This window comes from Doryrhamphus excisus, linkage group LG10 (genome assembly GCF_037039965.1).
Source record: "Doryrhamphus excisus strain RoL-2023G ecotype Guam linkage group LG10, RoL_Dexc_Guam_v1.1, whole genome shotgun sequence".
NCBI classification, from domain to species: Eukaryota; Metazoa; Chordata; class Actinopteri; order Syngnathiformes; family Syngnathidae; genus Doryrhamphus; species Doryrhamphus excisus.
In genome coordinates, this window is record NC_136366.1 from 2,572,427 (window position 1) to 2,629,896 (window position 57,470).

The 57,470-nt window shown below is 41.1% G+C and overlaps 1 protein-coding gene across 3 annotated transcripts; it reads left to right on the forward strand.

Moving 5' to 3' along the window:
* The first annotated feature begins 5,509 nt into the window (after positions 1-5,509).
* Positions 5,510-54,710, forward strand: bcl11aa (BCL11 transcription factor A a). Of its 3 annotated transcripts, none has more exons than XM_058056007.2 (3): positions 5,510-5,875; positions 8,245-8,697; positions 49,312-54,710. In XM_058056007.2, the coding sequence occupies exons 1-3, from the start codon at positions 5,821-5,823 to the stop codon at positions 51,540-51,542; spliced, it is 2,739 nt and encodes a 912-aa protein (XP_057911990.2). In that variant the 5' UTR covers positions 5,510-5,820; the 3' UTR covers positions 51,543-54,710. The 3 variants fall into 3 exon arrangements, with proteins under 3 accessions (XP_057911990.2, XP_057911999.2, XP_057912009.2); XM_058056016.2 differs by having other exon boundaries at positions 8,248-8,697; XM_058056026.2 differs by lacking the exons at positions 5,510-5,875; positions 8,245-8,697 and adding an exon at positions 26,353-26,665.
* The last annotated feature ends 2,760 nt before the right edge of the window (positions 54,711-57,470 follow it).

The window sequence follows — 57,470 nt, forward strand, 5'->3', positions numbered from 1 at the left end:
GAATTAGTGATTTAATACATCAGTGTTGTGCGCATATCATAGAAAAAAAGTTAGGAGTTATTATATGTTGCAGCTAAGAGAATTAATGTCCCATTAGAACACATCTGCTTTGTGACAATAAATGATGATTGCTTCACTGTGAATATGTTTCGAATATGTAGCGTACTATAATAATAATAATAATTAGAATAATAAGAAGAAGAAATAAGCCCGTTGGATATGTTTCAATGGATGAAAGGAACTTCAATTCCTCTTTTGTTCGGTTTTTCAAAGACTAAGTTCTGAACTTGACATCTCATATTTCCCAGCATTATTTCGTCTTTGAAATCATCACGAGTTCCAATGCACCTCGTGAGCAGGTTTTTTTTTTGCAAGCAAACTCGTGGAGCCACGTGACTCAACCCCCCTTTCTAATAATAATTATTATTTCCTCAACTATCATCAGGAGCATATTTGTCCATCAAAAAGAATGATTCCGTGGCTGTGGTTTTACAGGGGGACGTGCGTGTGTAAACAAACACGCAGAGTGTAACCTATAATTGCTCAATTATGATAATAATATGTCCTCTCGGGTCTCCAGAGACGCACAATGAACACACAAGTCGAGGAGTCAGATGGCATTAGACGCGGGGACTTTGCCAGTAATGGAGGCTTTCTGGTTAAGAGGCAGACTGAAACAGAAGGGTGTCATGTCAGATTAGATTTGTTATTTCCCCCCTCGGTGTTAATGCTTCGAGAGGCCCCCTACTTTGCTTCAGAGCCCATTAGAAAGTGGCGGCCGTGATGCAGCCGTCATTACCGCGCTGTTCCCCCCGCACCGCCGCTTAATCTAATTAGCTGCTTCTTGTATTGATATTCATTAAAAATACATGATTTATCACTAAGATCTCCCAGGGACGACCTGAGCAGCCTTCCCAAGGTGGAAGCGGCGTTCCACGCCTTCCGTTCATTCGTTTGGATTGCTGCTCTTCCCTGGAATATGGACGATTATCTCCATATTTAATATGACACTCTTTTTTACCGCTATACGTAATAATCATATGAATATTTCTAATAGCTCTAAATTCATAATTAATAGTATAAATTGGGAGAAAGTGTATTGATCGTGTCGGGTGTGTTTTTGAAAAACAAATTGGACTTTAAGGAAGTTGTTATGTTTGTCTTTCAAGGGAAAAACAGCCTGCTTTTAAAATTCAATATTTTTTATTTGTAGGATTCGGTAATACAAAAACCTATTTGAAGTAATTTGATTACTATTGCAAAGTACAAAAAATCTTAAAAAAAACAAACGAGTAGCGATAACTTGTACTCATAGCTACATTCCAATATATTATTAATCATTTTTGATTATGATTTCAGTATGATTCCTGAAACAAAAAAAGAAAGCATTTGAATAAAATAACTTGTGTTACGAGTTTATAATATAATAATTCTTAACACAATAATGAACCTATCCACCGTGGATGTCCGGTTGACGCTGCGGGCCCGGGCCGCTTCAACACTTGCAGCTTATGGCCACAAGAGGGCGCCGGAATCCATGTTTGGAGCTGTTAAACGCCACCTCAGCAGGATGCCCACTATTGTCCACTCTGACTTTATCAGCACTTGGAAGGACGTTACACGAGTTCTTCCTCACTCAGATAAGTCTTTTAGACGCTACGTGGGCCTTTTTATTTTCATTCAGAGACCTCATTTGAGAATATAACTGCAAAAATGTTGGACATGCACTAGTCAAATAAAAATATACCCACTTCACTTAAGCCTTATCATTCCAACACCACCGTGTCCAACATCAGCAACGCACTATAAGGTCCCCCCAGACCAGCACTTTGCTGCCTTTATAGACCTCTTACGCATATATCCGCAGCACTGGGCTCCATACTTGCAACACAAAGGTCCCAGGCGTATCATTCGCCCCCGTCATTCATCTTCATAACAACCAGTTAGTGTAAAATTAACAACGACTTAACTAACGGCGGCCATAAACGTGGCGGTGCATTAGAGGCAGATGGATGGTGCTGATGGAGGCTTAATAGGGAGAGCTGGGCCCTTCTCAGGTGATGCTGGGTGACGCCAATGCAAGGCAAAGTGCAGGGACTTTTTTTTTATTATTTATTATAACTTGCGTATGGATAGATGGAAGGTTTTTGGGTGAACCTTCATCATGTCAAATGATTTGCATTGTGGCTGTCTCGGTTGTCACGTCCATGTGCACACAAGGTGTGTGTGTGTGTGTGTGTCGCAGGGGGGCGGGGGTCTGGTAATTTGGTCTATAGCTGCGTAATCCTGCCTGATTTCATCTAATACCACCCGGCAGACGCGGCGACGTGCGCGCACATCCCGCGACGTGATAATAGTTGCTTGTAAAAATCCAGCCTGCTCCCGTTTTTGTAAATCTTTTAGGATGGAAATTGACGGTGTGTGTGTGTGTGTGTGTGTGTAGATATATGTCTGGAAGTGTGAACATGAAATTCCTCTGCTAAAGCCAAAGACTGGCTGTGACAGGGATTTGAAGCTCTGCATTAGAAATTAAGACGACACCTGAAACACGGGTGGGGAGTAATTTAACATATTGCTTGGAGCTGTTTTTAGAAGCGTGTGTCGTAAAAGAGAACACTTTTGACAGTAAAATATCCCAAGCAGATTAATGATAAACGTATGCGTAAAAAGTACGCATTGTAAAATTGGGGTCCGGTTCTGCAACGAATTGCACGCATTTCACATTGGAATAGTAGCCCATTTTAATGTAGAATAAACACATTCTTCATTTTTAAATATCAATTCAGCACGTTTTAGCGTGTAGTCTAGTTATTATGACACTGGGGTTCCAAAAAGCCCATAAAAGTCCTTTAAAGCGTGCGAATTTTGGGGGGAGGATTTAAAAACAATCTAAGCAGCGACCCGAGAGACTAAGAAAGAGAAATGAAGGTGTGAAGAAGACGGGGGTGAACGGGGGTGGGGTGTCTAGGAGCTGATTTATATGAGGGGCCCCCTGGTCATTTCCATATATTGAAATGCGCCCCCAGTTACTCACTTTCCCCGGAGCTGTCGTGCATGCAGAGGAAGGCGCGCATGTGACCGTCACCGGTCTACAAACACACACACATACGCACACACACATGCACAGCTGGATCATGCATGGACATCAACCAGCAGCGTGCGCGCCTCAGTATTCCAAAGTCTGATTTATGATTGGCGACGAGCTTCCAGTTTCCATATACAGCATATAGAGACACCCCAGGGCGCGCTCCCTGCTTTCCCAGCTTTGCATGCTTTGACCAAAGCGTGTGCACGTGAGTGCGTGTGTTTAGGGAGGCAAAAAGACCCCCCCCCCACACACCCACCCACACACACACACACACACAAAAACTAAACTATAGAGAGGTCACGGTTGAATTTGGACAGTGGAAAAAACGATGCCCCCTTTAAGAGTGGCTACCAATTAGGATGGGTCCTTAAAAAGTATGCCCCCCCATCTTTACGGGTTTGAATGTGTAAAGAACCCCCCCCCCACACACACAGTCATGACAATTCAGGAAATATGATAAAGCCAATGCAACTCCTATAAGAAAGGCTTTAAGTGGATATGGCAGCCAAATATCACATTTTATGCTCATGAAAATAATTTTAAAAATATATAAAATATATATTAAAATGGTAAAAAAAAATCGGAGCCCTTCTTGTTAAAAAAGCAAATAATCTAATATTTTAAAGCTGCACGATAAATAGAAAGGGGGCATCTTAGAGTCTCCAAAGAATCCAAATCAATAACAAATATGACTGAAATCCGGATTCCTACACTTCCAATAGTTTCAATGCAATGAACGTGGATCCAGTACATCGCCTGCTGGCGTATAAATCATAAAAATCATAGAAATCATAGAAATACGGCCAAATGAGAATAAATGCAATTTATCTTCCAGTTGATGCGTTCATGAACGCGTTAGAAAGATCATGCACTTTTTCATCCTTTTCATAACGCGCGGTTACACCTATATGGACGCGCATGCACGCGCCTGCGTCCCGTGCAAGCCATGCAAGCAAGTTCCAACCTGCAAAATATTTCACTCACTGGTCATGCATTTTTCCCCCCTTTGACGTTGAACCTCCTCCTCCACTCCTCTGGCGACTCTCTCTCCTTCTCTGCCCCCCCTCCTCGTCCACCCCCCCATCCTTCTGGCCTGCCTCCCCACACCACCAACACCCCCCAGCCACCCCTCCCTGTATTAAGTGCGCGTCCTCTTCGGTCAGTGCGCGTATCTCCGGCTCTGACAAGCGAGCGCCACTCCAGGCTCCCTTCGCCAACGCCGAGGTGGCTCGCTCCATCGCTCCGTCTTCTCCGGGCTTGAGTCGCCGCTTCTGAGCCACTCATCCCGGTGTGCTCCTCTGCAAGAACCGGTGTCTTTCCGCCCAGTGTCTCCTTAGATGATGCACGCTGCATGAGTACGCCTTTGCTGTCTTATATTACCAAACCCCCTTTTATTACAAGAGTATTTACAATCTCTTCCCCCTCCTCTTCTTCTTCTTCTTCTTCTTCTTCACTCTTCCTCCTCCTTCTCCCCTTCACCACCCCCACAACCGACGCACCCTCCCCCGTTCCTGCTCGAACCTGAGGCAAAGCTGAAACTTCTTCCAGCTTGACCGCGTCACAACAGACTGGCCCATGTGGCATGTCCACACAAGTGAACAAAAAGTGATTTATGAACATGACCCAGACATGAGATGCCATAATAACTCAATAATAAGTCAACTATAACTATATATGAATTATAGCTATGGCGAAATGTGAATATTTCTGATAAGATTGATAGAAATGTGATTATATTTATATCTTATTATTATGCGTAAAAAGCCACCCAATGTTAACTTGGTGGGTTTGGATGTTCGGGCCATTACGCATTCGCCTGAACTCTAAGTTTTTCAAGTGTTCGGTGCCAGCGAGACGCGCACGACGCGCGCACGCAGAGGACTCGGTATGTGTGCGTAAAGTATGTGCGGGAGTATCATTCCCGCCCCACTCGGCGGCTCCTCTTGCCCTGTTTCACGTCCACGTCCCCCCACACCCCCGCCCCCTTTCGCTCTCTCTCTCTCTCTCTCTCTGCATATTGCTTTCATTATACATCTCTCCCCTCTCTCTCTCTCTCTCTCTCTCCCTCTCTCTCTCGCTCTCCCTCTCTCTCTCACGCACACACACATCCTTCCAAGTGTGTCTTGTCCGGCCCCCCTGATCTCCGTGTCCATTGGCTTCCACCGGGTCTATTTCTCGTGTGCAGCCCTGCCCCTCCCCTCTTCAATGATCGTCCATTGGTGTTGTTATTGCGTCCCTCCTCCCACTCCCACTCCCACTCGGGTGCCGCGGCCCTGCCCATGTTTTTGTGCGTCGGGTGTCCGTCCACCGCCTGACGTTCAAGTTCGCCGGGAACGTCACGTCCGTGCACTTGAACTTGCACAGCACAGAGGGGGTGGGGGGGTTGAGGGGAGGGGTGGCGGTGGTAGGGGGGGGCGGGGGGCGGCGGAGGGGGGCTTTTGCCATTTTTTTTCCATCTCTCTCCCCTCTCTCCTCTCTCTCCATCCTCACACACTCTCTCTCTTTTCTCCGCTCTTCTTTCTCAAAAAAGCCATGAAGGCGATCCCGCGATCCATCTTCGCCTCCTCGCTATATTTGTAATTTTTTTTTCATGATCTAAATGATTATTTTTGTTGTTGTTCGTGGATGACGAAGGCACCGGATGAAGACATTCTCTTGTCCCACCGGAGTTTCCTATGCGTAACGCCGGCTTTCCCCGATGTGATCCGCACTGAGCGCCGCCGCCAGCCACCATGTCTCGCCGCAAGCAAGGCAAACCTCAGCACTTAAGTAAACGGGATTTCTCGCGTAAGTACCAGAGCCAGAAACACAAACGTCCGTGCACTGAACACCTCGCTCAGCTCACCGACACCGGGGTGTATCCGCTCGGACCCAACTGGACCCGAAAGTGCAACACATTAGCGCGCATAAAAGCGACAACAAGTTTGTGGCTCTTGTTGCGTATGAGCCACAAACACGATAACGTTTGTTTCCTGCCCCGGTGCCCCCACGGTGGGTCCGGTCAGCGGAGGCGCGCACACGGCGCCTCTGACCCGCAGGAGTCGGCGCACTCTCTTGCATGCACACTTTGGTGGACGGATCCCCTTCCTCTGTGTCATTTTCTGTGCGTGTAACTCTTTCTATTTGGGATGATGTATTATAAACGTGGATTGGAGGTGGAAATTGAGCTTTTGAAATTATAATATTGACATTTAGTTGAGGGACTTTCACGCTTGGAGTTCCAAGACTGCAACATGTTTGTATTTCCTTTCATATCTATCTTTTTTAGTACAAAAAACAAATGAAGACAAGTCATATATATAGTAGCTGTTTTACATACAAGTCCTCTATTACGCACGAAGACCTCATGACCACTTCAGCTGTAATTTGTTGTCTTTAATGGCCTTAAATGGGCATTTAATTGTAATATATGACGTGGGGGGGAAATTAATTTGTTATAGAATTATTACGAGTCATGTTGTATGTCAACGGCTCTCCTAAGCAGTAGTAAAAAAACACATATTTGGGTATTTTTACGCATCAGTGCTTGATTATGTTTTGTCTTGTTGACTGGCTGTCGCTCATTCAGCTGTTAGTTTTTTTTTTGGTGGAGGCGTGTGGGGGGTGGGGTGGGGTGGGGTGGGGGGGTGCAAGCTGGGTGACAGTCACCATGGCGATAAACTGTCGCTAGGAGGCAGAGCACGATCATAAAAACCCTGCTCATAGCTTGAACTTCATCACTTTCACTGCCGTCGTCCCTTTACATACTCACTGGTGTAGACTGGGGGGGTTGGGGAGGGGGGTGAGGGGCAGGGTAGAGGCATTAGAAGCCCCCCCCCCACCACCACCACTACCACTATTACCATTGCACACATCACTATCATAATGTTTAGACGTTGTTTTGAACATAGTACAGGAATGCATGATAATATGCATTGGCATTGGTTACTATTTAAAACACGCCATGATGCTAAAGTTATTATATATTATAGGATTTTTGACAGCATAAGAACACAAAAATATGGATATACTGCTGTATTATGTAAGAATTAAAAATCATTAGAAAAAGTTACTTTTTCAAGATACTTTCATTTTGATTGTGTATTGATTTCCAAATACCAGTATACTTGCTGGTGCACTTGCTGTTGTATTCATACATATTACATAAACCGGACACTTTAAAAATGGCCAATATGATGGATTTACGTCCGGCTTGTGTTGTTACATCTGGCCTGCCTCTGTGTCTGTGTCGCCATCTAAGCTCCTTCATGTAGTTGAGTAACGGGCGCCAGGCTGCTAACCTGAAAGTTAAATCAAAACGGTTGAGGGGATGGAGGGCGGAGGATGATACCGGGGGTTGCAGGGAGTGCTGAATTTATCATGTTATCTTCATGTCCCAGTTTGTGCGCAGATGTGTGCAGGAGTGCAGCGTTCAAGTGATAATTCCTGGAGGGGATGAAGTCCACATAACATAAAACACACACACACACATACACACACACACACGAAGGCCTGCATTCCTACACACACTCTCCATCCAGACAAAATCTGTACCGTTCACCCAGACGTTGAAAATTAAAATCTATTTTTTGATCCTCAGTGGTTTCAAGTTCATTAAAATGTGAAATTGGGCGGCCGAGTAAAGAAGGTCGACATGCGTTATCCAGCGTCACACTCCTCACCTTCCACTGGAAGATCTCCTTTAAAAGAAGGACACTAAAGGATGCGTCTTGAATTGAGGCAGCCGCTGTGTTTGCACACGTCTCCCCCGTTGCAGGACGGTGCACGTTTGACAAAAGCCTTCTTAAAAGTAGTCTGGCGTCTATCCGGGTGAGAAATGGAGTTGAATGACGCGTTTTTTGTGTAAGGCGCAGTGCCCCGACACACACTCTGTACACACCTTGAACGTGTTTGTTATGCTTTTTCTGGCAAAATGCAAATAAGCATCAATTCGCTATTATTGGTACATGAACTGTATGCAATGCAACCAATGCAGATATGATAAAGTAAGCATCTTTTAAGTTGTTCATTATGGGACAGAAGAAGATTACACGTATGAACATTACACTCCATTTCCTGAGAGTAAGACTCACCTTCTAATTTCCTCCCTTTTACTCACTCTGCCTCATTCCTCCCACTCCTATTTCTCTTTCTTTGCCCTTTCTCTTCCTTTCCAGCAGCCGATCCTCTATCCACGGCAGTCGTCTCATCGGAGGAGCTGTCGGAGCGCTGCTCGGAGCACTCGGAGGAGAGCGGCAGCCTCAACGGGCACCGCCCGGGCTCAACCGCAGGCCGGCTGTCCCGGCTGGGTCACGACCCCCACCCCTCGCCGGAGCAGGACCTGCTGACCTGCGGACAGTGCCAGGCCACCTTCCCCCTGGCGGACATCCTGCTCTTTATCGAGCACAAGAGGAAGCGATGCCACGGGCCACCCTGTCTGGCCGTGGGCCGAGGGCTGGACAAGCCCCCCTCCCCGTCCCCGGGCCTGGCCTTGACCCCGTCGCCCGCTTTGAGCTCTCTGCGCAGCCGGAGGCCCGTGGAAGTTGGCATCCAGGCCACGCTGGCAGACGACGACGATGACCGTTTCTCGTCGCCTCGGGGAATCTGCCCCAAACAGGAGCTTCTCCCAGGTAACTTGCTGTCACACCTCCCATGATGCATCACCACTCGCTGGGTTTGCACGCCGTGCCACGGAATAGGAAGCAGTTCTTGTGAGGCCTTTGTAGTGGACACTTAGGTTAGCTTTATGGGTATCAATGAGGAACACAACTCCGGTTTCGATTCTGAATTGACTCCGGATCAGTTCCAACATATTTCCTGATGTGTGTGTGTGTGTGTTGTAGCGTTGCTTCACCTAACTGTGGTGTAAGGAGACAAGCCCAAACAGGCCTGAAGTCTTGCTTTTCTGCAGATGAGGGTTAGGATCGACACCGGGAACAATGTGCTTCTGTCTTGTCACATGATCACATGACCCGGTGCGTTTGTGGGCCTCCTGGTCAGTGTATTTGCGCACGTTTAAGTGTGTATTTATGACTCCTTCAGAGTAGTGTAGCCTCTTCCTGAGTTTGGGCGAGCTGAGTGTGTGTTCTTTTATAAAGTGTGTGTGTGTGTGTGATCGCTTCTCTTTTATGTGGCCCGAGCAGATGTGTCCGCTTGGTGTGGTTTCCCTTCTTCCATCGCCACATCTTACCCAACTAAATGCAGCCCGCCGCTCCCCTTTACGGCTTTAAACGTCTCCTTCTTCTGCTGCGTACCAAACCTCGTAGGTAAAATAGATTTGTTCTCACTCGTATCTTTTCCTTGCCAGTCAATCAAATCCCAAGCAAGAACGGCAAGGGAAAAGCCAGCCTTCATTGTGCTCCGAGAGGAAAAGTCACTTATATAAAGCATCTTAACACCACTAATTATTTGTTGCGCTGCCATCTTTTCCTCCCTGTGCATTTTAATTAGCAGCAGTTTTTAGCAGCCGCCTGTCTGTACCAAATGAGCCCGTGCAGAAAGAGGATGCAGATGAAATAGAGCAGTGGAAAGACACAATAAAAACACGCACGTTATCATTTTGCTCTTTGAGTGCGTCTCAGGACTCCTAAGTGCTCCAGTTTGTGTCCCATTTAGTCCCTTTTGGCGTGTGCGTGTTTGTGTGTGTGTTTGTGCGGAAATAAAACCACAAAGCAGCTGAGTTGAACGCAAACGAGGAAAATTATTGACAGACAAGTCGCGCGTTTCACCTCTGACCTCTTCTGCATCTTGGTAAATCTATGTCTGCGTGAAAGAGGGTGTGTCTTTGGTGTGTATATTTTCACACACACACACACACATGCACATGCACACATGCACACACACTCACCAACTCAACTGGGTTATTAGAGACATTTACATCATAATGCCGGTGTCTGCCTGCTTCAATAGCGGTGTGTGTGGGAACGTCCTGGTATGAACAGCTGTACACTCAAACGGCTGAAGAAAACAGGATAACTGTGTTGGATTGCAGAAAATATTTTGTATTTTATGCAACAAATCTCAACCGCATGTTCGATATTAAAAAAAAAAAAAAAAAAAGAACACATCTACTCTTATAATAAAAGCCAGTGTTCCCCTTCCTGCCCCGTCGCTTTCATCCTAATTGACCCCAAACTGTCACGGCGAAGTAAATATGTCACCGAAAAAATCCTGCTGTAGCTTCAGCCTTGATTAGGGCCGCCCAACATTCCTAATGACAAAGCAATGAAGAGAGGGGGCGCTTATTTATTCATGCTGACTTGTTGTGTTCAAGCCGCATCTCTACTCATTATATTTCTTCTTACAGCAAATCAAGCCACTCAGACAATAAATGAAGTCTATATTGGTCAAACACATCTTTTTAGTGTCGGGGGTGACTATTTAAAATATAGCATTTTTTGTACGAAAATGTGTCCGTTTTACAGCTGCAACAATCAGGCAACAAAGTATTTTGGGATTCGAGTCAGTCTTTGTTGATGTAAAAATGTAAATATACCCCAATTTCAGCCTCTAATATGTGAATATTTTTTATTTTCTTAGTCATCCATGAAAGCAGATGTATTTTTGTGTTTTTGGCAAAAACACATCACACTCGTGGCTTTGACTTTGGGAACATTTTTGTGTCTTTTCCGCTACCAAACCAGGGAATCTATGGCTCTGGAGCCGGATATGGCCTTTTTGATGACTTCATCTGACATTTATTTTTTTTTCAAAAAAATAACATTAAAAATGTAAAACTTTCTTATGCATTTTAATCCATCCATCCATTGTCTACCAACCACAATGTGGGTGGCCATAGCCAATGCCAATTTGGATATTTTCCAGGTCGGGCACCGAAACTTTATTATTACTGAATAGTGCGTTAGCCTACCTGAGTCAACAAGAAGAAGGAAAACCATTCACTTGCACCACAAGTCACATTTATTTATTTTTGGATAGTTTCAATATAACATTGTTTTTAAAAAACTAAATTCAGAGACGTAACATATTCTAAAATTATTGGTGTTCTTTACTGTAGTTCTATTAAATGTTGAAAAATATGATATAACTCTACTGGAAATGCATTTTAAAATATGAGGCTTTCATGGTTGTTCAAATGTTCCCGACCACAGGTCTAGTGCCTAACCCAGGGTTGTCCAAAGTGAGGCCCCGGGGCCATTTGCAGCCCAAAGCTGTTTTTTTTATTGGCCCTTGGCACGCTCTAACATGGAAAACTATGTGGCCCCCAGTCGGAAAGTTTGCCCCCCTTTGCCTAACCAATTCCTCGATTAATTGAAAGATGAATTGACCAAGAAAACAACCATTAGTTGCAGCCCAAGCCCAAATATCACATATTATGATTTGTTGTCGTAATCATTTAAAAATGTCTGCAGTCATTCCTGGAAATGCGATCCATTATTAAAGCTTAGACTTGCATTTTTTTTGTAGCATGTTTTTGTGTTCCGAGTCTGTGCGTGTTATGTGATGGCTCTCCGGCTGCTTGTTGTGAAATGTGTATCTGTGGTCAGAGTGCGACAATGATGCTCCAGCTGCAACGCTCCGAAGAGCACAAAGCGTCCAACTCGTGCTTGGCCGCCGCTATTTGCATATCAAAGAGCTGCGGCCGTGGAGAGGATACATTGCTTGTGCGTCTGTGTGTGTGTATGTGTGTGTGTGTGTGAACTGTATAAGCAAATCAGTGATCAGTGATGCAAAAAACAGCATACCTCCCTATCACCCCCCCCTCACACACACACACACACATTATGCACTCTCTCTTGCCCATTTATTCTATTAATCCCTGACTGAGATGAAAATTGTGATTATAATCCCTCAGGCGCAGTTCATTCAAAAAAAAGCATTACTAATGTCTCAAAAGAGAGGGCTTTGCATGTGTGTGTATGTGTGTGTGTGTGTGTGTGTGTGTGAATGACCACATCTCACCTCAGCATGACTTTGATCGATTATAAAATTCTTTGTTTGATAATTGAATATCATGGATTGATTCGTATGAATATGATTGTAGTCCTAATAAGATAAATAAAAGCATTCCTCAGTAACGACGCGTGTTAATGAGCTGAAATGGAGCCAGAAGAAACAACCGTTCATCCCGTTGACCAATCACGTTATCGGCTGACAAACTGCGCTACACTATCAATATTAGCTCATTAGCGCAGACATTATTAGTGCTTGCACAGATGAACTCCAAAATGTAGCGAGACCCTCTTCAAAGTATCAATGAAATCCATTAGCATGACACTGATAACTTATTCCCATTCCAATCCCGCCAACATGATAATTGTTGCGTGTGATTTATTGTTTAGTAATTATCTCATCATCAAAGCTAATGCAGCTCACCTCAATACATATTAGTTCATCTCCAAGGCCCATTTATTTTCTTGCTTGATGTCAGATCTTATTCTCAACCTCATTCCTCTCTCTCTCTCTTTCTCGCCCTCTCTCTCCCCTCCTCTGCCCTGACTCTTACTTTTGTTTTTTGTTTTTCTTCATTTCATTTTGTTTTTTGACTCCCGCCTTCATCTCTGCCCTCCTTGCGACAAGCACTTGATGTAAATCCTGCACTGCAGACGGAAAATGAAGCCCTTTGCTTGTGTTTGGTGTGCGTCTCTCACGCCGCGGCGAGCCTACAAAGAGATTTCACACACAGGCTGCCATCACTAATCTATTGTTGGCCGCTGTTTCGTTCTTTTCTAACATAAGATTTATTAGCGGGCTCAAGTGCAGCCTTTTGGAGCTTGAATCTTCTCGTGTGGTGACGGACAAACTGTGGAAGGGCTTGGAATGAGTTGGAAATATAGAATGCATGAAATGTGACACATACAAACTGAATGCATATTTGCATTTGAAAATAACATTGGCGTTTTCCGGGAAATTCCCGAAAGATGCCCTCGCAGATTGCTGTGGCTCAAACGTGGGTACGATCATCACTGTCACCCGCGGTGCCGTGGAGGATATTGTTTTAATGAAATTCACTGAAAACTATTCAAATGCGAAGGTGATGGGGAGAGAAGGGAGAAATATGGGAGTTTCCCGGTGGGAAGGTTGAAAGGTACGGCGGAAAAAGCAGCAACTTGCTGGTGAGGGCAACACATGGACAAATTGTATTGCAATTTATATACAGTATTTGTGTTTATCATTGTAATTCCTCAAATGTATGAATTAGAGATGGGCATTATGGAGTAATTTGTCTGAAATTAATAACAAAAATTTCAAAAAATGTAATAACTAAGCCATATTTCCAAAGACATGCCCCCAGGATTTTGACTGCTCTTTCCTAAATGACACATTTTCCAGCAAAAAAACGGCTACATGAAATATAAATATAAATATAATGCACTCAGAAGACGCATTCAAAGATGATATGTAGTATTCTATACTGGTCACTCGGTGTCAGTATTGTTACTGTCATGTTGGAGACACACAAGCACCAGACTTGATAGCCTGAAGAACAATCCTTCATTGCAGGTTTGAATGATTGATCTCACAACAGGCACAATAATCCCGAAGACGGGCTACCTTTTAGCTTTAGCTTGGTTTTATTTATGTATTAAATGTTGTATTTTGTTGTTTTGGAGTGTAAAGGCGACTATAGGGTTGTTATTTGATGTCTTGAAGGCTTCAAAAAGAGTTCAAAAAGAGTTAAAAAAAAGAGTTCAAAAATAATAATAATAATATATATGTAATAATGTTAAAAAGTTGTGTTGTAACTATAAAAATATTCGATTTATAAAGAAGTACCGTATTTTCTGGACTATAAATCACTCCGGAATATAAGTCGCACAAGGCCAAAAATGCATAATTAGGTAGAAAAATAACCTACATAAGTTGCACTGGAGTATAATTCGCATTTTTTGCGGGTAATTTATTTTCCAAACTACTTCAAAACAGACATTACGTCCTCTTGGAAGGCAAGTTCTAACAATAAAAGAATAGAGAACAGGCTGAATAGGTGTAAGATATGCTAACACAATGCTTATTCAGCTACACAAAAAAATAAACAAACACAAAAGGTGTCCAGTGTTTATGTAACATAAACAGTTTTTTCATGTATAAGTCGCTCTGGAGTATAAGTCGCAGGAACAGCCAACCTATGAAAAAAAGTGCGACTTATAGTCCGGAAAATACGGTAATCAGACTTTATTATGGTCGGGTCTGGAGCAAGGGATTACGTTTTACTCCAAGACACAACTTTCGGACCTTTCCTGTGTGGCGTTTGAATGTTCGTTCCTTCCACTATGTCCACCTTCACATTGATCATAGTACCGAGAGAAGATCTGGGTGCTACAGGGTTGCTGCCCACACATCCTGGGCAGCCATGTTCGCTCCATCTGTGACAAGTAATCCGTAATAAAATCCGAAGACAAAAAAAAAAACACATAGTAGCAATAAAAAAAAGTCTGAAAAGAATGACATCGCCGCACTCTTTGATTGACAGCTGATCCCTGAGACGACATACCACAGATGGAGAGCGGTTGGTGGACCACAGCAGACCTCCCGCATATAAAACAATGACAAACACAGATAGATATGATGCTAGTCGGCGGTATTTACCCTGGCGTCTGCGACTACTCCAGCACGCTACTCGGCATTGAACTGATGAGGATTGTTTATTGATCTGATTCCTTTGTGTTTATCTAAGCAATTCGGTGTCCACGCTACATTTACTCCTCGTGGCGAGAGGGAAAAGCGTCTGTTTTTGGCTCACTTGCTGCTCACTGGGTGTGTTTATTTCCACACTCACACTCATATATATACACACTCCGCACACTCAGACTGCTCACGGGTTGCACATGTTACTCTCTTATTATCTTGAAGGCTTCATAAAAGTGTTTATACGCTACAAAGTTTATTTATATATGCCACTGGATTACAGAGCACTCGTGCACACGCACACACATGCACTTATCAACGCCTCCTTTATTATGACCGACGCTGTCTGAATACCAGAGTGTGTATGATTGTCAATATGAACACAGCAGATCCTTTGCGAGATTGAATGTGTGTGTATATATGAGAGTGATGCGTTTACTGACCTGTATAAATGACGCGGACACACCTTTGTGTGTGACAGAGTGAGTTGGGTTTGATCTTTTACTGTGGCATCGTGCGTGTGTTCTGTTGTGTCTCCCATCTTCCCATCTGCACTCCACGTCCTTCTCAGCGGTAAATGAAAAGTGCGTAAATTGCCATAAAAAGTCGGATCCATCTTTACAGCGCCATAACAATATCGACTTAGACGCATGTTCGACCCTCATTGCAAAGTTTAGAAGTTTGGAAACTTCTGTTACTGTTTTTTTTTTTTATGGTTTGTACATGGAAATGAAAAAGATTGTTTGCAGCAACTCACCGCAACAATCTGGATATGATTTCTATGATTTACTAAGTAATTTACTATTGATTTACTAATTTTTATGAGTTATCATTACAGATTGTGAAATTGAGTACATTACTATAAACTGTTATCTACAGTAATCCCTCATTTATCACAGTTAATTTGTTCCGCGATAAGTGAAGTAGGATTCCTTATTTGTAAATAGAATTTTGTCGTACTTAGAGCAAAGAAAACCCGTTTATGATTTTCTAAATCCAATTTCTAACATTGTTAGAAACATAACATACATTCATTCATTCATTTTCTACCGCTTATCCTCATGAGGGTGCTGGAGCCTATCCCAGCTGTCTTCAGGCGAGAGGCGGGGTTCATCCTGGACTGGTGGCCAGCCAATCACAGGGCACATATAGACAAACAACCATTCACACTCACATTCATACCTATGGACAATTTGGAGTCGCTAACGAACCTAGCATGTTTTTTGGAATGTGAGAAAACTCCACACAGAGATGGCCGAGGGTGGAATTGAACTCAGGTCTCCTAGCTGTGAGGCCTGCACACTAACCACTCATCCACCGTGCAGCCTTGAGAAAATAGAAACCTGGAATACTACATAACGGCTTTGAATACGTTGTCTTCTATTTAACTTAAGGCTTGAAAATGCTTAATTAAGGCAGTAATAATCTTGAATTTGCATATTTTTTGACTAAGGCTAAGGCTGTATTCAACTATGAAACAGGATGATTTATTAATTATTATGTTTTGTAAACTCAGTGATAGAGTGAAGCCGCAGAATTTGAAGTTCAACATGGGAAGGGACGATCTGGATGTTGCTTCAGTCGCCACTGTTCACTGCAACGACACAGGGAGTTAAATAGCTAGTCAACAAGAGGAGTGTTTTGATAGAGAACTGAATTGTGAAACGTCACACTACATTCCCAGTAAGACCAGTCAATATTCCCATCACATGTGAAGAGCATAGCATAGCAAGTGGAAATCCACCGATAATATAAAAATGTACAAACTGGCACCGTGTCATAAGCATCGGCAAATGACAGTTTTTTTTTTTCCACTCATAAACACATATGCATAAGGGACCCAACCCCCCCCCCCCCCCTGAAACGCACACATACACACGTACACAAACTGCCACCAGCAGCAGCACTGACTTTTCCAGATAATTTGCGGACGCTCATTTGAATTTTAAGCGCTACTTTAATCTTCAAAGCTCAAATAGCTTTATGAATATGCATGCAGTGGGCAGACTTTAGTTCATTACCTAGTTGTAAATTCTAATGACCATTAGTTCCTCACAGTAATTGCCAATTGTTTTGCATTTTTGATTGGCCTATTACCATGCGCATTCGCCGTGCACATCAGCCACGCTTGTCAGAGCCCGCATGTCAGGGGGTGTTTTCATGCTTGTGTGTGTGTTGTGTATTTTTGTGCCTAGGGTAAGATGTGTGTGAGAAAACCATGGATGTGTGTGTTTTTTTTTTTTAGGCTAATATAAATGAAAGTTGCATTATTTTTAATTGTGATGATTTAGAGCAGAGCCAGAGATTGGACGTATTTAATTTACATGATGTCTCGCCTGTTCCCTCATTACAGCGCTTGTCTTACACACACACACACATATACACACAAAATATAGACAACAAACCATCTGGCTGGGTCCTATATGGGTCAGCTGACATGGTAAAATGATTTCTCAATGCCCATCTCGCTCTCGCTCTCTTTCTGTCAGCCCATTCATTTTACATGTCAGCTGTCTTTTTGTACTTTTTTTTCCATAAACATTTCAACCGGCTCGCTTTTTTACTCAATTTTGCAAATCGTGGTTGGTCTTTTTCTGTAAAAGTCGATGTGCGGTTATTAATGAGCGAATATATACACGTAGTTTACGGGTACAATCCTTAAAAAAGGCAATAAAATAAAATAAAAAATCAAATCATGAACTTTTCTTTGTCGCTTCATCTTGCCATCCCTACAGTCTAGTTACACTTCTTCCCAGTGCGCATACAATCAGGGGTGGGGCCCCAAATACCGACCCCCGTATGAACATTGGACTTTTAATGTCTTTATAAAAATGGTTTTATTTACTGCTTTAATTTGATTATTTTTTTATAATAAAAATGCATTTTTTAAATATTCTATCCTTGACTTATTTTACGACGCAGCAATGGCTCAAACGTGGGTACGATCATCACTGTCACCCGAAGAGCTGTGGAGGATATTGTTTTAATGAAATTCACAGAAAACTATTCAAATGCGAAGGTGATGGGGAGAAAAGGGAAAAATATGGGAGTTTCCCGGTGGGAAGGTTGAAAGGTACGACGGAAAAAGCAGCAACTTGCTGGACAAATTGTATTGCAATTTATATATACAGTATTTGTGTTTATCATTGTAATTCCTCAAATGTGTGAATTAGAGATGGAAATTATGGAGTAATTTGTCTGAAATGAATAATATCAAATATCCTATCCTAAATGAAGCATTTTCTAGCATAAAAACGGCTACATGAAATATAAATATAACGCACTCAGAAGACGCATTCAAAGATGATATGTAGTATTCTATACTGGTCACTCGGTGTCAGTATTGTTACTGTAATGTTGGAGACACACAAGCATCAGACTTGATAGCCTGAAGAACAATCCTTCATTGCAGGTTTGAATAATTTATTGTTTGTTTATGATAAAAATGTTATTTTATGAAGCAGCATTGAAAATGGATGGATGGGAGTTGTTTTACTATGGTTTGTGAATTTTGTTGTTTTAAGTATTGTATATGAAAAGGCAGGCCCATTAATGACGCCCCAAGTACATCATAACACAATTATTATGATTTTAAACAGTTGTGACTGAACGGTAATGTACGACAGATGCTTCCTTTCTCTTGTGGAAAGTTCTTTACTTTGTAAAGCACAAGGCTGTAAAAGCAATCTTTAGTCTTCACCAGTCCTGCCAGGTGGAATCAACCATTTTGTATTTTTGTAAGGTGGGTGTACATAAGTCGTCCAAGAAGCAAATATGTGGGTGAGGCTCTTGAAAGGGTACCGGCGAGGGTGTCGTCATTTCGAGGGTCATGATGCACAGTGATTTTGAAGTTATAACCATATCCAAAATATACTGCAAAAACACTGAGAAATCAGGAGAAACAGTATCAAATGCTTTCTTCTTGTCTAATTCGTGTAAAAAATGATCTGTCCTATTTCTACATCGCCATTTTGTGACGTGCAAATGCATTTCCTGGACTCAAAACCTTATGCCACGTTAATATAAACATCGTCCTGTGCACACAGATTGAATTGAAGAAGACTATATGCAAATGAGCTGACGACTGCATCAACACATTGTGGATGCAGGAGGGTCCATCAATTGAAGCACATAAAGCCGTTACGTCATGTCCCGGTCAGCCCAACAACACCAACGATGTTAAGCTGTAAAAAAAAAAAACCCTCACTGTCATAAATTGTACTAAAAATACAGTTGTTGAAATTGTAGTAAATCATTTTTGCTTTACTGCTTGTCTGTACGCAGAAACAGTGAAGCACATGAAGAAATGTCAAAATGATTATTATTTTTAAACGTTTGATTTAAAACTCATTTATTCAAATGCAAGTAATAATATGATATATAAATAAATAGCAACATTTTGTGCCCTGCTGCCATGAAATACAACCAAATATGATATTCTTTGGTGATATGTGATAAGTTTTTCTTCACAAACTTAATATGCAAATTGGTTAGAAAATAACAACTTTCATTTTTGCTTGCTCTATCACGCTTTTGGTAGCCCTTTCAGGAGAATGACCCACGTGTGTGTGTTTACAGTATGTGCGTGGTTTGAGGCGGCGTATCCACGGAGACTCTGTTTCCTGAGGTCTCTTTTTGCCCCCTTCACACACCCACCCTGCATACCGTAAATACCTGTGGCTGATCTAACTCACTTCAAAGTGTTTAATATTCAGCTGGGAAACTGTATCCAGAGTACAGGTAAATTATTAAGCAAATGAACTTTTTTAGGTAGTCAGATGAACTGATGGGCCATTTTCTCACGTGTGTGTGTGTGTGTGTGTGTGTGTGTGTATGCCCGGTGATTGGTCTTAGGCCAAGAGCATGAATAATTGATCCCATGCCCGCTATCATTTTCTTGATGTAATTGCCCTGTAAGATATGATGAAATCTAATGGATAATTTATCCCCCCAAAATGGAACGGCTAAAATGTACTTTTTAGCCATTTTTCAATCTGTTTCCCCTGTGGGCGTTCCTGCATGGATGTGTGTATCATTTTCACACGGATTTCTGCTGTGTGTGTGGTCCGTAGGGGGGCAATAATAGTAATGTGCTTGCAAGGTTTTAAAAAAAAACAACTTAAAACTAAATAAAGATATTTTATTAGCATTTTTTTTTTTTGGTACAACAGTCAAATTTGCTGCAGGGAATATCAGCCATGTTTTTTTTCCAGCACTATAGCTGTAGGTTCAAAAATTTTTTCTGATGTTTTTTTTTTTTTAATAAAGCCGGAGTGTAAAAATTAAATTCAAATTTGTTGTTTAACAACTGTTAAACCTAACCTGTCACGAAAAAGGAAGGAAAATATGTACGCATATTATTCCACTTAAAATAAAGACATCACCTTTCTTGTTAAATAAACAATGCAGTGAGACATTCTTTGCATGTGTGTGTGTGTGTGTGTGTATTGCTGTATTGTTGGGCGAGTATTTTGAGTAAATCTGAATTTTTGATGCATATTTTCCAACTCTACTTCCAATAAAATGCTTTTTGGATTAAAGCATATTTGGTGATGTGTGTAAGGAGGTGTATAGTTATTAGGCATCTTCTTTTTCTCAGGCAAAATAGTCCAAATTGACTAATATTATAGCATTGCAACAATTAATCAATGATTAATCAGCTCTCTAATTGTGTTTTAGACAAATTGAAGATATTCACATACATCAGCTTTGACTTTGGAAAACAGTAATGGACATTTTTCTGACATGTTGCAGAACAGTGCTACTTTAGACCAAATTGATTATTCGATTAATCCAAATAAGCTTCAGATTAATCGACTAAGAAAATAATTGTTTTTGCAGCCCTAGTCTTCCTTTGATTGTCTGTGATGTTGGACTCTTGCTTGGATATTTGTTGAAAAGAGACAACAGGATGCCGAGAAGTGGCTGAGAAAAAAATGTTAAGCAAGCAAGAAAGGATTATCCTCTCGTGTTGTCATATTCCAGAACGGTAACCTTTTCGAGTACGCTGAAGTACAAGGTGCTCGGTGCTCATAGACATGGTTGAAAGCCCGCCAACACCGAACAAGACTGCATGGTTAGCCGTGTCATTATTCTTCCACCTTTAAGGCCTTAATGGTGAAATAATTATGACAGTACTCCCCCCCTTCCCTACCTGACCTAAATCCCAATGAGACCGAAAACTGGCCAGTGTCTGGAAAGTTGTGCTTGCTGTTGAATGACAGGTTGACCATCAACAGATTATGACAGTGACTGATTCCATGGATGGAATACTTTTTGACTGGCATTGAAACAAAGGCTTGTTATATTTGCATTGGAAAATGAGGGAGTTTTCCGGGAAAATAAGAGAAATTCTGGTCATGCACCAGATTTTCCACTAGCACCCTGAATATTGGCAGAATCTTGTAGAGTGTCACAGAAGCCATGTTGCAGAACGGGATAGAGAGAGGGTAGAGAGGTCACTAAGGTTTTATATGGACTGAGAAATGGCTGCAACTCATGATTATTTTCTTAGTCGATTAATCTGAAGCTTGTTGTTTGGATTAATCGAGTAATCTGTTGGGCAAACACAAACAGAACCAAAAATGTCCATGACTGTTTTCCAAAGTCAAAGCAGATACGTATGAGTATCTTATTTTGTCTAAAACACAACGAAAGTAGGTTTTTGATTAATTAACCAATTATCAAATGATTAATTGATTAACTGTTGCAGCTCTAGAATGAGAGCACTGCTGCAGTTGAGTTACAAAATGAGTCCTTGCCTAAAAATAATGTACACCAGGGATGTCCAAAGTCCGACCCATCTGTGGGCTTTTTTTATTGGCCTGCGGCAAAAAATAAATAAATAAATAAGTGAAATATTTTGAGAAATTCATTCACAGGAAAAGTTGAAATGGTGTACACAGCAGGGACGAAAAATCCCTCAGCTATTTTTTAACAACCTCTTCCTTTTTTCCCATCGCTCTTTCTCATCTCTTTTGTCCTACAGTACAGCATTTTTGTTCCTTCTTTTGTTAGCCATTGGACTACATACACACACACATACATGCACATACACACACACACACATACACACACACCATACGGCTTTAAATATTTTTTATTGTCCTGAAATGTATTTATTACCGCCATGACTTAATTCCTGATTAATTAAGTGTGAACATGAACTGTCTGCTGACAGCCCACATGTACACACACACACACGCACACACACACACACACACATTTATCTTTGCCATACAAAGGAAATGCTGGTAGACAAAGTTAGGTGATGAGAGACAGAGGGGGGGATTGAAGTGAGGAAAAAAAGGTGGAAAAAGCAGGATTGAGGGATGAGGAAGAAAGAGCGCATAGGGGTGGAGTGCCTTGAGGCCTGCTGTGCCTTGGCGGGGGGGCGGGATATGGATATAGATGGATAGGGGTTGTGGGGGAGGGCTCAGCCCTGACGACGGCTGTCCATTAACAGATGAACTTGGCCTACGTCCAACTGTTTGATGAGACCAGTGTGTGTGTGTGTGTGTGTGTGTGTGTGTGTGTGTACACCCCCCCCAATACACCTTTACACACACTTGCTGTAGTGCTTCATTGTTTCTCATTTGTATTGTCTGGCGTACGTACATGCATTTGCCATCGCCATTTTTGTCTCCGTTATTGCTATTTAAAATTCAATGTTTATTCAACATATTATGAATTACTTGACTATTATTTTCTTGTAATCACAGCATGAATTGGAGATATTGATATTATGATATTATCACATCATGATGAATGATAATATGCTCCATATGATATATGATGATTGATCCAAATCAATACTACTATTTAATTTATTTAGCTGCTCATTACATGAACAATAAATGTGTCACCTTAGCAAAGTCATTGCAAAAAAAAGCAAAGTATGGGTCGTAGTACTAATTACCAGTGTGTTTATTGCTGGCTTTTTATATTTAGAAGAAGAGTGGTTGGCACTGGTCCATCCTAATACTTCATTATTCTGATGGCGTTTTTCTATTTCTGTATTTTGACTAGTACAGTATATATCGGTTCCATTTATCAGGCGTATTTATTTATCATTGTTATGAACTCTCCACCATACTAATACGTAGGTGTCACGTCTTTTACTTGGTCTCGTTTGAATGATTCCCTTGTGCATTTTTGAGTTTGTGTGTGTTGTTTTTTTTAACAGTATTACCTAGCATAGATCCCTGTCTCCACGGCACCCAACAACGCATTCTCCTGCGGCTGTGACTACTTAAGTCTACAAATTGGACATGTTTCTTTTGACTAAATGAAGCATTTTCAAGCATAAAAGTGACTAAATGAAGCAAAAATACAAATACAGGGCATTCAGAAGAACGCTGGGTGTTGTGAGACACACAAGCACCAGACGTTTTCGCAGGAACAACAGGCTTTAATTGCAGCTTTGAATGATCTCAAATGATCTACTCTTGTGGCTGTAACCCATGCCGAGCTAAAACTCAAACTTGAACCCTCGACATCTCGTATTGTCTGCACCATCGGGACACATTTACATCAGTACAAGTCTTATTTATGTCTTATTTTCACTTATTAAATCTGCTATATCGGATAATAAGAGCGCGGAAGTGACTATAGGGGTGTTATTTCATGTCTACAGAGCTCTAATAATATTAATCATGTTTTAAACAGGTTTTCTATGCACTAACTACAAAAATATTCCATTTATAAATAAAGAATCCTACTTTTGCAGAGACTCACTTATCACGGTCAGGTGTGGAACAATTGACCGTGATAAATGAGGGATTACTGTAGTGACGTAATCCTTTCTTGTCCAGAGGCAATCCAAAGATTTATCCACTCTGAAAGCCAGATTTGTACGTCCAAAACATCCGAGCCATGTGGAAGCAAGGCTGATAAATGTTTCTGTGTGGACCAGCCCAGAGTTTGGCCAAGGATGAAGTTAGAGGAAGTGCATGCAAACTATGACGATCCGACCCATGTGTACATGTGAACACGTGTTATGTGTCTTTCATCATGGGTTGTTGTGTTGTTTATGAACGGTCATTCATGCTTGTGTACCGTGTGTCATTGTGAGTGCCATATGACAGGACAGGTGGTAAGTAGACTTAAGTTGCATTGTAAGACTTTACAGCATGTAACATGAACCCTAACCTGGCCGTGTTGACACCTGAAATACACTATGTTCACAAGACAACATCGACGACAAAGACAGCTGGGATAGGCTCCAGCACAGTGGAGGATACAGTGAGGATAAGCAGTATAGAAAATGGATAGATGGAGGAATTTACAATTAAAGAACCGTCACTGACCACAGATGGCCCTCAGACCGCACTTTGGACGCTCCTTCCTTAGGCAGTAGACACACACGGAGGTTTACAGGCTCGTATTGTTTCTACCTCCTATGGCTTTCCTTCACTTCGCCCTGTGGTCCCAAGTTTGTGCGTTGTTGGCTGAATGTGAAAGCGGAGCTGCTCGGCTTGAAGCTATCATATCCACCACCTTCTTCCGTTCCTGCTCTCTAATCTTGTGTAAACACAAAAATCAGCTCCCAGCTTCTTCTGGCAGATGCAGGCCAGCATTGATGATACTGCGATAGAGACCTCTAAAGCTTGGATTTACAGTTTAGAGATCCTCCACATTTAGGCGAGGTAGGCTTATTTCGGCGTAAGATGGTTGCCTACTCTCTATTCATTGTCTTTAGCCTGAAAGAAAGATGGTGCTAATGCATCACATTAGCCACGTATACATGGACCCAAATATTCTAATTCCATTCGGAATTTCCCCAATCCGATTGAAGTATCTTGTACCTGCTCAATCGGAAAAATTGTCAGACTGCGTTCTTCTTCCTGGTGTTCTTCTTCTGTTGTTTATTGGCGGTTGGCAAGCAGTTTTGGTGTGCATTAGCGCCATCTGTGGAACAGAATCTAAACCCTTCTATACGCCATTCACAAGTCCGGTTTTATTAAAAAAGAAAATATATATCTATATAAAACATGTGCTGAGCTTAATTATAAAATATTAGCAAGATTGAACTTTATCTTTTCCTGTTCCTGGGTGCGTTCTTTCAGCGAATGCTGAGATATGATGTAACACGCAGCTCCAGATGTTCTTCGATTAAAAAAAATGGAGGCGAGCAATCGGCACTGGACTGCTAAGGAAAGTTTGTTTTTGATTCAAACTAAATTTCAAGACTGGATGAAGTTATTCCAACAAGGATGAGTTATTCCAACAAGGGAAAGAAAAACTTGAGGTGTTGGTGTTTACAATTTACTGGGCATGCCCCATTGACTATTCTGGTTGACTATAGCGGCACATAGACACACGATTGGAACATTCCTTTCCACGTATACCATTGCTTTCGGAAAGGTGATTCGGAAAAAATCCATTCGGAAAGAGAAAAACTCATGTAAACGTGGCTAATGATTAAAATCCCAATGTGAAGCTTTAGCTCTTCAAGGGAAATATATATTTTTGTCCTACATTGGGTTAAAGGACAAATGTATTTCTTTCTTTCATAAACGGGTGCTGGGTATTCGGCTAGAAATGCTTATGATTAAGGTATAAACTCCAAAAGCAGTCAAAAGACAGACAAAGATAAAGTGAATTGAAGGAAAGCAGAAGATGTCTTCACCATGCAGAAAGAGACATGTTGTGACATGACCCATGTCCAGCCCCATGTACGCATAAAGGCATCTGTCTTCAAGATACATTTTTATGCATGTGTGTGTGTGTGTGTGTGTGTATTTATCAGATTCTGGGAATGTCTGAGTTGTCTGTGGCTGTGAATGATCTATGGCTTGTGTTTACCAGGCCATATTTTGGCTAGGCCTGCCATCACTGGCCTATGAATGATAAATTACGGATGTCTATCGGATTCACCCAAGCACCTGTGGTCCCTTGCTCTCCTTTCCGCTTTTACCCTGCGCACCAGAAAGGAGAAACACTTTAATGCCTCGATGGCATCTTTTCTTCAGGTATGCTATTATTTTTTAATCCAGGTCAGTATCAGTCAGGATAATTGAAATATATTTAATTAATATATTACAGTGGATGTTTGCTGATTTTTTTTTTTTTTTTACATTTTTATTTCTTTATTCCTCACTGATGTTTTTTTGTCAATTTTTAAGATGTAACACTTTGCTTGGCGATCCTTGAATGGCACAAAAGTGCTAACTTTTAACTTATAGATAAAACAATCCTCAAACCGTGCAGAGACGTGAGCACAAGTCGATATATTCGATATAGGCAAGCATTGTGCATTACAGTAATCCCTCGTTTATTGTGGTTAATTGGTTCCAGACCCGACTGTGATGGATATTATGTGATTGATACAGTAAATTGAATATTTTTGTAATTGGACCATAGAAAACCTTTTCACGGCCTTCTGGACATTATTAGAGCTTTCTAAACACAATATAACACCCCTATAGTCACATTTTTACAATATAGCAGATATAAAAATAGAGAAAATCCGAAAATGAATGGATGAATGAAACATAAATAAGACTCATGCTTGTGTTTTTTACAAATGTGTTTTGGTGTTGTGGACAGGAAGTGAGGTAATGTATTTACCTCGGTATGGGTTACGTTCCGCAACAGTGTTCCTTGTTATGGACTATTCTGTCTGGTGTGAGCTCATTCTAAGATGCAATAAAAGCCTGTTGTTCTGGCGATTTCACGATTTTTTTAGTGATCATTTAGTGATTTTTACGCTCGGAATGCTTTATTTAGGCAAACAATACATTATCTTAATGCTCATCTTTTATCTCACGTTGCCAGGGCCGTCCGTCTCTCTCTCTCTCTCTTGCTCTGTCCGCACCTCAGTGTCTCGCTTGGTAATCCCTTAGCCGAGTAAGACGAACACGTGTGTTAACATTCAGTCATCAGTTTATCTTTCGGATGCTTTTGTCAGTCGCTTATGAACTTTGTTTAGTGCTGACTGAAGACATTCCAGCCGCCTCCTGGGTTGGGACTTTGCTGTTTGACTGGTATACGTAAAGATGACAGATGGTAAGTGAGGAAATCTTCACTACTGGAACACGTTTTTTTTTTTTTTTTAATAATCCCGTCAGTTATAATTCACAAAAGTTTATTTTTATAGTTTGAGGACAGGCAACGTGGGTGTGTTGTTTGTGGAGGTGGGCAACTAAGTCCTTGAGACACTCCCTCAAACTCATTGAATGATCACGACTGCCTGATTGTTGCTTCAGGTGGCCTTCCATGACTTTGGTGGTGATAGTCCATGTTCAAAACAGTGGAATTATTATGCTTTGGTATGGTATGATGTACGTGTTACATTAAGGTTACATTTGTAGAGGTCTGAAAAGAAGTTGGACAAAGCGGAGCTTATTAAGAATCTTCTCCATGTCTCTTACTGATAATTCATGTATTTTACATTTTGTACACTTCCTATGTGAAAGGAAGGTATTTGTGTCAACAAATATATGTATTATAGGTCATATTAGATTTATAAATTCATGTATTTTGGAAAAGCAATGATCGAGTAAAACCATGAAATTGAAAGCAGGAAGTGGCAAAGGATTACTGTATTGCTGAATATGAAGTAGTTGTGTCTTTTGATGATCATATTTAATATCGGTCCAGTTCCTTGATGTCTCTGACAACAAGTTATCATCTTAAGTAGATGCTTGTTTCTTCCGGCTTGCTTTCATGTATTTTACATTTTTTACACTTCCTATGTGAAAGGAAGGTATTTGTGTCAACAAATATATGTATTGTAGGTCATATTAGATTTATAAATTCATGTATTTTGGAAAAGCAATGATCGAGTAAAACCATGAAATTGAAAGCAGGAAGTGGCAAAGGATTACTGTATTGCTGAATATGAAGTAGTTGTATCTTTTGATGATCATATTTCATATTGGTCCAGTTCCTTCAGTAGATGTTTGTTTCTTTCGGCTTGCTTTCAACAACCTGAGACCACATCTGATGACCGCCAAGGTCTCAGACCATGCTGTTTCCCTCATGGTTCTGTTTCATTTCCTTCTTGTTTTGTGTCCTTTTTTCAGCCTCTTGGTAACTCTCCTTACCCCCCCACCCCCACCCCTTTGCTGTGTTTGTGTTTCCTCGACCCGCTTGTCTCAGTAGCAGTAAATACCCTTGCTACCTGACACAGATCCACCTTTCTACTTGACCGCGCACACAGAGAGGGCCAGCTGTGTGTGTAAGTGTGTGTAAGTGTGTGTGTGTGTATCCGAAGAAAAGTGTATTCCCCGGTGACCCTCTGCCTCCTGGTTTAAAGGACTGAGCGACGCACCCTCTTACTCACTCTCCCCCAAGCAGGCTCTCGTCTCTGAGATAAAACAGGTTTAATCTTTGACACTGTGTCCAAACTGGCCTCTTTGCAGGTGAGGAGCGCCTCCTGGGGTGTGTGTGTAACTGTTAGATTCACTCTGACCTAAATTTGGAGGACAACAGCCCGGAGGCTATGTGTGTGTTTGTGATTGTGTGCCTCTTCTTATGAAACCGTGTGTTTGTGTGTTTCCGCTCTTTGGTTTCCCTCAACGCTTTTAGCCTCAATCTTTTTCTTAAGAAATACAACTATATCAGATATTTGCTTTTATCCGCTCAGCTGCAGCTGCCAGTATGGTGACTGTTCACATCCATCGAGTAAAGTCATAAGCCCCCAAATCTCAAACATATTTTCATCATTATACATCAACAATTTTAGACCTAATGTTGCTTAAAAATGGGAGTTAATTAGCATACCAGTAGGGATGCATATGGAAACTTGGTATCGTAATGACACCGGCAGTGTTTCACAAGTACTGTTTTGGCACCGGTATCGAACAACCCAACACACCCAAGTCTAATTACCAGAACACAATGCCTCATCGTAATCCATAAAACACGCTCCTTAAAGTGATTTTTCAGTGTTTCGCCATCACATATGGAAGAAGCCAGACAAGCTGGAATAAAAAAAAAAATGCTTGGTTTGATATCACTGTTAAGCGAGTCAGCATGTGTTCTTGTAGTCAAAATGAAAACACGCGTCAGGTATCCGCATGTCAGACCTTTTTTAGTGCCCTATAAATACTTGCTCCAATTCCATAAATTCTAAATGTAGGCATGCACCATGTTATTCAATAGCACTCTTTCGCAGTCAGATAAGCACAGGGTTTTACACACAATTCATTCCCTTATATCTGGGGTCTCTCAAAACTGGGACCCACATTTTGTAATGGTCGGGACCCATTTTTATTTGAATCAAACATTTTTTTAATTGACTTTTTGTGTGTGTTTTTTTGTCTTCTATAGTATGGTGTGTCATGTGCATTGCAATGTTTTCACCCAGGGATTCGTTCCCATCTGGATGCAACTATTTACTAATCGGGAACAGCGAGGATGCAAATCTTAGGAGCGTTCCCGTGTGGACAAGGATTGACTCTGTTTGCACGTTTCATATAATTTGCATTTTTATGTGTAATTATTGTCATTTTAGAAGATTGATGCTCACCTGACACACCAGATGTGTTGTTTCACAGAAACGGTTTTGTTTACAAATCCATCAGAAATATAGCTGCAGGCACTAAAAAAGATATTTGTTATCCAACAAATACATACTCTATACGCTATACACTCGCATTCACTTGTACTGCAAATATGTGTAATGTTTGATTGAGGAATAGTACATAGTATGTAAATAATACTACTTTGCCCAAGTTGTATTATAATCTATGGCAGCCACTTTTGACAGCTAAATTCTCTGCTTAAAGGATGCTGAACTCAGACATACAACGAAATAGCGTAATGCAAATGTGCAATATTTCCATATTCCTCTGTTACTACCTCAAATATATTTATTTATTTAACAACTCAATACACTCATATGTGACTTTTACTCATCTGTATACACCAGTCATTATTTGCACTAAGACCCATTCATCACTGCACTAAAAATTAATATATCTGCAATATGTCTGCTCCTGTATATGCTCCTGTGCAATATTATGTGTATACTTTGGATATCTTGTATATATATTGTATATATCTTGTTAAACTGTCTTTTTTTTACTCTACTTTTTTAACTTGACTAATGCACCGAAAGGAGAAGCTCTCCAATCTCGTTGTACATCTTGTATAATGACAATAAAGGCCATTCCATTCAATTCCATGATATGCTGAAACCTATATATTGTTTGCAGTGTCGGCTCCAAACAAATACTTGTGTATGCTATAGAAGTTGTATGACCTCATAGTGGTGTGACACAATGTAACACAAACAAACAAAGCACAGCAATTTAAGGCATGCAGCAATTCTCGGCACGTCTCAGTCTATTAGAAGATAAACTTTGTTTGGGAATAGGTGTGCTCCGTGTTCTTCTCATTTCAATGCGCTTGTTCCATTGCAAAGATGACTGACTTGGGATCTGAAACTTGGAAAAAAATCATACTGTACTCATTTGAAGCAAACACAGTGGATGCCCGAGAGCAATCCCACAGTTCTTTTTTGTATTGCAATGCTCTCCAATGATGGAGATGTTGACCTTTTAGGAATATTTACCATGTAATGCAATTATACCACTAATGGATTTGGCCCACTGATCTTTTTGTGCGCTGTGTCAGCGGGCCAGTAAAGCAGTGTTGGCTTTATTATAGCACACAGACACACACGGACCGTGCACACCAGTCGGGCCCTGTGCTCATTTGCGTGTGTATGTTCAACATCTATAATCCTCCCTCTCTTGTGAAATCACACACGGGCTCAAATGAACATGCGTGTGTGCACACACAGCCACGTGCACGCCAGACCCCTTGTGAGCGTGCGTCTGCCAAGTCGGACGGCAGTCTGCCAGCAAATAAGGGGGCTGGGATGGGGTGAGGGCTCATCTGCTGGGGTTAGCCAGCTACAGCCACACACACACATAAATACACACAGTAAAGCGGTGCCCACTTAGATTAACAGGGTTAATTAGCACAACATGAGCCCTGAGTTGGCCACAGTGGAGGGACGTTGAGCTCCGGCCGGGATTACAGCAGCACCAGTGGTACAAGTTCAGTGTCCCCAGGTGCACACAGACTTATCTATGCATATTATCACCTCATTGTGCAGACCTCATGACAGACACATCGGGAGTTTTAAAAATAAAAAGTCCAAAATATATAGACAGTAAATCAATAGGGCTGTTTTATGCTTGGAAAAAATAACAAAGAAAAATAAATTTGGTAGGTTGTGAACAGATTTTCTATGCCCTAACTTTGAAAATATTCCATTTGTGAGTTCTTCATGGAAAATCACTTCACATGATCGGGTCTACAATAAATGAATCATGAAAAACAAGGGATTACTGTATCAGATATTCTCTTCCCATTTCATCTAAATGTTCTAAGACATTTTTCCACAACCTCCACAACCACATGCTTACAAATATGCGGGAGGAGAAATATGACCTTAGAGAAAAATGTAATTTAAAACACGAATAATGCTTGTGACTGTTCAATAAAGCATTTCAGGAAACAGTACAGTACGCCTTTTGCCTGAAGACAGCTGGGATAGGCTCCAGCACCCCCGCGACCCTCGTAAGGAGAAGCGGCAGAAAATGAATGAATGAATGAGAAATATGAGCTTAGAGAAAAATGTAATTTAAAACACGAATAATGCTTGTGACTGTTCAATAACGCATTTCAGGAAACAGTACAGTACACCTCTTGCCCGAAGACAGCTTGGATAGGCTCCAGCAGACCCAAAACCCTCGTGAGGATAAGAGCATAGAAAATGGATGGATGGACAATTTTCAAATCTTACCTCCTATTGAAAGACATTTTTATATTTTCTTTTTATTTCTATAAGCGTTGAGTTATATGTACTGTATGCGTACATGTTGAATACAGGAAGTGAACAAATGTATAAATTTTTTTGGACATGTGAAATTGTAACATGTGATGTACTCCGATCTAACATGTATGCATGTTGAAAATAATGTCAAAAAACGTCAAAACACATCAAAAAACATCAAAAAACGTTAAAGCCATACCTATAAAGCCTCATGGTTTCCTTGGGAAACTTTCCTATTTTTCTTAGTTTCCTGTAAAAGTCACATATATTAACTTTCATTGTGTAGACAAAGCATAAACGGCAACATGTAACAATATCTCAAGTCTTTATTGCTCGGACAACAGCATTCCATCTTCTGATTCCGGTCTACAGCGCTAAGCCTTCTGTTGTATGTAAACATTTACCAACACAGTATCCACAGCAGTCTGTGAGGACAATGGCAGTGGGCAGTCAGATGTGTTTTCTTTTTCACTCTGTCGGGGTAGGGGAATATCCCTTATTTTGCGGGAAATGTCCCTCGTTTTTAAATGCAAATGTTGCCAGGTATGGTGAAAGCCAAACCCATCAAACGCATTTGGAATGAACCAGAACAGAGGCCGGACCTTTCTGCCTTTCTGACCTTCCTTCCTTTCCGCAGACACATTTCAGACTTTGTGGAAGCTCCAACTTCAGTGTGTTTGTGATGAAAACTGTTTTTTTTTCAACAGCCTCTAATATCAAAGTGTGATAAAGCGTTAAACGGGAGCCATCTTAAGGCGCACACTGCGAGTGCAGAGCTATGATGGCCGTCGGGGGTTTTGGCAAGACGTGCGAGGCGTGCTACTGTCTGCTTGAGAAGTTGATGTGCGTTTAATGGCGAGAAAAGGCAGAAAGGAAGTGACGGGAGGTTATGTCAGAGCACATATGCAAGTATGAGGCACACTTTAGGAAGGAGTGACATAGAAGACACTCGCCGAGGAAGACGAGCGCAGATGGTAATGGAAGTGCATGTGTGAAAAGCAACAGTTAGCTCCTGTCTTTGCCAGTCTGGACTAAATATGGCACACTTTCCCACCCTTTCAGACGTGCCCCCTTCTCATGCAGTTTCTGGAAAGCTAGTGGGGGGAAAATCCTCAACATGAGTACTGTTCGCAAAACAAGTTCTAACTGTTTCTGTGTGTGCATTCATAATGTGCTCCAACACTGAGGCAATAAATCAGATCAGTCGTCTACGTTCTCCGAGGAGTACATTTGTATTGAATTACAGTAACCGTGACTCACGTCTCTCATACTGGTGACTGTATGAAAAACATAAAAAAGGTTATTGGCACTGTTATTACTGGCCTTTGATAAATGATGACCAAAGCAAAACTTAGTATTTCGCCTCTGAGGTTTGGAACAGTTGAAGATGACATATCAGTCTAGCGCTGGTAGCTTAATACACACTGTTCTTATTTGGAACAGTGTCACATATACCGCTGGTTCAGACTCAGTTTCAAGGACAGACACGGTAGAACGCGAGCAATGTTTGTAGGCCCGACCTTGGTACTTTGGTTTTTGTCATGAGTTTGTTCCAAAAGGTCAGAAAACTAATTATTTTTACCATTGAAAATAATGTGATAATATAAAAGCTGTTTATTTATGTCTTATATGTCTAATTTTCTTTTATTATATTGGGTAATAGGAATGTAAATGTGGCGGCACGGTGGTTGAGTGGTTAGCGCGCAGACCTCACAGCAAGGAGACCAGGGTTGAATTCCACCCTCGGCCATCTCTGTGTGGAGTTTGCATGTTCACCCCGTGGGTTTTCTCCGGGTACTCCGGTTTCCTCCCACATTCCAAAAACATGCTAGGTTAATTGGCGACTCCAAATTGTCCATAGGTATGCATGTGAGTGTGAATGGTTGTTTGTCTATATGTGCCGAGTCCAGGGTGTACAGCTGGGATAGGCTCCAGCACCCCCTGCGACCCTCGTGAGGAAAAGCGGTAGAAAATGAATGTAAAGGTGACTATAGGGGTGTTATTTTATGTCGAGAGAGCTCTAATAATGTTTTAAAAAGCATGTATACAAGGCCGTATGTTGAAACTATGAAAATATTTCATTAAAATAGAAATACAGCACAGTCTGCAACCAATTAACCGCCATGAATGAGGTATTACTGTACTCTTTAATTATTGTGAAAACAAAACAAAATGAATTGCACTCAACGATAGATAATTAATCAATATCTAATGAATAATACTACTATTCTACAATTTGATTCTTTTAAGCCTGCAAGATACACTCCTTCAACCCCGATAACCTTTCCAGTACCCAACTCTGTCGGTGTACACACATGCATGCATACCTTGTACATATATTTATATAAATAGGTAGCCACATCGGGGAAGGGATGGAAGGATGCAACTGGGACATGTTATGTGGCAGCGGTTGTAGTACCTACACATGTACACAGACGCGTACACTCATACACATACAGCGATGCTATTTTTCAACTTGATTTAGAAGGCGTATCTGCAGGCAATGGGAGTAAAAACGAGGGCAGGGGACACAGACGGACAGATGGAGGGAAACTGGGGAGTACAGTTTACAAGTAGTAAGTCTGGGAAGGAAGAAATATAGCGACTGTATAACAGTTTTAAACAGAAATGGTGCAGGGTTTTATGAGGTCCAGTAGTTGCTGCCGTGTAAGGAGAAGTGTGGTTTGTGGGAATTAATCTGTGCATCTGACACACTGCTCCATACACTCCATATACAAAATAGACAAGCTATAGAGTTGCATGCCATCAGTCTTGCTCAAAATATTGGAGAAAGACATTTGAGGACTTACTGTCATAAATGATTGTGTCAGCTATTTTCAGGGACTTTTTCTCCCTTCAAAATCCATTCCAATAACGTCCTTTGTAGATCATTCCGAATGACTGGGATGATGCCTTTGGAGAGACATGCATGTGTGTGCTTTTAATGATGTGACTCAGAGCGTTCTGGGGATGGCAGCGAGTGATATCCCACAAACTGAGAGAATAAAAGCTCATCTGAAAGCCAAAACAGATCCATAAATGGATGCACATGAAGGCAATGGTGTCTGTGCTTTTATCGCTTCATCAGGAAACTTTTCCAGCCACCTCTGTGGAATAAGAAGGAACGCTGATTCTAGTCAGCTCGTATTGTTTATGACATTAAAAGTGAAAGTGCTCAACGATGTGTGTCCCATGACGTTGAAACCCATCCAACTTTAAGTGGTTGAACAATATGACGCTGTTAAAACGGCTCATATGAAGGTTCACAAGGTTTTACATTCTGACATCCTTGCAGTACTGCAATACTGTATCCTTTAATGTATTAGCACTCTTATTTGAATGGATGTTCATTCATTCATTCATTTTCTACCGCTTATCCTCACGAGGGTCGCGGAGGTACTGGAGCCTATCCCAGCTGTCTTCGGGCACGAGACTCGTCGCCAGCCAATCACAGGGCACATATAGACAAACAACCATTCACACTCACATTCATACCTATGGACAATTTGGAGTCGCCAATTAACCTAGCATGTTTTTGGAATGTGGGAGGAAACCGGAGTACCCGGAGAAAACCCACACATGCACGGGGAGAACATGCAAAGGGTGGAATTGAGGTCTGCACGCTAACCACTCGACCGCCGTGCAGCTGAGTGGATGTTATTTGTATTAAATATGTTGTGGCAATCCAGCAACAATGTATTGTAATGTCATGTATAAGCATATAAAGCAGGGATTTCAAACTCTACCTGGGTGTTGCTGTAAAAAGATAATATGTGCTGTCGGCTTCCCAGCATGCCTTGCGGCAATTGTTTTGTATGAAGTTGTCACATGTTTGGAGGTTAATATAGCTGTTGTTCATTGTGTGTTTACTTACTCGTTCCATGGTGTGTTGTCATTTTTGTGTTGGCTCCGTGATTGTAGTACATGTTCTGTCTTGTGACCCCCCCCCCCCCCCCCCCAGCCCACCACCCTTTTCATTTATCTATGTGACAAACTGCGGTTATTACGTCCCTGATTAAAGAGCTGCTTCTTTAAGCAAGCTGAAGTGCCTTTGACCGTTTCTTGTGGTCCTCAAGGTTGCCAATATTAATGTAAAACTCCCAGGATGCGTGGGGCCGCACTCACACTCAACTTTGATATCAGGTAGGGGGCCACAAAAATGTGCTGCAAGTTTGTTTTTTTCCCTCCCGCTGCGGCCCCTCTCATGTTGTGCATTCTCTAAACGGGCATACACTTGTCTAATAGCTTGAGTGACCTTCTCATCAGGAAGTATTTTTCTCCAGATTGCCTAATAGCAGCTGCAAATGTGATGGCCTTGTGGTTTCTAAAAAGCCAAAGAGGAGGAGGTGGAGGAGAATGTCCTACCCTAAATATGAGGTGTGCCTCTTTGTGGGGCCTCCAGGGCGTCTGGATGTTTCCTCTCTTCTACTTTGTGTTCCTTCTATCCATTTGAATACGGGTAAAGTGGTACAGTGCTTATGTTAGTGCATGTGTTGACGAATGGGTTCACTACCTGCCTTAAGACAGAGGCAGAAAAGGAGATTGTAAAAAGGTGGTAATAAGCAGGTATAGAAGCCCTCCATCGCCTTCTAGGAAAATATTGCGTCAGTGTGCATTCAGCTTTAAATCATGCCTGAACCTGACCTGCCTGAACCTGAGTGAATCCCAGTGGCTCTCCACTTGCAAGGAATGGGCCATGTTTACCCTGGAACCAGAGCTATTTTTTTCTCTATCAGAAGCCCCCCTATGGGCTCATGCTGCATTCACTGTACCAAGATTTAAAATTCCATGCGTATAGCTTGTTCAGAACCGTGTTTAAGTGTTTTAACAGTTGTAATTGCACATTATCACATTGCAAAACTATAATGGCGATACGTGCTAAGACAAAGAAAATTATATTTTCAAAAACACGTTTCCCCCACCTAAAAAAAAAATCACCACCCATACGAGTGGAGTTTTATTTATTTATTTATTTATTTTTGAGTATAAGTCGCATTTTTTGCGGGTAATTTATTTTCCAAACTACTTGACCAAAACAGACATTACATCATTTTGGAAGGCAAGTTCTTTTTTTAAAAAATATGTTTTATTTAATATTTTTTATTTTTATTTTTTAAATAACGTTTGTCAATGAAAAATACATTTTCAGTCATGCACATTTTGGCCAATCAGAAGCCTGAAAAGCAGCCACAGCTGACTCGGTTAGGTATTACAACACCTCTGTGGAAACATGCACAAACACAACAAACTAAGTTACAGTGGAACGTGGAACATTGACACCAAAATCTTACCTTGGTTTAAGTACATTTTTCAGTTAGTGTACAATATGGCCTGCATCTTGTTGCGTTATCAATACAATGCTTGAGTCCAACTGTGTTCTTAAAGTACTTCTATTGCAAAACATCCTTGTTAGCAGCTTGCTAATACATGGAAACAGGAATTGGAAGTCAGCTCCGTCATTCATTGATGATGTATCCTTTTTATTCATCATTCATTGCATTTAGAATTGTTTTATATATGTGCAAGTATAATTGTAAAACTTTAATAACATGTTTTGTGACTGTCAATGCAACCAAAGTGTCATTTACAGCAAAAAAGACAAGATTCCTTTCAAATGGATTCCGAATGCGCTACAGTTTGATAAAGCGCAACACGTGGATACTGCTGTACCTTTATCTCACGGGGAAAAGTCTGGTTTCTCAATTGTCTCTGTTTGGCGCTCCCTCTGACCTGTGGCTTTTTACGAGAACACACATTTTATCCATGGCTTTTAATGGCATATAAAAAAAAATCACTTCCTCGTCAAAATCCCTCTCTTAATAGCTTTTCAGAGTTGTTTGGAAGCTGTTTGGGTTTGGTCATTAGTGGACTGTGAGTATGTGTGCAAATGTGTGTGTGTGTGTGTGTGGTATTTTGGAAATCAGCTGACAGACTGTAAGGTCGTCTTAGGTGGGCTTGAGGGTGGGGGGGCATGATACAGGCCGTGCCCATGAGGGTGGGGTTTTGGGAGTGTGTGTGGTGCAGCACTTAAGCCATACTGGCCCTGATGGGAATGCCAGGCCCCCCTCACCACTTTCCAAATCACTAATGGAGCATCTTTGGACACACAAACACGCACACAAACACACATATCTTGCCACATGCCGGCAGACACAAGAACACTTAACATTCGACACATATTTTTACCTGGATACACACATTTTGCATACATTCCGTATGTTAAAGAGGACATCACTTTTCTAACTGTACACGCCACCTCACCACCCATTGCTGTTCTCACTTCTTAATTATTTACTGGCCTTTTTGTCCTCTCCTGGTGGCCTGGCCCCAGGCATATTAGTGTGTGTGTGTGTTTGTGTATGCAGAACTGAATGCAGCTTCACACGAAAACAGAAGAGCCTTTCACATCTATCACGAGTCTTTTGTCACTCCCAAGCGCTGTCTATACCATATGCTCCGGCAGCCGTCTACCAGCCGCATCCACCCTGAAGCCATTTTTCATCACCAAAGACACACAGAAGATTTTTTTTTTTTTTTAATTGGACTTTTCACTTATATAAGGATTTTTATATTACGTTTTGAATAAGTTATGCAGTGCTGTTGAAAATGAATCCAGTTTTGGTTTTACCCTCAAAATGTTTTATGACTAAATTAAAAAAGAAATTACTTGTTTTTTTTACACACTTGAATTGAAGGGGACCTACTGTGCTCATTTTGGGCTCTTTGTATTGAGTTGGGGACTCCTATAGAGCAGCTACATACGGTAACCTGCACAGAAAGCTTTCTAGATCTTCCAGAATCTATTCCAGCTGTATTTCCTTGGATTTCCAAAATCTGTTTTCATTTATTCCATTGATTGGAGCTGTTAACACGCCCATATAAGGAAGTCGACTCCCTGTGAGGTCACAGTGAGCAGATGCTAAAAAAAACTCTGAGACTGAGCATTCAGAATCATCCCAAACTTCTCAACCAGAAAACCTTTGTCATTCTGTAACACAATAATACAACATTTGAACATTTTCCGCTTTGTTTTGGTTGGTGGTGATCTGGTCGGTGCTAAAAATCCACACACAAGTGGTTTGTCGGATTCACGTGGACGCGATAAATATATTTTTAGTATTCAATTTTTAATATCTTCTGACATGAAACCAGTGGAATTTTTCTTCTGGTCTCACAATTATCCTCATTGGCCTGGGATTTTTTTTTGGTAGCCCCCAACGGGAAAGCTTATTAATGTAGAAAACCACACTGAACCACAGTATTTAAAAGAAATTGCTGATGTTTTTTTGTGGTAGACTGTGGCGTATTATTAGTCATTGAAATAAAAGTATATGTAGTATTCTGGTTACTAAGTGGCAGTAATGACACAAAACAACATTACCTAACATTACATTACCTTAACACTGCATGAAGTAAGCCATGGCATGTCCAACATAATAGAGAGAAAAAAAGTTATCCTCCCATCTGGTGTGGAAGTGGTAAATTTGATAGTAACTGGGTAGTTAGCTAGCTAGCTAGTGACTGTCTTGTGTGTACAAGGAGTGTTATTTCATGTTTGCAGGGCTCTAATGTTAAAAAACATATTTAGAAAACCATAAACAAGGTTTTCATGCTCAAAGTACAAATATATTTTATTAATTACCATTGAATACTATTTTGTGGAAATTCCTTGAACTCAGTTGGGTCTGGAACCAATTACCGGCAATAAATAGGGGACAACTGCATGTGGTGATTTTTCTTCTGCTTCTGTTTTTTGCGGCCCCAGCCACCCACATACTGGTATACCGCTCCACGGCTGGTGGTTGGGGACCCGTGCTCTATATGTTAAAATGAAATGTGAAGCTAAATCAGGCTCTTAAAAAGGTGCCGCAGGATTTTCTTTTGCAGTCTGTCAAATACATCTGTCTGGTAATTTCACACAAACCAAAAACCTGTCTCCTTCATCTTGGTTGTGGTTCTCGTACTTACACACGTTGTTTCTCTTGGAGGACAAAAGATTTCTTTTGGCGAACTGCACAGGCTTCTCTCTGCGAGATCCATCCCCGTTGGCTCGCGCACACAGAAGCACACAGCTAAAGAGGCAGGTAAACTGCTGTTCGGTTCATATTAACACAGCCATATATTCTGCCTGTCGTGCTTGCCCCCCCCTCCCTCGTCATTGCTCTCAGTTTTTCCCTGGCCGGTATAAAATGTCTGGGGGATCGATGGGGCTCTCAGGGTGTAGCGACTGCAGCTCTAATGAATGAAGTCTACAGTGTTTGTTAATCAGACAAGGTTGAGAAAGACGCTGGAGGGGAGTTTGTCTCCATGCTTCATCTTCTTGTGACAATGCCTGGTGTTCATGCGGGTGCTCAAGACTTAACCAGAAATCTGTGAGTTAATTAAGTCCGTCACGAAAGTTGAATTTCACCTCGTTTGCCCTTTTGCACAAAAAATGACTTGCACTCTGTATATTTCATTTCACCAACCATGACTATTCAGTCATTCATTCATTTTCTACCGCTTTTCCTCACGAGGGTTGCGGGGGTGCTGGAGCCTATCCCAGCTGACAAACAACCATTCACACTCACATTCATACCTATGGACAATTTGGAGTCGCTAATTAACCTAGCATGTTTTGGGAATGTGGGAGGAAACCGGAGTACCCGGAGAAAACCCACGCATGCACAATTAGCAACCATAACTAATACAGTACAATAGTGATGAATGTGCGGTTTAACCATGAATCTTTTTTAAAATCCTGCTCTAAAATTTATTTATTATAACATATTTTCTAAACAGTATCACTACTACTAACAAAATATGAGTGAAACAAACAAAACCAGCAATTAATTAAGTATCCAACAAGCTCTGGCAGTATTACAGACCACTAAAGTAGCTGATTTGTCGTTAAGACAAGCTACTGTGCCATCTGAGCAGATTAGAGTTGTTATATTTTGTTAAAATATATAAAAAATAAGCAATTCATATGAGTTTTCACTGCCAGAGCCCGTCTTGAAGCCCACTTGTGAGCTGAGCACTAAAATCAAATGCTTGAAAAAGCTCCCCAAATACACCCGAGACCCACTTGAAGTTGAAGCCTCATCTGAAAAGTACCAGCGGGGTAAAATATCTTGAATCGGAGTGTTTTTGCTGCAGCCTAAACTCTATCTCTCCAAGGTCAACAGTGAGACCGTGGAAGGCTGTTTGTGTTAAAGGCAGGATGGCACAGATTTCCTCTCCTTTCTCCTCCACTCTTCTTTCACTCTTTCACCACAAACCAGCGCTAGCTTGGAAGGTAAAGGCTTTTTATTGCTGATGGCTTTTGCTCATAAATTTGTATTAAATATGTCTCCTATCGATTGGCCTTAAATGAATACAATTAAAGAGGATCGGTACTGAGTACTTCTCATCTGGGAGGGGAGAATGGAGGGATGGCCGGAAGATGGACAACTTGGTAGAAAGGAAAAGAAGAGACTGATGGAATACTCAAAATGTAGAAAAAGGAAATATATTACGTTCTTGAATAACTGTAGTAAATATAATAATAACATCCATCCATCCGTTTTCTATGCAAATTATCCTCATTAGGGGGGTGCTGGAGTCTATGCCAGCTGTCTTCGTGCGAGAGGCGGGGTACACCCTGGACTGGTGGCCAGCCAATCACAGGGCACATATAGACAAACAACCATTCACACTCACATTCATACCTATGGACAATTTGGAGTCGCTAATTAACCTAGCATGTTTTGGGAATGTGGGAGGAAACCGGAGTACCCGTAAAAAAACCCACGTGGAGAATATGCAAACTCCACACAAAAGATGCTTCCGATCTCCTGACTGTGTGGCCAACATTGTAACCACTCATCCACCGTGCGCTAAGGAATAAAACTTGGCCTAAATTGGTAAAGCTTGAGTTGCACAGAAAATAGACTTGACTGAGGAGGTATTATTTATATGCAGTGAGTCATCTTAATATTTAGTAGTCAAATGAATACATTAATTGATATATATAACATGTTTTTATTGCAATAATCAAATTTTTGATCTGTAGCTTTTATGTTTCTGCACGTGAGTTGTTGGTGCTTGAGTTGTTGAGGATGGGAAAACAATGGTCAGCCAAACCCTGAAGTGGATATTGTTTGGCTGCCATTGTGTTTGGGTTTGTTTAGCCTCAGTCTGTATTTGGGAGGGCAAGGTGAGTAGGAGCCAGGTACTAACAATAACGATCTGCCACAATATTGTCATGAATTTTAATCAAAACACCTCAAAGTGAGGACTCAATTTCTCAATTTTGTAGTTGAGATTTAAAAGTGATCAATCAAGATTAATGACAGATCATAATTAATTAATTTCATATTAATCTAAGATTGACACCCTGACTCATCATCTCACACAGGAGCATCAGCCCAAATGCCGACCTCACTGTCTATGCAACCAAAAGTACACAAAATATACAGTAACTATACCACACAAACTACAATATAAAAATAGATGCTCATGCACTAGTATTTATTTTATAATTTTCAACACACACGCCACGTTAGGAAGGTCACAAACACACTCCCTCACAAGAAATTACCCAGCATGCTTTGCAGGTTATACATTAGTATCAAACAATATTGTGTTTGGGCTGCACAGCGGTCGAGTGGTTAGCACGCAGACCTCACAGCTAGGAGACCAGCGTTCAATTCCACCCTCGGCCATCTCTCTGTGTGGCCGAAAAAACATGCTAGGTTAATTGGCGACTCCAAATTGTCCATAGGTATGAATGTGAGTGTGAATGGTTGTTTGTCTATATGTGCCCTGTGACTTGACGCCTTTGACTGGTGACCAGTTCGGGGTGTACCCTGCCTCTCGCCCGAAGACAGCTGGGATAGGCTCCAGCGACCCTTGTGAGGATAAGCGGTAGAAAATGAATGAATGAGTGTTGCGTTTGCTGTTTGGTTTGGTTTCCTGCTGGTCAAAACAAACATTTTTATGGGTGTCTCGATGCTTTGACATTTTGTCCTGTAATTTTAATCTGCCTACTCTTAATTCAACATTTTATCCTTTCTGTTGCTTTGAAAACCTCAAGCGAGACAGTCGGAAGTTAAACTGATTAATGGACGGAATGGGGGAACAAAAAAGGAGGGCACACGGCGGGCCACTTAGAGCAGAAAAAGAAGACAGAGAGTGAGAAGACAGCCACCTGTATGCAGTGTTGATGGACAGATGGAGGGATGAAGCCAAGTGTGCGGAGGAGGGATTAGATGAGGAGAGGAAGCAAAGTGCTGTGCGTGTGTTTATGTGTGGGCCTCCGTCCAGCTGAGGTGTTTGCTCGGCTCAGAGTGATCTCCTACAGCGGTCACTGCGGCACGCACACAGCACACACACACACACACACACATACACACACGTCGGCACACGCATACACAATGATGACTGAATTGTCTTGTTTGGCAGCTGTTGCCGGTCCCTGCAGATCGCTCAATACTACTTCTGTGTGTGTGTGTGTGACATCTGATACCATTAAACTCTTCTCTAAAATTAAAAACATACATTTGCAAACTGTCTCTTGTTCTCTTCTAATGTAAAGGTCCTGCAAGGAGAACAGTGTCAGTGATGCAATCAATCAAAAGCCTCAATTATTCAGTCTCGGTCCGAACCGAGATGGACCGATCAAATTAAATCTGATGAAACGGCAAAAGATTAGTAAAGAAGATTCTGCATCCCACACGGACTCGGTCATTTGTGTGTCTGTAGACTAAAGCCTGACTCTTGTGTAACTCAGTTCAGAGCTTCCAACACAAGCACCGACACACTGAGGACCACCTTCTGTCTTTCAAACCCTCCCGTCTCTCTCTCTCTCTCTCTCTCTCTCTCTCTCCGGGCTCACATAAGTGCTGTAATTTGGATGCTCTGTAATTTAACCATGGTGGTTTAGGGTTAAGTGGAGGCTGTCGCTGCTATCAGGGGTGCCGGCCTTCCACATGGACACGTAAACTCACTTGTATACACACACACACACACACACACACACATAGAAACGCAAGCTTACTGCCACAGTGCACATGCTTCTACAAAGGTCGCCATCCATTTAATTACATTTAAAAACACAGTTTAAAAGTGCAGGCTTTGTCATTAGAACAGCCTTTACAAGATGCATTATTGTAACTGCGTGTGTGTTTGTGTGTGTGTGTGTCTAAAAGAGAGCGAGTGTGTGCATGGTATGACAGAATGAAAGAAAAAAAAAAACTGTCACATTGCAGCTATAATGGTTAGCGGTCGATTGCTGCACACACACACACAAGTGCACACACACACATGCTAGATTACAAGTGAGTGAGTTGCGGATAGCACAGTCTGTAGCCCAGCAGGGGTTCTAAACACAGAGACAGAAGGTATTGATATATTCCACAAACGCACACACACACGGACAGACGATATTGATATTTTTTGCTCATAAGGCGAGAGAGAGCGAGAGTGTGTGGCTATTTAGTAGGAGCACGCACACACAGCGTGCAATCAAACACGGTCGAAAATCTATTCTTGTTTTGTGTCGTTTAAAAACATTTATATTGTCTTGTGTAGAATGAAGTGCACATGACTGATAGCTGCAGGCGTGCTGTCCACAACTGAATTGTGAGGGTTTCGATACAGGAACATTCACGGACTAGCATATTTGCAGATTTTTTGTTGAAAAAAATGTTTTTTTAATTTACATTTTTCTGTCAGAATAGGACAGGTTTTTCTTTCTCTTTGTTTGACGTCCTTGAAAGCACCACCATTGATGCAAGATTCCCATTCCAATGTGTTCATTGTTCATCATACATTGTCATGTATTAGTAGTGAGTACCTTTACATTTATACTTTAAATGTGTTTAATAAATGTGTGAGGCACATTTTTGGAGATGAAGCTAATCAAATAATTCCTAATTCCTAATAAAAATTCCAGTCTTTTTTATTGTAAATGTTGATCTGAAATCAGAGGAGAATGTCAATGTCAAGTAACAGGAGGGCATATGTGGTGGCCTTTTCTATTAATTAGAGATTTTCACCATTTGTTGGCGGTCCTGCAACGTAACCCTTTTTTTTTTACGGCGAAGCTGTTATTTTTTTAGTTGAATTTTTATACGATTTATAATTTCATTTTTCATCATATATTACGTTAAACACCACACAGAACCAGACCACACTCAAGGACACAGATGTCAGACCAGAGGCTGGTGTGAGCTGAGGTTTGGGGGGAAGGGGTGGTTCAGTGCCTTGCTCAAAAGCACCACGGTAGTACTTTGCACCCTGTTTCAAACTGAGCTAATCCTGGTTTATCGGATTAGGAAAGAAGGAACATGGAATACTTTTCCAGTTTATTGGCTCATAAGAGCTATGAGGTGGAACAAGTCATAACAGTTTCAGATGATAACATGGCCAAATTATATCATGTTTCTACCATATTCTGAAACTAAAATTAATTAATTATTAATTAAATCTATCATTAGATATTACATTAATAACATTTGATTTAGCACTTATAACATCAAAGCTAAAATAAAAAAATATTTTTGGTTTTAACATCTTCAATCTACACTTCAACTTTTCTGGAAGCGGCCCTGGCTGGAAAAAGTTTGGACATGCCTGCTGTGTTTCATAATTCCATCCAAACAATGCTCTGGCTTTTTCCGTGTTTGCAGTCATTTTCCTGTTGACAGGACACAGATTGCTTCTGTTTGCTTTCCAATTGTTTTCCCTGGATTAAGTCATTTAGGATGAATATGTTGGGTGGATACTCAATCACCGGACTATAGTCTGAAGTTGGAATTTACCTTAGAAAACATGGCCAATACAGAGCAGCAGATACAATGATGATCATGCTTTACCGAAACATGTATGATTAAATGAATATAACTATAAGAACTTCATGTGTCCTACAATTGTCCTACAATATAAGCAGTCAAATCTAAAAGGCTGAGGCGTAGATATAAATGCCAAATTGTATCCTTTTAGCTTTTCGCCCTCGTTCCCAGTATGCGTTCTTAATCCAGTTTTAGCAACGTGCCATTATATCAATTACTATAACCTGACCCAGAGACCGAGGACACTGCCACCGATCCATTGATGTTTGAAACCGACTTGAGGATAGGGAGCGTACATTGAACAGAACAGATAGAAATCATAGAAAATGGAGAAAAGTCCTATTCTAGAGATGGATTAAAATTAATTCAATGCTAAAAATGGTGGAAGGTCTATCTTTAATTGTGGACAAGACTTGGCATTTTGTTTGTTTGTCCTTGGCGTGAAAGAACTGTAATAGTGATAGTCCAGCTAATTTATAGAAGAGAATGACTGGACGAAGATCAGTGGTACTATCCTCAAAGAGAATTTCAAAGTAGAGATGATTGGCTTCATTTCATGCTGTTTGAAATACACAAGTACCACCCGTACTCATAAAAACAACCGCCTATGCATCCCTTGAATACATTTAGATGCTTCAAACAGTAGAAATCGCAACTGATTTGCTGATTCCAGATAGAGGTCTTGTATGTCCATATCAGTGCGTTTGGTACCTTGGTCTTTAAGTGGTGTCTTAAATGCACAGGATCTGTGATGGTCGGCATCATTAAGAAAAATTACCGTTAGCGGTTGCCCCTGTCAAGCACAGGCAGATTACAGTAAGGGGAACTCGAACATGATCATTAACGAATTTCTGCAGTACCGAGACAGTATTGATAATAATGAATTCATAGCCAGAAATACGCCTGTCTTACATAACTGCTAGTAACTTACTAAGTCATTTCCACTGGGGATTGGTGGCACTGGTGCTCAGCCAAATGTAAAGAGCATAAATAGAATGGCTCGATGATGAAGTTTTCAACAACTTGAACAGTTGGACAGTTTTGCCTTGACCAACCAATTAGAGGGCGCAATAATGTTGATGTCACCGTGGGCCAGCTAGCTGGCCCCAAATCTGAAATCTGACTGGTTAAAGAAACATCCCCATTGCTAATAGTGTGCATATGACAGTGGCCAACACTCCTGATTCTGAAGGCCCTGGGGAGATTACATTGATATGGCAACACATACAAGCTGAAATCTGATTGGTCCAAAAAAAAAAATAAATCTAATACAAACATACACTACTGGAAGAGATGCAGCCAAGAAACATGCTGCAAAATGAAGATAATAGATGAATAAATTAATACAAATTCATGGAGCAAATGCTAGTATTTAAGTTAAATAAATATAATTCAGTGCTTCGGTTAGCATTTAGGCCAGCAGAGAAGGCCTTATTGTTCCTGGAATGCATACCACTGGTCCATACATATATTTGCTTAACTCGAAGTTTGTAACTCAACGTCCAATAACAAATGCTGCCAAACTTTTAGTTAAGGCTGGTGTGAAAGATTATTTTAGTGATTAAATATACTCTTTTTTTCAAGTACCATTGTGTTACAATCCAAAATAATGATCCACAATTTATATCATTTAATGCACTTGCACTGAGCATTGTCATTATTTCTTTTCACATTTTGCTCTCTCTCACACACACACACACACACACACACGCTTGCAAAGGAGTGAAACACGAGCCAAGCAGCCTCGCTGCCTCACTCTCCTATCTAGCACCACTTAAGTGTCCAGGCAATGCCCTTGGTTTAATAGAGCTTAATGCCTGAGCTGGTCACCATAGCATGGCTGGTATTGAGTGTTAGGACATTTTTGAAACTGAGCTCGTGTCTGTTCTCCAGAGTCTCACCAGGAGCTTTGACATTTACCTGTAAGTCAGGAATCAGCCGATAACATCACAGATGCTATTTCCCCTTCCTCTTCTGTCCTCATCCTCAACATCCGTATTCGAGCTAACTAGTTACATAGATTTTTGTCATTGTGTATTTATTTATTTGAACTGAAAGGATTACTTCACCTACTGCATCTCGACACCCCCCACCCCACTCCCCCAGCCTTCATCTATCTGTCTCCACTCCACTTTCTCACTTCATTTCTCTACCTCAGAGTGGCAGAGTTTCCCTAATGAAGTGGTTGATGGGAGTATATTACAGAAAGACGGCATGGAGCAGTCTACTCTAAAAGCCATTAACCTTACAGTTTCAGTGAGTGCAGGGACAAATCTCAGCGACCAGCCTAAAAGGGATATATTAGCTTCAGAGTTAAAAAAAGTGTTTTGTTTTGTTTTTCATTGACATGCCTTCTTTTTACGTTGCTAGGAAATTATACTACTAACATATAGAGAACACGATGGGTATAAAACATGCATTTGGCTCATCCCCCAACATAACAGTAATGTTCAATTTGAGCCTCCTGCTAATAATAAAGAGCGACTAGTTCAACAAGAGTAAAACAATGAATGATTGAATAAGATTAACCATGCCTAGTCTTGATAATGCAAATGATATTCAGAGGTTATATCCCATGCAGGTGGCCACATTAGTGGTAATTTGTGCCAATTTTAATGATACATAATTTAGCAGCCTCTCTTCTGGTCATGTGGGACAATCATGTGTTTGAAAGGATAGACGGGGAGAAAGAGATACATTTCACAAGGCAGTATGCAACAATCTCACACGCAATTTAACACTTACATAATTACACACCAGCTATTTGTTGATCAGTATGGTGATTGTGAATGAATATTTACTGTGACAAACATCATGGATGTTCTCTTTGTAGATATATTGTGTCATTGTGTAGAGTTGCAACAATTAATCTGTGAATCAGGGATGCACGGTGGTTAGTGCGCAGGCCTCACAGATAGAGGACCCAAGTTCAATTCCACGCTCGGGCATCTGTGTGGAGTTTGCATGTTCCCCCTGTGCACGTGTGGGTTTTCTCCGGGTACTCCGGTTTCCTCCCACATTCCAAAAACATGCTAGGTTAATTAGCGACTCCAAATTGTCCATAGGTATGAATGTGAGTGTGAATGGTTGTTTGTCTATATGTGCCCTGTGATTGGCTGGTAAAAAATGATGAATGAATGAATGAATCAGTCAATTGGTGAGCAAGTTATTTTGGGGTTTTAGGCAAAACAAGATATTTACATACATCAGCTTTGACTTTGGAAAACATTTTTGCTTCTTTTCTGATATGCATTGGAATTCTGAACGTCAACATCTCTTGTATCTAGCAAACATAATTTTTGCTGGTCATCTGACATTACCACAGTTGGATATCAATTATCAATTTCTGCTCAAATAGAGTAAGCATTTACAGAAAATCATGCTCATGTTTTTACTCATTATATCTTATTGGTGAATTTATTAGATTTGATAGATTATATTAGATAGTTATAATTTTATTTATAAAAATATTGAAATTCATATTATATTATATTATATTATATTATATTATATTATATTATATTATATTATATTATATTATATTATATTATATTATATTATATTATATTATTTTATTATACACACATATAATGTATTTATATTTCATATATTTCTGCAACAAAGACGAAATCTCATACATATATCAGTGTGAAGATTTCACACCACTGTGTTGCATCATAACCATTTATTGCTCTATTCAACCGAATTGAAGTAAACACGCATGCTTATTGTCACATGTTACTCATGTGGGCCTTACCCTCGATAAGAGGTACCGTTGTACTTGCAATACCATGTGCCAACCTTTTTTAAAAGCTGTAACACTTTGGCCTGAGGTTGCAGAAAGTGATTGGTTCAGCCATGATTCCCATCCCTCGTTCTTATATAACATAAGCATGACAGAAATAAACATTATTTGGTGGCGTCTCTGTACTGCGATAGGACTGATGGGAAATAATAAGTTTTGAGTTTGTACTGAATTTGTAATTGATTTTGCCCTACGTAAGACGTGAGTCCTTAAAGTTCTTTTTTCCCTTTTGTCTTCACAGGCAAGGAAGAGCCGACAACCTACACGTGCACTACATGTAAGCAGTCGTATGGCAGCGCCTGGTTCCTGCTGCAGCACGCCCAGAACTCCCACGGTTTCCGTATCTACCTGGAAAGTGAACACGGCAGCCCCCTGACCCCACGCATGGGTGGCCCATCCTCCCTCGGTGGGGGCGCAGATTGCCCTTCTCATCCTCCCCTTCACGGGCTCCATCTGCCTCCGGATGCAAGCCCGTTCAATCTCCTTCGAATCCCAGGCTCAGGTTCGGGGGGAAGAGACAGTGTCGGAGCAGGAAGTGGACTCGGGGCTGGTGCCGGGGTGCTTCATCAGCGTTTTCCTCCAACACCACCCATCTTCAGCCCCCCTCCAAGGAACCACCTGGACCACCATCACCTAAGCCCAGAGGAACTGGCGCTGGCAGCCCACCACCCGAGTGCCTTCGACAGGGTGCTGCGCCTCAATCCTCCTCTTCCCATGGAACCCCCTCCGACAATGGACTTCTCCCGGCGGCTGCGGGAGCTGGCGGGTAACACCTCAGGGTCCACTCCTCCTCTATCCCCCAGCCGGCCTGGTCCCATGCAGCGCTTACTACAGCCATTCCAGACGGCAGTAGGAAGCATCGGTCCCGGAGGTGGAGTGGGTAACAAAACTCCATATCTTGCAACGCCCCCGCCTCTGTCAGGCTCCATGCAGTCGCCGGTGGGCTCTCAGACCACTCCAACCACTCCGCTCACCTCGGCAGGGGCAACACCTTCCTCCAACGTTCCGATGAAATCCAAGTGTTGTGAGTTTTGCGGCAAAGCCTTCAAGTTTCAGAGTAATCTAATAGTCCACAGACGCAGCCACACAGGAGAAAAGCCGTATAAATGCCATTTGTGTGACCATGCCTGCACTCAGGCCAGTAAACTGAAGCGCCACATGAAAACCCACATGCACAAATCGTCCTCGCCGAACACTGGCAAGTCAGAAGACGGACTTTCGACGGCCTCCTCTCCAGAGCCTGGCACCAGTGAACACATGGGCAGCGCAAGCAACGCCCTTAAGTCAGTCGTGGCTAAGCTCAAATGTGAAAACAACCGAATCCTGCGTGAAAATGGAGAGGAAGAGGACGAGGAAGAAGAAGAAGAAGAGGAGGAGGAGGAAGAAGAGGAGGAGGAGGAAGAAGAAGGAGAGGAGGAGGAGGAACATAACGGAGAGAGGGCAGCTCGACGAAACAACAACAGCTACCACTTTGGCTTGAACCTCGACGCGGCACGTCAACACGAAAACAACGGCAGTATCGGAAGCAGACTGGGAGGAGTGACTGATGAGGCGTCCATTCCGCGTTCACTCCCTGAGGTGATGCAGGGAATCGGTCTTGCAGCAAGCATGCAGCATTTCAGCGAAGCCCTTAATGCACACAAACGGAACGCAATTGCCCAAGAGAACCACCTCCACCTCCACCTTAACAGAGGACATCCACAAAACCGGGAGATGTGTGATGCTAATTCGGTGCTGGAAACAGATCGTGGCGAGGAGGGCTCTGTCTCAGCAGTCAACGGGCGCGGAGCATCCCCGAATGAGTCCGCCTCCGTCTGCCTTTCTAAGAAACTGCTTTTGGGTAGCCCGAGTCCACTTAGCCCTTTCTCGAAACGCATCAAGCTGGAAAAAGAATTCGACCTGTCCACTCCCACCATCCCGAACACAGAGAACGTGTACTCGCAGTGGCTGGCTGGCTACGCCGCTTCTCGACAACTCAAGGATCCTTTTCTGAACTTTGGGGATTCCAGACAATCGCCCTTTGCCTCTTCGTCCGAGCATTCCTCAGAGAATGGCAGTCTTCGTTTCTCAACCCCTCCGGGAGAACTCGATGGAGGAATGTCAGGCCGCAGCGGTACAGGCAGTGGGGGCAGCACGCCTCATCTCGGAGGTCCGGGGAGGCCTAGTTCCAAGGACGGTCGGAGGAGTGACACTTGTGAATATTGTGGCAAGGTGTTCAAGAACTGTAGTAATTTGACTGTGCACCGGCGCAGCCATACGGGGGAGAGGCCGTACAAGTGTGAGCTGTGCAATTACGCTTGTGCCCAGAGCTCCAAACTTACCCGTCATATGAAGACCCACGGTCAGGTGGGCAAGGATGTGTACAAGTGTGAAATTTGTCAGATGCCCTTTAGTGTCTATAGCACCTTGGAGAAACACATGAAAAAATGGCACAGTGACCGTCCTTTGAGTACCGAAATAAAGTCCGAGTAGAGGGCCAAATTATGGGACCTTTTCCCTGCAGGTGTCTGCCATTAGCTACCCGTTCATCCCTAGACTCTACAGTTTTGCCCCAACGCCCAAAACTCACCCAAACTTTCACTAGGCTGGTGGAAGGATAAGACCATGTACTCTGCACCAGCACAGCCTGTGTTCATACCCATTGAATGCATGATCTGTATCGGGGCAATACTCTTGCATTGAGGCAACATTTTGAGCCTTTTTCTTGTGCAATAAATTACATGTTGTGTACTATTTTCTTTTTGGAATTTTCCGTTTTTATTTCTAAGAATTTGTCAGCATGCATAGTATGTTTTTTGCTAATCAAAAAAGAAAGAAAAAAAAACTTGTCCCTGGTTGGTTACTTGTTGAGTAAATGTGTTGCTGTTTTTCTCTTGTTATGTTTTTTTTCTTTTTATTATTCAAAAAGAGAAAGGACAAGAAAGACACAGTATATCCATGCTGCATACACCCTGTAACACATATCATGTACAGTTTTGTGTTGTTACATGGAAAATGACCGTGACCCTCTTCTGGCAACCCTGGAAATGCACTTAACCTGATCTTTTTAAAAGATGCCATGTTCACACAGGGTTTAAAAAAAAAAACAACTAAATTTATTAGTTGTATGATTCAAATGAATAATATTATTGGCAGTCAAATTTCAATAACACGAGGGTAACTTTAAAATGTACTATCATTCAGTAGAGTAAGAAAGAGTGCCTTTGATATCTTAAAACTACATTGGCCATAATCCTATCTGGAATAAGTCTGACGTCACATTAGGCTCTTGAACCCACCAACAAAAGGTCCTTGCATCAAGCACCTGACTGTGACAACTCATAATCAAAGCTTCAGAGTTCTAGTTATTCATCGCAGTGGGCTTTTCTTCAGTATGCAGATTACATGATGAGCATGGTACGACCGGTATTGTGTATATCTGAATATGTGTAGTTTTGTTTCTGATAAGGAGCTACCTTTGAGGGAGAAAGAAAAAAAAAAACAATTACCTGTAATGTACAATCCTGAACTTGAGGGATACAAGTGACATGTCTCTAAGTTAGCACAAACCTGCAACGCTGCTTTGATTTCTGGTGCGTGGAACGATGCATTAAGTCATACACGACCTGAGTGAGAAATAAATTCACGCGAGAAAGAGAGAAAGCAACAAACAAACTTGAAAATACATACTTGTGATAGGGATCATATTTGATTTGACGTTACATTGTATCAAAACAGGGTCTTTATTTGTGAACTACAGCAAAAATAACCTTTGATCTGAAAAAGAGTGAGCATTTTAATCAGTATGGAGAGCATGTTTTGGTAGCTTTCGCTTTTAACTGGAGATGCATATCTTTTTTGAAACCGATACCGACACTTCTTAAAACAGATATGGTACCGATAACCGATTTTTATTATTTTTTATCTACGTTTTAAATTTTGCTTTAACTGTAGTTAGTGTACACCTGGAGACAAGATGGACTCGGAACAAATTTGGATTTTACCTCATCAAATATCATTACTATAACCACTACTAACCGCAGAACCAGAGTATAGAGTGGCCCGGCTAGGTGTACTGTATTTGGGCACATGCTCCGAGTAGCCAATGTGATGCCATAAAAGTGTCTGGCAAACCTTTTGCACTTTTCATCGTGGAGCGTTTGGCACTACTAGCATGCAAAATGTCTCTGAAACAGTGAATGTTTGAAGCCGTGAATCACAGGCAGGAGAAAAACGGAGCACTTGATTTCCTCACCTGCACTGTGCGGGTAATCTTGATTCATTGGAGCGTTTTTTGAAACTATCGGTTATCAGAGTTATTTTTAATGTTATCGGATTCATCGGTATAACGTCATAATTCGTACTGTATCAAGATCAACCTTAAAGGAGCCCTATTGTTTCTTTCCTTTTTTTTTTTTTTCGCTGTTTCCAGTAAAGTACTTGTCACGCAACTTGGAGGTACCATCGTCTCTCTTGCATTGTTTCAAATTTACAAGTTGCAAGTTTACACTGCAGGTGGAGAAGGGTTCAACTAGTCAAAGTAGTACCATACTGTACTGGCAATCCCAGTTCTATAATTATTAAATTACGCACCCTTGCCATTTTACTTATTGGTTCCAAACGGACCACGGTGTCAATGGCATGAATGCAAAATGATCACATTGGTTTCAAGAGGCTGCATTGTGTCATTCTTGCCATTCTTGCCATCTTTTATCGCTAAACCTGGTCGACTCGACGATAAACACTGCGAGAATCTGTTTTTGTATAAATGTTTCTTTAATTCTCAGTATGGAAATAAAGGTTTTTTGGAAATGACACTTCACTGTCTTTTAGGGTAAACTGTTAAGTTTGTTGTCGTTTCTCTTTTTCTCAGCGTCTTGGTGATGTTCAAGACTTCGATCACAGTATATATGAAATATTAAAAAAAAGGACAAAGAAAAGTCAGACAAAAAAAAAAATCTGTAATGGTTTTGTATTTTCTTTTGCCTTGGCTCTTCACAGCTCTTCAGGTTGAAAAACAATTTGCATTGGGGAAATGAGTAAGATTATATATGAATATATAAACAAGTTAAAATATAGGAAAATGCACATACATGTCAATTCCTATGCTTAAACACATTTATGGTCAATTTTTTTGTATTTCTAGAACTGTATTCCATGTTCACTTAGAGTAGGTACTATAGTATTTATATTGAGGCTCGTATTTTTAACTGTTGCTTGTTCTCTCTAAAGGTACCATACCTTTTTTGGTAGTGGAAAAAAAATCCCAAGCTGCCACGGTATATTTTTTTAATTTGGCAGGATAATATAGTACAAATTATTTGTATGTTTAAAGAGATAAAAGGAAAAACCTAATACAAAAAAAAGCAGCTAAAGTGCGTGGCATTGGGAGGCATTCTTGGTCATAAGATGGCTACTGCTCTGTTTTCCTGTCTACAGAGGTTGTTGTACATATCTTCTTTGGTTTTTGCTTCGGACCCCCGTTCCATCCTGCTGCCATTCTTGTATGCAGTAACACAAGCTGATATTGGCCTGTTCTGTTGTGTGCTTCTGTCTCTCTTACCCCATCTACCTGACAACATTCCAACAAGAGGAGAGAAAGAAAATTTCAAAAAAAGATCATATGCAGTACATGGATTAAAAAAAAAACAAAAAAAAAAACACCCCAAACCAGTCAAAATAAATACATCTAAAAAGAATTCAATGTTTTGCAGTTTTTTCATTGCCAAATACAAAATGGTGCTTTTTATTTAGATTGGGTAAACTTTCATATGCAAAGCATATTTAAAATTGACCGGGGAGATGTGGAGAAAACCGCTTGAGTCAGGAATTTTTGTAAATGGCAATGTGGAATATTTTGTTATCAGCCTTTTCTATTCCTGTTCTGAGAGCTGTTTGTTGTAACTTGAACTTGAACTTTATCTTTTACAATGGGAGTTGCTATTTATTATAACCTTAATGCTCTGTTCAAAATAGAGACATGGGATCAATCTTTGGTTTGGTTTCATTTTAATTTTATATTTTATGTTAAAGTATATTTTCATTCTGATTCTGTTTTTTTTTTCTTTCTTTTGTATTTGTGGCCAATGGTCATTTGACAAACCGAGCTCTTTATTCATTCCAGTTGTACTTGTTTTAAGTACCTGTTCAGTTGTAATGAGAAAACCACTGTCTGTGTTTTCTGGCAGATGTCTGCATAATCCTGTTCACACCCCCATTTTGTCCCTTTATCGAAAAACAGTTAATAAAAAAAATGAAAGTATATTACCGCTTGTCCCTTATCTCCATTGTGGTTGCTATCATCTTGGGAGTTGTACCCTTGTTCATATCACTTACTGTCACATCACACATGACCGTCCCACTTACGTAGTACTTTATGAATATACAGTAGAATCCTCTTTGACCGTGTACTACAGTACATTCACATTCAGAACGCTATTTTCCTCTAGTTTTTAAGCTATCTCTACGTACCCATACACAGTACAGTACAGCTATCCTTTGTTTACAAATTTGTTTTATAAATTTAATTTTTTAATATAAATTTAAATTTATAAAATATAAATTTTATAAATGTTTTACAAATTTCCCCACTGAGGGACGAATAAAGGCATATCTTAATCTTAATCTTTATTGCAGTTAATTGGTTCTAAGTGAATTTCCGATTCAACAGTAATAAATTTAACATTTTCATATTTAATAGAAAACCTGTTTATGACTCTCTAAATACAATCTTTACCATTATCTTTAGCCTTATAGACATAAAATAACATCCCTGGAGTCGTCTTTACTATGCAGGTTACGGGATAACTGCAAGGACACAATACACAGCCATGACTTTAACCTACTAACCAAGCTAACTAGCTAGCCTCCAATTTACTTACTGTATCCTAAACTTAAGAAAGGGGTTAAAACTGAGTAGGGGATAAGGACAAAGAAACCAAAAACTTACCACTTCCCCACAAAAGGGGAGGAGAACTTGGAACATTGTGCCTAGTGACAAGAATACGTACAAGTTATGATCCTGGACCAGCAGTAAATGGCCAAAAACTGTCTATTTTTGCCACAAGGCGCACCACCCTCCCAACCTCCTCCAAAACCTGACCCTTCTGTCTTCAATCGCCATTGTCCACTTGTAACACAATCCAGTATTAAGCCCTAAATAGGCCTCAGACACTTATTTTATGCAATTAAAATATAAAATGTGGTGCTACCCTCCACTAATGAACGATAACGTAAGATGATTCATGAACACATTTGTCTATATGTGCCCTGCGATCGGCTGATGACCGGTTCGGAGTATATCCCGCTTCGTACCTGAAAACAGCTGGGCCAGCATTCCCGTGATGCGAGGACAAGCGGTCCAGAAAGTGGATAGATGGATCCATGAACACAATGAACACACTAGATAGTGCTCTCACAGCCAAACAAACAACTAACGGTAGGTTCAAGGACTCCCAAACAGATTGCAAAGTCTCAACTCATAAAAATCCTCATTGCACCAATAATGACATCTAACAGTGGTACATGCATGCTTTGCATTTTACTTTAAATATTATGTATTTATGTGTGAATGTGTGAATGCTGAAAGGTGAATATGTGGGAGTCCACTGCCGACAAAGGCTGCTCCCATAGTCACCTTCACACGTTGACTTGACATACTAACAGTATGAGTATACATATAATGGCTTCCTCTCACAGAATGTCCTTAAGCAAATATAATTACGTCCCTCGGTTTGCTCAATAGTCACAAAGCCTCATAAAGCTGTCAGGATCAATCAGCACAATGTCTTCAAGCCGCCGCACCCTTCTTCTCAGCTTACACTCTTCAGCCTTTTTAGCCAAGGCATGGCTTGATACTAACTCATCGACAACCTCAAACTAATGATTCAACAAACTAATATTCAAATATCAAATGGTGTGTTGGATTGGCTGAAATATGATAAAACCAAATTAAACTTCCATACAATCAGTCAGTGTGTGTAAATGGTAAATTATACAGCTGTTTACATTAGCCGGGAAATATGACACTATTTTTGAATGAGGTTTTCATTAGATGAAAACAAGCGTATAAACTGAAATTGAAGAGTTAAAAATAATATTGGGAATTATTATTGTGGACACATAAAAAAGTGAGAGGGCTCAGACAATTAAAATGTTCACTCAGTTTTGCTAAATGTGCTCTTGGTTCTTTTGAATAAGAACCGAATTAGGCAAACATCAGGCAGAAGCGGTTGGAGTTCCTGATTCCCTAACGGAAAAAGAAACATTTTAATTTGTCAAGGGCATTTTATACTGGATTGTTTTGTGAACATGGGCCAGTATATAACTACTGAAGCCTAACATCTTTCCAATGTTACTTGGTTTGTGTCCAAGAGTCAGAAGAACAAGCAGTAAGTAACGATTTATCAGTGTCCTAACTGT

Excerpts from the sequence above, each read along its gene's own strand:
- bcl11aa (XM_058056007.2), top strand. The coding sequence starts at position 5,821 with ATGTCTCGCCGCAAGCAAGGCAAACCTCAGCACTTAAGTAAACGGGAT. Across the intron at positions 5,876-8,244 it reads AAGTAAACGGGATTTCTCGC|CAGCCGATCCTCTATCCACG; the intron begins GTAAGTACCAGA and ends CTTCCTTTCCAG. Across the intron at positions 8,698-49,311 it reads CAAACAGGAGCTTCTCCCAG|GCAAGGAAGAGCCGACAACC; the intron begins GTAACTTGCTGT and ends TTGTCTTCACAG.